This window comes from Camellia sinensis, chromosome 4 (genome assembly GCF_055761805.1).
Source record: "Camellia sinensis isolate YWXY chromosome 4, ASM5576180v1, whole genome shotgun sequence".
NCBI classification, from domain to species: Eukaryota; Viridiplantae; Streptophyta; class Magnoliopsida; order Ericales; family Theaceae; genus Camellia; species Camellia sinensis.
Window position 1 is genome coordinate 118,637,583 of NC_138964.1, and position 72,089 is coordinate 118,709,671.

Here is a 72,089-nt window from a genome sequence, read left to right on the forward strand (position 1 = left end):
CTGTAATAGAAAGAGAAGATTTCGGCGGTGGTTCGTCCACCCGGGGGCACTCCGACGATTAAGTCAGCATATCTCTCAAAGATAATCAATAGTGCTAATCTCACTAGACAGAATATAAATTGCGTACCTTAGACCCATGGGGGTGCCTCCCTTTTATAGCCAACACAATCCTAGTCCTAATAGAAGCCTAGCTCTAATGGACTTAGGATTACTGCTAATCTTGGACTCTCAGTGGGATTAGGATAAACTCTCTATGAGTCTTATCTTTACCCAAACTGAAGTCCCCTCTCATTTTAGGACTCTTGTTCCTTATTTGCTTATCTCGGATTTCGATATCTTCGGAGATAACCTCGGCCTTGCCGAGATAACCTCGGCATCATGACCAGGACACGTGGCACCACGGCTGACACGTCGGCGTCACCTTGGCCATGTGCTGGTACTTAGAAAATATATCCCCATATATATATATATATATATATATATATTAGTTAAAATTTGTTCTTGTTATTATTATCTTATTAGGATGTAAAAAGATAATAATGTTTGACATTATATTGCACACATTGCTCTTAACATGCAAAGGAGGGGGGAGGGGGGATGATGATTTAATTGTTGTTTGTTAAAATATATATATATTTTTTAGTTAAAATTTCTTTTCGTTATTATTATTTTATTAGGATTTTTTCTTTTAATGGTGGTAATATATTTTTTCTGTTAGTAGGAGGATTATGATTTTTTTTTCTGTTAGTATTTAGATGAATGATTTAATTTCTATTAGTCAAAATTTGTTCTTGTTATTATTATTATTAAAAAATAAAATAAAAATTGACAATGTATTTTTCTATTAGTTAAAATTTATTATTATTATTATTATTATTTTATTAGTTAATATATATATATATATATATATTTTTATTTTGATCAATCAAACATTTCTTGTTGTTATTATGTTTAGATGGATGATTTAATTTCCTCTACGCAACGGCCCAATGAAATCACTAAACAACCTACAACACAAGAATATGAGAATAAAAGTACAAAAAATCAGTTTAATAGTGTTCAGTATTTGCAGCAACAACCCATCAATGTGAAAACCAAGCCAATGCCAATCCTTTTCAAAACAAAAATATTGCAACCTTTCTTCGATCTTTCCAAACCCTACATTCATAAGCTTACTTTAATATTATCCACGTTGAACAAAAAGAGTAGGTGTAATGAAATCTGTCTAAGGATTTTTGAAAGAATTTTTTTAAATGGTGTAATTTAGAATTTTTGATTTGTTTATTATTTAATTGTACCACAAAACTCTCTCCTTAACCAAACATGGTGACTTTATTTTTATTTGGGTGTACCTTGAAGAATAATTTAAAAAATTATAAGGTGTACTGAGAGTAACATAAAACCCTAACGCTATATTTGGTTGGAGGATTTGAGAAGAGATTTAGAAAGGGAAAAGGGAAAAGGTTGGTGATTGTGAATAGAAATACACCTAAAGGATGGCAAATGGTCAGACTATGGTGGAGGTGAAGGGTGAATTTCTGGTGTTTTTTCTGATATTTTGCTCTGTTGTTGATCTGTCTGCTGGGCAATTTTGATGTCATTGGATGCTAGAAGTCTTTTTGACTCTTTGGATCATGACATGTATGATAAGGGCTGCTGATGAAAATAGTGGTCTCATTGGTGGGATTTTGCTGTTGGCAGTTGCTGCTGTTGCATAGTGGGTTGCTGATGAAAACAGTGGTCTCTTGGTTTTTGGCTGATGGCAGTTGCTATTGCATTTTACTGTGGCATAATCGTTTGGCGTTGTGTTGATCTAAAGTTTTGGTGTTGTTTTCATATGCTTATTGTCTGTTTGTATCTTAGGTTTGAAAACAGTGGTCTCATTGGTGGGATGGTGCTGTGGGTGGGTTTTTTGTTTTGTCATTTGTTGTTTTTTTTTTTGCTTTGGTTGGTTTCTCACCAACTTCCGATGGTGTGCTTGCAAGGGATTGGGCGGTCATATTGGTGCCAACCTAGTTGGGATTGATATGCCTCGTGATGATGCTTTTTGCATACATCTTGTCTCATTTCTTGATGTAATGAGTTCTTCTTTCATCAATAAAGGTTTTTTGGCTGATAAAAAAAAAAGAAAAAGAAATATACCTACATTTCACCTAATTTCACGCAATTTTTTTTTCTTTCCAAATCTCCCAACCAAACATAGTGTAAATAATTAAATAGAGTGTACTGAGAAATTGGGAATATTTAATGATTTTCTGGGTGTAAATAGAATCTTCTTGTAATTCTCTCGGTATATAATCTATGCAGGTAGGGCTTTTGTTTGGGCTCGTGTGCTATAAGCCTATAATGAATCTTGATGCTCGGAATATTGTTTGAGAAACCGGTTGGGCTTCTCGTAGGGATGAAAATGAAGCAGGGGCCTCATTGAAAAATTCAAGGACTTACAAGTAGGGGTGGAAGAATACCCCGTTGAAATCGAACTGACCGACCGCACTGAACTGAACAGAACTGTTGGTTTGGGGCCTTCTTGTTTCTCTTTATTTTGGTCGGTCGGTATGATTTTTCAAATTTTTTGATTTTCGATTTATTTCTAGGTTTTGGTGAATTTTACACCGAACTGTATTGAACCACACCACATATAGACTTCTATCATACCAATCCACGTGTCTTAATCTTAGCAACCCACCCAATATAATATATGAGTAATGATAGAGAGCTGTAATATTTGACCTCTAAAAAGAACTCTACACATGTGTCAGGGAAAAAAAAAACACACACACACACACAAGCACACACATCATACCACAGGTGGGTTCCACCCATTTAGAACTCCTTTAGAGCTCTACTTCTAGAGCTCTCAATCATTTTTTTATAACATAATGACAAAAATTTTGCCTTTCCATGGTGAAAATACTTTTTGCCTTCTCTTCATTCACTGATTCTCTATCTCTCTCTCTTTTACTTTTTGTCTTTTCCACTTCAAAAGTTCCAAGGAGTCAGGTTTTTTTTATTTTACTTTATTTTGTTTTACTAAAGGTGATAAATTAGTTAGATTTTTTTACAAAGGGTGAGAAATCACTCTCATCCATGATTCACCACCACTATCATCCATTACTCAATTGAAATCTTGAAGCAAAACGTCGGTACCAGTTAAATTTCATCCCTAATTTTTTTTTATTTTGAAGACCTTATTTTTTATTATTTACTTTTGAACAAACTCTATTTTTTTTTATTATTATTAAAAACAACATGTTTTAGACACGAGTCTCTAATTTTTTTAACGCTTTTCAAAATGCTCTATTATATACTGACTTTTGTGTCAAAGCAAACCCTGTTTATATAATATATAATATACATATATATATATATATATATATATATATATATATATAAAATAAATATGTATAATATTTATGATGTTTTCAAAATGATTTTAATATTTGTGAATCACTTGATTTTGATGGTGTTTTGGACCTATAAAAAGATACTAATGTTTGACATTATATTACACACACTGCTCTTATGATGCAAATGAAAAAAAAAAAAAATTGATGATTTAATATTTGTTCGTTAACATATATTTTTTCTTTTAGTTAAAATTTGTTCTTCTCCTTATTATTTTATTAGGATTTTTTCTTTTACTGGTGGTACTATATTTTTTCAATTTGTAGGAGGATTGATTTTTTATGTTAGTTATTATGTTTCGATAGATGGTTTAATTTATGTTAGTCAAAATTTGTTCCTGTTCTTGTTATTCTTATTATTATTAAAAAAACCTTTGACAATGTATTTTTCTATTAGTTAAAATTTGTTTTTGTTATTATTATCATTTCATTAGTTAATATTACTTCTTTTTTTGTTTTTGATAAATCAATTATTTCTTATTGTTATTATGTTTTGATGGATTATTTAGTTTCCCCTACACAAGGGCCCAGTGAAATCATTACTCAACAACCTACAGTGCAAGAAAATGAGAATGAAAGCACAAAAATCAGTCTAACAGTGTCAAGGGTAAAAGAGAAAGATCTTTGGTTTGGGATCATTTCACAAAATTGAAGCGTGAATTTTGTAAAAGACCTAGGGCCTCTTGCAATTATTGTGGTACAACTTATGCATGTGATTCAAAAATTAATGGGACAACAATGCAAGCTCATAAATAATCAAAGTGTAATAAGTATCCCGTAAGGGAAGATAAGAAGCAAACTACACTAGCTTTTAAACTAAAAAATGAAATTGGTCATGGGGAAACAGTTAGTAATCCTGTGGCTGTAAACTTTATTGTTGATGCGTGTAGAAAGGCCTTCGCAGAAATGATAATAATAGATGAATTGTCCTTAGTAAGTGAGAAGAAGGCTTTGAAGAATGCACTTAGAGGTCAACGACTATGTCTTACCACAAACACTTGGATATCCGTGCAAAACTTGAATTATATGTGTCTCATTGCACATTTTATTGATTGTGATTCGAAACTTCATAAAAAAATTCTAAACTTTTGTGTAGTTTCCAAATCACAAAGGTGACACACTTGACAAAGTGATTAGGGATTGGTTGGTGGCATGGGGAATTGATAAATTTCTTACAATCATGGTTGATAATGCAAGCTCAAATAATGGTCTTATTAACTTTTTAAAGCAAAAGACGAAGAGAAGAAATAACACCATATTAGAGCATAACCTTTTACATGTGAGGAGTTGTGCTCACATATTGAATCTAATTGTTTATGAGGGATTGTAATAAATTGATGATTCCATAACAAGGATTTGGCATGTTATAAAATTTGTGAGGTCCTCTCCATCTATAATGACTAAGTTTAAATTATGTATTGAAAAAGAGGGCATTGAGTTTAATGGTAAACCTTGTTTGGATGTGGTTACCAGGTGGAACTCTACGTATTTCATGTTAGAACGGACTATACAATTTCAAAAGGCTTTCTAGCGGTTAGATGATTATGATACCCACTTCTGCTCGAATCTTAGAGAGGATAAGGTTGGTGAGGCTGGTGAGATTGGTGAGGTTGGTGAGATTGATGAGGTTGGTGAGGTTGGTGAGATTGATGAGGTTGGTGAGGAGGGAGAAGTTGGTGACATTGGTGAAGAGGATGAAGTTGCTTTTAAGTAATAATAGGAAAGGAAAATAGAGAAGAAAGACAATCTGGCCACCTACAAAACATGATTGGAAGAAGGCGAGGTTGTATGTTAAGTTTCTAAAATTGTTTTACAATGCCACATTATGTTTTTCGGGTTCTTTATATATCACTTGCAATGTATTTTTTAATGAGATTATGTTGATAAAAACTGTAATCATTGAATTGTGTGAGAATGAAGATGTAAGTTTGCCTTTAATGGCACGTGGCGTGAGTTCTAAGTTTTATAAGTATTGGGGTAAATTTGACAAGATTAATTTGTTATTGTGTGTTGCGATTGTTATTGATTTCCGTTACAAACTCAATTATGTTAGGTTTTTATTCTTGGCAATCTCGTTAAACAAAACTCTTTTTAGTTGTAATTTTATTCGATCTTTTATTTAAGTGAGGCTATGAGGTTTTAGATGCGAATTCAACCCGAATTGTGCCTATGCAAAGGAGTTTGTGATCTTAATCATATTAGGTTTGTAACTTCACTGACTATGTCGGGGATCAAGCTACCCGGTCAGCTCGCGAGGGTCCAAGGGGCAGCGCCCCTTGGCGGGTCCGAAGTAGCGTCCAGGCGGGGTCGAGGGCAGCACCCTGGAAGCAAAAAGTAAAATTGTAGTCGAAGTTGTTTGTCTGCTCGAGCGGCCATTCTTGCGTACAAGCGGAGATCGCGATCTTTCAGAAGTTTCACTCATCTACAAAAGTACTGGAAGTTGTTTCTTTCCGCTCGAGCGGCCATTCTTGCGCTCGAGCGGAAATCGCGGATCTGTTTTCTATAAATATGTGTTTTAATCCGATTTTAGGGTATGACTTCCAAATTTTCTTCTTTGGTATTAGGGTTTTCATCTGGAGATTCTTTGCTTGTTTTCTTTTGATATCTATGAGAGTTTAATCATGAATTGAGTGAATTATATCAAAGGGTTTGTTTAGTTTGGTTTATTAAAAAAAGAGAGAGTTGTTCTTCGGTGGATTCCATGGAATTTGGGCCTGAAGCTTTGGTGGATTCTGGAGTAGCTCATCGTCGTGGATTCAACATTGGCATTGTGGATTCAACGTTGGGCAAGACAATTCCGAGGTGAAGATAGGGCTGGAAGAGGCACATAGGGGTCAGTTTGGTTCGGTCATGGATTCGCTAGGTAATTGAGAGTACACTTGTGTAATTCCTTTATATCTTCTTAGTGGATTGTTTTATGGCTTTTGCCCGTATTTTTTTTTATCACAATTGGAGGCGCTCAAATTGTGATTTTTTCACGTTAAAATAATTGTGTCGATTTGTCTTGATTGTTTGATTGAGATTGTTATTTAGTACTTAAAATTGATACATAATCACAAATCAATATTTAGGGGATTTCTTAGATTTTCCAAATTATATTCAACGGTGCTTGCAAGAAATTTATGAACCTAAGCATGTTGATTTGGTGATATAATTAAAAAATAAGTTGACACAATTATATGATTGGTATGCTTTGAATGTTCAAAATGGTAGTGTGAAAATACAAACTGTGGGGAAAAAATGAAATCCAAGTATAAGATGCGTTTGAAGAAAGAAGTATAAGATGCGTTTGGAGAAACAAAGCAACATGGTTAACAAATCTGAGTTGGAGAGGTTTTTGGTGGATGATTGTGAAGAAGTTAATGATGATTTTAATATCTTGGGTTGGTGGAAGGCTAATTCCACTAAGCATCACATCCTCTCTCTCATAGCTTAGGATGTTATACCTATCCTCCTGTCTATGGTTGCCTTAGAATCTGCTTTTAGCACGGGAGGCTGTGTGTTTAATCCATTCCATAGCTCTCATTACCCATCACGGTAGAGGCTCTCATTTCTACACAAAATTAGTTGTGTTCCCCATCTCAAATCAGTTTTAGAAATCAATTGGATGAATTGAAAGAGATTGAATCTGGTACAATCCTTGATTAATAAATATATCTTATTTTCTTTCTTTATATTTTATGAGAGTTATATGTTTAACATTTGATTGATTTATTTATTTTAGTGCTTATGGAAGGATCAAGCAACATGGATGTCAACATCATTGATTGATGTTAGAAAGCAATGGTAACAAGCTGAATATTTGATCTAATTATTTTATTTATTTATGTTAATTCAATTCTTATTAGAATATTTTTATTATTTTTGCAGGACTTCTTTTGTTTTGTTAGTTCGAAAATATGTCAAGTTTTAATATTTTCAATTTTTGATTTTTGAGATTGAGTATTAATGGTCAGAAAGGTAAGAAATTGCATAATTCATTTAGATTTTTTTTATGTTAAATTCAATTATGATGATAATAATGTTATTTATTTATGTTGGCAGACCCCTTTTGCTTGGTTGGTTGGAAAATGCGTACTCTATATACATTTTATTTTCAGTTTTTAATATTAATAGGTTGCAATATTTGGTTATGGATACGTGATTCTTATTTAGGCCAAGTTTGGGTACTTTCAAAAAAGTCAAAAAGTCAAAAAGTTACTCAAAAAGTTAAAAAGTTAACACTATTCACCAAAAGTCAACAATTACGGCTGCACAACTCCCAATTCAAATTTTTCCTTACAAATCAATTTTTACAATTTTTTATTACACATTTTTCAATAAAAAGTCAAAAAGTTAACCCAAACATCTATATTTTCAACCTCAATTTTTTAGTCCAAAAAGACAAAAAGTACACTTTTTTAGTCTTCCCAAACTTGGCCTTAGTTTTGAACAGACAAAAAAGACTTGATATATGGTTCCTATTTGTTTTGAACAGAAATATAGTTGCTAAATTTATTTTGATATATTTTGGTATATTTGCTTTGTTGGATATGTTTGATGCTTGTTCCCATGTTAGACGCATTTTTTTTTATATATACATATATATATATATATATATATATCTTACTGGACAAGGATTTCAAAGTCCAATTCAAATTTTTTTTTTTAGGGGTAAATAATGCCCAATTTAAAGTAGGTAGATGTAAAAATTATGCTTTAGTGTTGTTGGATTTTAGCTTGCAAGGCCCAAATCCATTTTTTTAATGGATAAAAATAGGCCCAAATTGTGAGGCCTAAAACTGTAGCATTGAAACCGCATAAAATGGTTTGGTTCAGTTTACAGGTGTATTGTGGTCTGTTTGGTTTCAAAAAAAAGAAAAAAAAAAAAAAAAGAAAAGAAAACTGATTACTTCGGTTCAGCTCAGAATCTACAAAAAAAAAAAAAAAAAAAAAAAAAAAAAAAAAAAGACCGAACTGAACCGATTTTACCCTTACTTATAACTATAATTTGCATAAGAGGCTATTGAAGAAAAAGGGGAAGCCCCTACCAACCTCTGAGAGAAATTTTGGGCTGTTTAAACCACATGGGAGCATTGCTTATGATGTTGGGTTTGATGGGCTTGAACATTCTTCAGCATTATTATCTCTTCTCTCCTTAAATTTTGGGCTGTTTAAACCAGATGGGAGCATTGCTTATGATATTGGGTTTGATGGGCTTGAACATTCTTCAGCATTATTATCTCTTCTCTCCTTAAAGGTATGAATTTGCCGAATACCACTTTCTTTTATTATTAGAGAAAGCTATCGATAGGTCATAATAATTAAATTTAATTCCTATCAAATTTTCTTGAAAAGTCTTAGTAAAATTATCGCTATAATTAAATTTTTGTGATAATTTTTGTATGTCTCTAAAAATTGACTATTAATGACTTTTTTTGTCACAATTTTTATAAATTATTGTCATTAAAATTTATAATTAGTGACGTTTTCTGTGACAAATTATTCAAACTATTGTTGAAAGTTAAAAATTTGTGACCATTTTTGTGATGATTTTTTTAAACTGTCGCTAAAATTTATAATTAGTAACATTTTTATAACAAAATTTTCAAACTGTTATTGAAAATTAACAATTAGTGATATTTTTTTAATAGTATTTGATAAAAAGCACTATTAATTCTTACAAAACTTATTGGATAATAAGTCCACTTATTAAGACCTATATGTAAGTTCTCCTTATTATTTCTTCTTGATGTTGGTTATACAAATATGGTTGTGCCATTTCATGGCGATTCGATCATGTTTTTGGCAATTGAACCATTACTTCCTAGAAATGCTTTTGTCATTTCATTATTGAGTTTTCCCGCGTGAGATAAATGTTTTTGGAAGCATTTTTTTCGTGAATTGTCCATAATATCAATGATCAACATGAGTTAAGACATTTGCATAAACTTCACATAGAGATCACACAAGGTTGTGCCGCATTTTGCTGCCAAACAATAATGTTTTGTTTTTTTGTTTTTTGTTTTTAAAGCATTGTATTATACTTTGTGTAACTAGTTGTCACACCTTGCTCTATTCGTAATTATATGGATCATCAATTCTTGTTTCCGAACATCAATTCAAGCCTTGAACATGTTATTTTATGCAACTTTAGATAAAACGATAATTTTTTTGAAACTAGGTTTTCAGTTCTTCTTGCATTTCTTGCTTAGAATGATCCATTGTAGCAAAAATGCATAGCCCTATTGTCACATTCAACAAGTTATGTCTTCGAGATATGATACCTGATATTCATATTCGCCATGTCAACGGTACATGCATCCACAAACCCACTTGGCAAGCTCACACCATGGGGAAAAAAGAGTAAAAAGGATAAGAAAATTCCACACAATCAAACAAACGTTTAAAGTACAAAAAAGCAAAGATTTATTGGAGAATTGGTGTGCCTCCTCAAAGTGCTATATGTGTATATACTGGAGTCCATTTTGATGTAACTCTTCCGAAAGCGATTACTAGTGTAACATTTCACCCAATTCAAGGTTATTTATTATTGGCGTAATTTAAATCAACTAAATGATTGCTTTTGGAAATATGGATGTTAAATGATTACTTTTGTGTTTCTAAGTTACTTTTGTGCTATGCTCTTCATTTCATAAATAATTGCTCTGATACAACATGGGGATTTCAATCTGTTTTTCTCGGTTTCTTGATTATGATGTTCATAGGAATGCCATAGTACCCAACCCTTGTTTTGGTGTTTATATGGATATACAATATTAGACAAATAGTATAATTTTTCTCCTGTTTTTTTTTTTATATTTTTTTTTAAAACAATATCATGCCATTGAAAATCTAATTAGTTAGAGGCCCTTATAACTCTATTGGACATGACACTGTGTTGTTCATCTTTCAGTAAATTATTCTTCTACCTAGAATTGGTACGGATAACTCTGGCAGCTGTGTTTTTTTGTATTTATAATTTTTTTTTTCCCCTCGGTGCTTTGTTATAGTTACCCTCTTATGTTCCTAATGTTTAAACCTTTTGTTCCGATAAAATCTTATGCACGAAATATAATTGTATTAAATACATTATTAAATGATATAAAATATATAAGTTAAAAATAACATAAATTGTTTGAGTAAAACCAAACCAAACTATATATGAAGAACCAGAAATACTTACAGATAGATTGTATAAATATAGAATTGATAACAATTTAATTGAGCCTTATGTTGGACAAAATTTCTTTAAAGGCAATTCATCTTCCGCTACAGTGCCCACGAGTTTTTATTGGACGTTCGTTTTTCAAGATACAACGATCGAATCTTATAGAAACAGCACTACCATTGCAAGTTTGGAAAACCTTGATATGTAGAATTCTATTTTATAGAAGAAGTATAAAGTGCCCAAGAAGAAAAAAACACAAGATGAATTCAATGCAATGAAAGCCTATTTATATAGGTGAATTAGTGGCTCTTTGAATAGTCATGGTGTCTTTTCGATGAAGAGACACATATCTTTCATTAAATAGGTGCAATTGAGCAGATACAATTGTTCTCACAAATGAGTTCGAATTTTTCATCGAATCCGATTCAATTTTGACCCAAAAAATAGCTAATTTATTTAAATAAAAATCAATTTCTAATTTACCATTAATGGTTTTCAAAAAAAATTCCAACACTTTAGGATATTGGATTTAAAGGTTGGGTTAGGTCGCCCTACTCAATGGTTGACACGACTTCTACATTGGTTCTGCTTCCAATATTGACATAATGACTGGTTGAAGAAAAAAGCTAGAGATACTAACAATTTTACTAACAGTCTTATTAACACACTTACAAGTTGATGTGGGTTCCATACCAAGTGATGGTTAATCTTATCAAAACTTGTGAGTGTATTAATAAGATTGTTAGTAAATATGTAAGTATTCTTAGATTGTTGCTGGTTGAAACGCACCAATCTCTCATTCACTCGTCACAGTTGATGTTTACCGAATATCTCGAGGCATTTGGTCTTCTTCACTATACAAATTGTTCCAATGTCGCTTCTTATTTGATTCTTTGTATATTATTGTACTTGACAAACTGCCACTCTTGAAATAGTTGATGGCTGAAAATTGTTGATATCTTTTTTAATATAATTCAGAATTTTATTTTACTTTATTTTATTTTATTATTATTTTTTTATGTAATCTTCTTTGGAGGAAACCTTGTATGACACTTTTTAAGTTTTTCAATTCTCCTACATATTTACTTAGGCTACGTTTGACTTGTGAATTTTAAAAACGAAAGGAAAAATGTGAGCAATATGTGAATAAAATATAAGTGATTTTTAATTTTTTTTTTTATCGTTTTAAATTTTTATTCAAATTCATAATTCAAATACAACATTAAGATTGATTAGAGATTTTAGGAAATTGTTTTTTTAAAAAGCAATACTATTGGTAAAATACAAATTCTTTTTCTAGAGAAACAACAATTTATGGGTTCTTTGTATTCTCAAAAGGAAAAAATTACCACGGTTCTGGAACACTATAATAATTGTCACTACAAGAAAATGGGCTATTTGAATCGAATTATTTGTGATAGGAACACTTGCCAACTCAAAAATGTATTATTAGCTTCGGCAAAATAGGACTGTCTCCAAAAAAATCTTCTTCCTATTTATTATTGAGTCGACAGATTATACTGTCTCAAAAATATATTAGTTACGTCAACAAGATTTTTGCGGTCTCAAAAAGATTATTTAATTTTGTATCCATTTTTTTTTTTGCTCCAAAATTTCCCTTGCACGCCTCTTTCTCTTGCCTATTTCATGCTTCTTTTGCGTCTACATTGTATGCCGTCGCAAAAAGTAATTAAAAAAAATTAAAACGGCATCGGTTTAAAACTTGATATATATATATATATATATCTTTCCTTTGTTTTGTTCTCTTTTTGTCCTAAATTCTATCTTGGTTCATCAACAAGCCTGTAACTCGTCATCGACACCACCAACTCTCCATCTTCACCGGCACCACCGACGCCGCTGACTGTCCTCCTTCTGCGGGTAAGCACTCTCTCTCTCTCCCTCCCTCTCTCTCTATTTACGATTGTCAAAATACCGTCGCAAATAAAAATTTATTTTGCAAAAAAATATTCTATTTTTTGTGATGGGAAAAAAGCGTCATTATATCTAATGGTGGAAAATATATTTTTTTGCGAAACATGAGTCTATTAACAACAACAATACACTGACGCAACAGATTGTTTTAGTGACATCATTTGGCTCGGACGCTAAAAGTAAATTTTTTACATGTTTATTTGAGTCGGTAAATATTCGTCTCATTTAGTATTCATTACCGTCGCAAATACTTTAAGACAACAAGTTTGCCATCTCTAAAACTATTAGTGACCCCATTAGTCTCGTCTCTTTCCATGTCGATGCCATGCTGACACTAAAAGCTTTTGAGATGGTATGAACCACTTTTGAGACGACATTCTACCTGATAAATTGGGATTCACATGGCTCATCCAAATATATAATGACCTATTTTTTCACTCTCCTCTTGGTCGAGAGCTCTGCAAAATAGGAGTCCAAATTTTAGATTGGACTACGGGCCCACGACGAGTCTTATTTTGATAATCTGAACTATTCGTTTTGTCGGACACTTTATATATTTCATTCATAAAAAAATTAGGTCGATTCGATAACTGCAACTTATTTAATTTGTTACGTTTGTCACCAACAAAATATATAGTTTATTTTTAAAAACATAATTTTTTTTCTCATTAAAAATGCGATAAATTGAATAAGTTATAATTCGGTCTAATTTTTTGTGTAGACGAAATATATAAAGTGTTTGATAAAATAAATGGTTCAGATCAACGAAACAAAATCTGTAATAAGTCTCATAGGACCAGACAACACCCTCAATCCAAAATCTGAACCGGAGGAATCCTCCTACAAAATAATGCTTCTTTTTGCATGATGTAACTTCTCTTACTCTAACTCATAGCCTCTGCAATCATACTCTCACAATTTTATTGTTAATATAATTAATGACTGATGTGTGTGCATGTATATAATTCTTCATTGTCAGATTAATTCATACTTTAATATAATCAATTTTATTGTTGTGTATACATAAATTAATTTTCTTATTATGATGTATATTTGTAGTGATTTGAGATATATATATTTTTCTTTTTATTAAATTCAATATATTAGTTTAGGATATCTTATGCTCAACTTAATTTTCTTTATTTTAATCTTTATTTTTATATTTTATGTTGAAATCAAGCTTAAACTAACTAGAACTCTTTGACATAAACTCTAATGTAGTTTAAAAAAAAAAAAAAACTTTATAGTTTTATCAGCAAATTTTATTACATAAACCACAAATATATTATAACTTTTCTGATCACAAAATATTTACTTTTTTCATCACAAAATGTAACTTCACGGCTCATAATTTTAGGGTACACATTATAAATTTTATCATAAAATTACATAACACATTACAAATATTCATAACTTTTACCACAAAAAATCATAATCTTCTTACGATGTTCACCTTTTAGAAGTGTTTATTGTATATTTTTTTCTTAAGGCTATGTTTGAATGACAATAATATTGAGAGAAATAAAATTGTGATTTTGGGTCCCATGTTTCCAATGCTTGGAATAGGAAATGATTCCTAAATGTCTATTACAACAAAATTCACATTCTCAAACATTGTAGGAATTCAGCTCTTCCACTCTTCCACTCTTCCATGGCAATATCACATCCCTAGAGAAATATTAACTATTTAAGAGTAGCAAAAAAAAAAAAAAAAAAAAGAGAAAATTGTTGAAAAGTCCAAACTAAGGAAGGTATAGGGCATTAGTCCAGTAGATATTTTTTATTGGCAAAATGTCCACAATTTGTGAAATAGCTTGGTGAAAAGTTCTTTTGTTTATTTTGAAGGATATTTTGTTGCTAATTTTACTCTTTGATTTATTTGTTGACTTTTTTTATCTATTGACTTTTTTGACTATCTGTTCAAATTTACATCTATCTGTTCAAATTATTTTCTATATATTCAAAATTTTTTGACCCTCTGTTCAAATTTATATCTATCTGTTATTTTTTTTATCTGTTCAATTTTTTCTTTGTCTATTCAAATTGTGTGGGTTTCTCACTCTATCTATTCAAATTTTGTAAGTTTCTCTTTGTTCTTATCTGTTGAAACACTATCTGTGTCATAACTTTTTCTCTTTATCTATCTTTCCATTAAAATTCAAATTCAACAACAACAACAACAACAACAACAAATCTATCTGTTGAAAATCTATCTTTATTGTTCAAAATCCATCTGTTCAAATTCAACAACAACAACAAGCAAAGCACATCAAACAGATCTGTGTTGTGATGATCTGTTCAAGTTGTTTAAGTCCAAGAAAATGGAACACACACCCTACACACAGAGATCCATTATCAGTTTAAGATATTCATCCAAATCCAAAATATTGATGTGAAATTACATCATTCTTGCCCTCTCTATTTGAGACTTGTAGATCTCTCATACAGATATATGTATTTGCTATGTATATCTTTATGTATATGCAATTGTAATTGATTTAATGGCTTCAATAATAGTTACAGCAGAGCAACCGACTACAACAGAGGTGTTTCCATGGCTCAAAACCCTACTTCTGGCTCTAGAGTACCACTTAACCAGAATAGAGTTCCAAGATCCAATTGCTTACACTTTCAAGATCGAGAAAAAGGCTTTCAAGTATGGAATCTACAAAATTGTTCCTCATGTATCGGCAAAGTTGAACAGACCTTCCAAGTCTCTACCGATACTATCAAGAGAATCTTCAACAGTTCAATGGCTTTGTTGTTCCCTTTATCACTATCATTCTCTGCAACTTTCCAAATTCCATCAAAAACCCCAAAAAATCCCATTTCTCCAAGATTTTTCGAAACCTCTTCCCATTTACATCTCACCAAATTTGACAATGCTAACACTGCAGTCTCTCTCGTTCTCCCACTCGATCTTGTCAACAAATCCAATAGGGCCTTGAGAGAGTCCTTGATTGATCTCATAAGGGAATTAGGGTTTCTGACAATGTCGATTAGGGCGTAGACAATGTCGCGCTTGGAGCCAATGATGGGACGGTAATTGTTGATGGCACTTGAGCATCTTTCCTGGAGCAACGTCGGAGGCGACTGCAACGGCAGGAAGAAAAGGCTATGGTTTAGATCGGAGGCGGTATCTAGGGTTCCCTGAGAGAAGATGACGAAGAGAGAGAGAGAGAGAGAGAGAGAGAGAAGAAAGAGATTGGTGGAGGAGGGAGCACTGGCTGAGGAGGGGAGATTGAGCGGTGTGTGCGTAACAAAGAGAGAGAGTTGATCGGTGAGAGAGGGAAGAAACTAGTTAGGGTTTGGTTTGGAAACAATATATATATATATATATATATATATATGGGTGGTTTGATCATTTTGTAGGAGTTTGTCCTTACGGACAAAGTATTTTAGAGTATGGATCTTTAGACAAAGAAAATTCTAAATTGGATTTACGGACCAAGTGCCCACAAAATAATAAATGGTTCCACAATATTTCAACTTTTATTAAAATTATATATATATATATTTTTTTTGATGAAAGGATTCTAAAACTACTAATTTTATTAAAAACCAATATATAGATCAAAAGTTATATCATTTTAAAGTTTGAAATATAAAAATAGTTATTAAAGGTATGATTGTCTCTAAAAAAAATGGAAACTAATTTATTTGTCTTTGATGAAAGAGGCACTTTTTCTTTAGGGGTTTACAAATTAAAATTTTTGGATTTTTTTTTTTCATTTTAAAGGTGACCAATGAGTGACTTTTTGTGACACCCCAAACTATATTTACTTAATCTTTGAAAATAATAATAATAAAAAAAATAGAATTGTAACATTTTTTGGGGGCCATAGTGGGGGGTTTTATCACCAATAAATAGGTAAGTTTGTATGGTAATGAAATCATAGAAAAAAAAATAATAAATAAATAACAAACGAGATGTATATGAAAGAGTGAGCCGAAATCAGAAAGTAAATGATCAAATTTGAGGTGAGTCTTGTTATATTTTGAGCTATCATAAATTGTTTTTGCAAAATCTGTTTTGCAAATTATATTAGTTTTTAAAGTATGTTATTTATTAAAAGAACCCTATTTTCTTAAAAGGAGAAACTCATAGATAATTCTGTTTATTAATTTCATTTTTCAACAACTATTTTGTAAGTACCACCACAAAAGTCCCACTCCTTGGGAAACTTAAATAACCATTGTCTCTCTAATTTGTCACTTTAGTGACCCTCTGATGGTCTCATGCCTTGGAGAACTTAAACAACCATCGACTCTTTGATTAGTCACTTTGTGACCCTCTGTTTGTTATAGAACCATTGACCCTCTGTTCCGTTCTGTGCTGTGGTTATGATTATCTAGTTTATATGATTTTTGTATTATATGTTTTTTATTCAAAATGATTTTTGTGTATTGTAGTCTATTATTATAATAGTTTATTTGTACCAAACGATTCTCTGTTCAGCCTGAATAAATATCCATGATGATTTTTATACCCTTATTAGTATAATATTTCTCACTCTGCCAGGTTGTAGATTGCCTGGAACTTCGCTCCGTGCGTGAGGGCGCGAATTATAGTTCTTAGCTACTATAGTTCGGACTCATGTCACGGTTCTGAATCTAATCTCATAAAGTGTAATGTGAGACTGATAAATCACTAAAGGGTCCAAATCTGGCAAATCGTTTTGGAAAATCGATTTTAATAAAAAAGCGCCAAACATGGACTGCTTTGCCAGATTTTAGAGTTGCCACCTAAATATTTTATTTTTGGGAAAATTTAGGAAACCCTGACTCGTGCCTAAGGCCACGTGTCCGTCATCACCAAAGTTGCCTCGACTAGGCAACTTGGGTACGAGAGGGGAAGGTCTTGAAATGAGCACCCCCGCTCGCTCGATCAAAGATCGGCCTTTACTAACATGATATGTTGTTTTTGAAAACACTAGTGTTCTTATTCCAGTTTATTAGCTAGCTTACCATGTGATGCGCGCAACATACAAGTATAGACTAAATCACTCGATTTGGAACAAAACATCTCATGTTTGTTTTTCGAAAATGGCTTGAAGTTGCTACCCTCAAGTAGGCTAAGTCGTGGATTTGCCACCCTCAAGTGGGTTTAGAAAACAACATGATTTTGCCCCTCCGCAAAGTGGGCTTAAAACTCACATTTTAATGAATTGTTCCAATTCAAGCAATGAAGCCTTCATCCATAGGCATTCATGTAGTCAAACACTTAAGCAGTTAGCCTCATGACAAGCATGCTATCATGGCAGTCACTTACATACATGCAAGGATGCTAAAGCGTAAACACTCACAGTGTACTCCGAGCCAAAAAAGAAACTAATTAGTAATCAATTCATGATCCTAGCTATGTTAAGATGCCTAATGCAACACATGCAAAATGCAACTAAGTAGGCTTGGCTATTTTAAGATGTCATGTGAATCCAACTTGATAGTATGTATTTAAATCGGTATTGAAATACAATGTAGTTTGTATGATGCGCCGAGCCCAGTGCATGCAAAACAAATGAATGATGCATGCATGCGAAGCATAATGATGCTAATTGAAAATGACCCTAAACTAACCATCGAAAGCGGTTAAGTAAAAAGGAGGAAGAAATGGGGGTTGGAAGACATGCATCACACACATGCACACTTATTACAACAGTTGTGCCCTCTCGACGGATGGTCCGAATAATAAGCTAAGCTACATCTAAGCTAAGCTAGCTAACTAATCTAATTAATCTAATTAAACTAGCTATTACACAACAAATTGAATAACTAGCTACAACTAATTATTACATCACTTTAACTAATTAACAAATTAATTAAGTTACAATTTCAAGCTAGGCAAATAAGCATTAAACTACACTACTCAGCTCTGTTTTGGAAAGTTGAACAATGCATGCATTTGGTTCCTCACTCGGAAATCCATCGTTGTGCCCCAACTTGCCTCTGTTTGCATTTGATCTCAGAACACTGCACAAAGCTCCAGATAGTTTCTACTCCATCATGGGAACTTCTAGGAAGGCTGCCGACCACTTATTTGTGTTGTAGACCACTTGCATTTGTTGCAGACCAGAAAAAGTGGTCGGCCAGCCACTTTTACTGGTCTGCTGACCAGAAAATGCCACCAAGCTCCATTTTGCTGCAACAGAGAATAAGAAGGGGCACAACAGTGTATTTGCAAGGTATGTATGCACAACCACTCTCCTTATCATTTCTTAAGCTCAAGGGAGTACGGTACTCGACTCTCGGGCCACCAATTGAGCATCGCAATCCACGATGGCCGAGAAGCCAAGATTGCACAATCAATGTGAATGAATGCACAAAGAAAATATAAGGGCCTTAACCTCTATCATGCATGATCAAGAGCGTCGGCAACCGAGAAATGAGGCACGTTTCATCACTTCAAGTATGAAATGTCCCTTGTTTCTCGTGTTTGGATTAACACCCTATCCAAACACAATGCAACACACATAATACAATGCATGCACAAGATTCTATCATATGGACAATGCATGTGTAGCATGTTTAAAAGCTAATGCATCAAAGCTAGTAAAACATGTTACACACGAGGCATGCAACACGATGCTCAATGGACCTAAACTAAATATGGACAGACCTATGAGGCTCCATAACAGTGGCCAAAATACTCTGAAATGATGGCATGACAAGCAAGATAATGCATGCTCATGCATTGGTCCGCCAACTAGGCATAAGAGCACAACTCTCAAACATGATGAAGAAGTGACAAACATGGAAGTGCGACAACACTATATGCACTGAAATATCATATCAAATGATGCTAAATCATGCAAATAGCCCAAACAATACATGCTAGTGGCTTGGAAACTCAAAGCTAGTGAGCTAGAATGCACTATGGCTATACAAAGCAAGGCATGCATGACCAAAACAACATCAAACAGAGCTTAAGCATAGTAAAACATGAACAAAAGCTTGCTGGAGTAGAGCCAAAATCATACTAGAATGATGGTCCAAAGCATGCAAGGGGTGACCAAACCAAACCAAACCAAAACAGAGGTATGCCATGCCGAAATAAGGCCAAAAATAGGCTGAGAACAAGCCAACACAAGCTTAACAAACATGCTCAAACATGAGGCCAATAAGGCAAGTAACCAAGATACCAGGAGAGGGGATGACCCCCTCCTATTTGGGACCTCAAAACACAATTCCTACCACTGGAAATCCACTGGATTTCAGTGGTTAAAAGACTAAGAGAAAGTGATCTCAAGGCCCTAAAGTGATGGTACAAAATAAAACCAAATAAGGCACAAAAAGGAGTGGATCACCCCCAACACCAAAGAAGCCTCAAACAAACATGTTAAGCACTTAAAATCAGAACTTTTCGTAGTTTAAAGTTAAGCCTAAAACACCATGCAAATAGGGCCAAAATCTTAATCAAAACAGAGCTTTAAAGGGGTTAGAGACTTATCCTTGTAGAACAACTTCAAGGAAGCAACTCTAGCAACCTTTTTAGATCAAAAGCAGTCCAAAAACACCAAAACCAGCTTCAAGGTGCCTTAGCAACAAGAGTGTGGTGTTTCACTAAGTGTTTGTGTGCAAAAGTGTGAAGAATAAGCACTTTCAAGCACAAATATGAGACAAAGGAAGAAATATAGAGATAGATGTGTATGTATAGCTCCAAGCAAAAATTCTGAACCTAAGGCAAGAGGGAGGAGGCTCCCTTATATAGAAAAATCATGCAATAAGCTTGTTGAACTAAAGCGTATGGAGGATGCCTTCTATGCCCAACAGCTGGCAAGAAAATATCTGCAGGAAACTGCAGGAAAGCTGCCGACCAATTGAAGTGGTCGGCCAGCTATTTGCACTGGTTGACCAACCCTACAAAGTGGTCTGCATGGAGACCAAGTGGTCGGCAAAGGGGGATGAGTGGTCTGCCCAAAGAAAGAAAAGTGGTGGCATGGCTGCCGACCACTTTTGGTGGTCCAAAGAGCACCAAGACTAGTTGGCCGACCAGAAAACTGGCTGGCAGGCAGGAAAAGTGCTTTTCAGGGAGAGAAACTGGTCTACAACCCCTATTCCACCCTCCAAGCAAGGAAAACAAGGTTTGTGCCAAAAAAAAACCCAAAAGGATGCAAGACAAGAGTCCACAGGTTAAGGCACGCAACCAAAAATCTCGAAAACTAGTCTACGGGCACCAAAAGTGGTCTACGAGGGAAAGGTGGTCTACGGCCACAAAAAGTGGTCTACAGACTTTTGTTTCCCTCTAGGTAGAGGTAATAAGGCATGGTTCAAAAACCAAGTCAAGAGGAGAACGTTAAGAGGTCTCGAGATAAGGTGCGCTGCCGAAGACTCCGGAAGCCGAAAACTAGCCTACAGGAGAAAAAAGTGGTCTACAGACCCCTCTCTCCCTCCAGGCAAGGTCAACAAGGCTTGGTCCATAAACCGAGCCAAAACACAAACAGTTCAGAGGCCCGGAGGCAAGGCACGCAGCCGAAAACTCTGGAAACTCGAAACGAGCACAAACATGCGCGATCATCAAGCGCTCAATCGATGACGTCTGAGTCTTAAGGTCGGTCAAAAATGGGGTGTCTATAGTTGCCCCTCTTTGACAGAACTCGGAAGTCAAGAAGTGACGGGAGTGAATGTTAAAGCCCAGAGACGACCCATTTTTAACAAGGCCGAAGACTTAGACTAACAGGCAAGATAACAAAGAGATGCGCCCGCAGGCAGGGGCAAGATGCAAATGACATGCACGATGCCAAACATAACTTATGATCATGGAAAGAGAGCTATGATGAAGTAATTATGCAAAATAAATGCCACATTTTAAGCAAGAGAATGTTATGCCAAGAAATGCTACAGCAAACTCGTACATAAGTAAGCAAACACGAACCAAACTACAACTCATGCAGAAAGGATGTAAGAAAATTATACAATTTTCACTGTGTCTCATGTGGAGAAGGCTAGAAGCAACTACCGAGAACACTTGGAGTCTCAAACGAAACACCTCCCGGCGTATCAAACGCAAAAGGAGAAAGACATCCAAACGCGTGTCAAACGCGAAAGGAGAAAGGTACATCCAAACGCATGTCAAACGCGAGTGGAGAAGGGTAACTGTCAAACTGAACCGGAACTTCTCTGAATGAACCGTACATACAATATCGTCTGGTTTCACCAACTTCAAATGAATCGTACATACAATATTGTCTGGTTTCACCAACTTCAAATGAACCGTACATACAATATCGTGCCTACACAAAAGAGAGATTTTGACAAGTACAATATAACAGGAACATATGATCAACGCTATATCAAGATACAATTTCAATACAAGATAAACGTGTGCACATATGTTGCCGATGGAAATATGCATAGCAATGCAAGTGAAAAGTGCATAGCAACGCAAGTGAAAAGTGCATAACAATGCAAGTGAAAAGTGCATAGCAATGCAAGTAACGTACGTGACAACGCAAGTAAAGTGTGCAAAACAATACAACTGAAGTGTGCAAAACAATGCAACTAGAGTGTGCGTGACAACGCATGTGGAGTGTGCAAAACAATGCAAGTGGAGAGGTGCATCACAATGCAACTGGAACGTACGTGACAATGCAAGTGAAGTGTGCATAACAATGCGAGTGGAAGGGTGCATAACAATGCGGGTGGAACGTGCGTGACAACGCATATGAAGAGTGCATAACAATGCGAGTGGAAGGGTGCATAACAATGCGGGTGGAAGGGCGCATAACAATGTGGGTGGAACGTGCGTGACAACGCAAGTGAAGAGTGCATAACAATGCAGGTGGAAGGGTGCATAATAATGCGGGTGGAACGTGCGTGACAACGCAAGTGAAGAGTGCATAACAATGCGGGTGGAAGGGTGCATAACAATGCAAGTGAAACGGTGCATAACAATGCAGGTGAAACGATGCATAACAATGCAAGTGGAATGGTGCATGACAATGCAGGTGAAACGGTGCATAACATTGCAGGTGGAATGGTGCATAACAATGCAACCAAAGTGTGCGTGACAATGCAAGTGGAGAGGGTACATAACAATGCAACCGAAGCACGCATAACAATGCAGGCAAAATGTGCGTGACAACGCAAGTGGATAGGGTGCATAACAATGCAACCGAAGCGCGCATAACAATGCAAGCAAAACGTGCGTGACAACGCAAGTGGTGTATGCATAACAATGCAAGTAGAAGGTGCGTGACAACGCAAAGAGTGTGCATAACAATGCAACTAGAATCGTGCATAGCAATGCGAGAGAAATGGATGCGTGATAACATAAATATGATGCGATGGATGTAACAGGTAGTGCAGTAAATGCAAAAGGGGTAGCATACTCCAACCACGTTGGAATCGTGAGAAGAGGAAGGACAAATCCCAAACACGCTGAAATCGTATGAGGAAGGAACAGACTCTAACCACGCTGAAATCGTGAGAAGAGGTAAACAAATTCCAAACACGCTGAAATCGTGTGAGGAAGGAACAACTCTAACCACGCTGAAACCGTGAGAAGAGGTAAACAAATTCCAAACATGCTAAAATCTTGTGAGGAAGGAACAGACCCTAACCACGCTGAAATCGTGAGAAGAGAATGACAAATTCCAAACACGCTGAAATCGTGTGAGGAAGGAACGATTCTAACCACGCTGAAACCGTAAGAAGAGGCCCGAAAACAACCGCCTACGTGCACGCATAACGTAACCCGAGATGAATTCCAAACACGCTGAAATCGTATGAGGAAAAGAACACTCTAATCACGCTGAAATCATGAGAAGAGGTCTGAAAACAAACCGCCCAAGTGCGCACACAACGCAACCCGAGATGAATTCCAAACACGCTGAAATCGTGTGAGGAAAAGAACACTCTAACCACACTGAAATCGTGAGAAGAGGTCCGAAAACAAACCACCCAGGTGCGCGCACAACGCAACCCGAGATAAATTCCAAATGCGCTGAAATCGTGTAAGGAAAAGAACACTCTAACCAGGCTAAAATCGTGAGAAGAGGCCTAAAAACAAACTAATCAGGAACGTGTTCCACGTATCCTGAGAAAGCCCCAGGGGACAACGATCCTAAACGCTGCTCAGCGTAAAAGGATAAACGATAAGAGATAGCACAAGATGCAAATGCAATAAGTGCGATGATATAATACATGTTACAAGCAATGTAGAACATGATGTTTAGAGAAATGCAATAAACAAAGCGGCGCTTTAGCAAGCGCCTCATGGGGTGAGTGGCGATGAACCGCTCTACTCTGACGGGGATCTTCCCTTGTGTTCTTTGAACACTTACCTTCAACTCATAGTACGAAGGTCTGAAATGCTGAAAAGGATTCTTCACGTAGAACACCTTGGATGCCACTTTTCTTCCTGACCATATTCACAACTTTTCCTATTCTTCAACGGGGTGACAGACTAGGTTGGTTCAGTATCCAGAATTGAGGCGCATACCCGCTACCTTAACCTATGGGGCTTCCATACAGATTTCAAGCCGGGGATACACCCCTGGGTATTTAAACCAGACTTTAGTCTTGAAAATCCCGAACCTTTGCGTTCTAGGCAACAACCATTCGAACTCTAGTTTCCACTGTCGCAGTTGGTCTCCTAGGAACTCATTGCAAACATAGCCAAGATGCCTTTGGCAGGGGATGGTACTTAGGGACCACTTTGATTGCCATTCTGGCTTGAAGCAGACTTGCTATTGAGCTTGAGGTAAAGGCACACTCATACTTCGGAGCATTGACAAGACTTGAAGAGGTACATATGGAATGTGATCTAGGAACTTTCAGAGGTTGAAACAAACTCAGATGCTCTACATTTTCCCTCTTTTCTTTTGCTTTGTAGTCCAAAACCTATATAGCTTCAGATAGGTCTTGATTTTACTGTTCTCACATAACTTGGGTTGAACCTTGCAGTTTTATGGAAGAACAAATCTTGTTTTGCACATATGTGGAGAATGACACAGCACTCTAAGCACAAAACGATTCATTTTGAAATTAAGAAATGAGTTCTTAACCGGGTATTGAGCCTATGACTGAACACAGCACACCACGACTCAACAAAGGAAAACAAAGGTAAAACAACCTAAACACATCTATTGACACTCGAAACGACTCCAAACAAGAAACGAGACGAACAAAAACACACACACAACACTCAGATGTGTTACAAAGACGAGAGACCTGTCAGTCCACGGGGAGCCAGTTTCTTCGGGTATTGTTTCCCACCCTTTTCTAATTTGTGATTCTCACATCACTCTGGCACTCAATTTCTATTTTTTTGAAAAAGCCCTTTTCTCACTTTTTCTCTCAGCGCAAATCTCTCTACTCTTCAATCTTTCTGATTTTTTATCCCTCCCCTGGCTGGTTGATGGGTAAACAGGAAGTTGCGAGCTCTTGCCCCTAGCATTCCACTAGATTCTTCTTCTTCTGCTCACAACAGTGAACTTTCCCATAGAAGGGTTTCGCTACAACTGGGTGTGTAGCAAATCTGCAGCTGACATCGGTTGATGACGCCCTTGGCCAGTTCGGATATGACCAGACCTTTGCAGATAAAGGAGTGGAATATCCTACTCCTTTTCCAGTTCGTGCTTCGCACTTGACTTGATATCTCGCTGCTCAGAGGATAAGAGAGCTTTCGGTCCTTTGCTGTTTGCTTCAGTTGTGCCCTTTTCGGGCAAGTATGTTGACAACAGGGAAAAGACAAGAAGCTTGACTCAACTGTGCCCCTAGTTCATCATTTTGACCATTTTTTTTGTTTTGGTTTTCTACTAAAACAATTTTGACCAACATGAAAGTTAGATTAACATACTTGTTCAACTTTCTGATTCAAAATCATGCAAGTCAAATTGTGAGCACTGAAAATTTTCCTTTTTTGAGTCCAAGAAATGGTCCAATTTTGAAAAAATGGAATAAACTTTCGAGAAAATTAGTCAACCTCATTAAAAATTCTCAAAAACTATTTTTACAAATGACCACTGCTCGACCAACACAGAATTTACTCTTGAGATGCACAATCTCAGATCCTAAACAATGGAAAATTGCCCCTTGTCTAAATGACATCGCACGGCAACGGAAAGTTGCCCCTTGTCTGAATGGCACCACAGTGCACCGTAATCAGTCTTCAAAGTGATGATCACGACCAAACTCTTGGATACGGAGAAGACAAAGATGATCAGAACCATTACATGGACACGGTCGATTTGAAAGTGTTTATGGCTGGACTTCAGAATGAAGTTGCCTACGTATCCCAAAGATGGGAATCAAGCCTGACGTAGTTCCGGGTTTAAGGTACACTCGGGTATTTAACCTCTCCTTTTGCGCTCTAACTTTTGCCAAGGCCGCCCTTTCTGAGTTTTCAACCTTGCGAACTATGTTTTTCTTTTCTGAATTTTTCATTTCTTTTTCTTTATTTCTTTTTTGTTCTTTTTGCTTTTCTTTTCATTTTTCTTCTTTTTCTTGCTCCAACTTTTGCCTGGGTCGCCCTTCTGGGTTTTCGGCTCAGCGAGCCTCTCAAGGGTAAAAGTGTAGCTTTGTCCATGTTGATCAGCTTGAGATCTCGAAGCCATCTGAATCCAAGAGAATGGTTGTTGTTCGATGATGATGTAGGAGTCCATCCAGCCGGGTCTGAATTGCCCCCAGTGTTGTGGATAGGAACTCAATTGTCCTTCAGCAATACTTTCTTCTTTCTTCCCTTCTGGGATTTGGCATTCTTGCTAATCTTCGTTAGCTTGAGAAATGTCCTAATTTTTGACTCTTCGAGCACATCTGACATTTTTTGTGCCCCTAGTTCAAGGGCTGCTTTTTATCCAGCTTTGCAAGCTTCCTTTGATCACATCTGATCTTCTTGCCCCTAGTTCAGGGGTTACTTCTGATCTGGCCATGCAAGCCTCACATCGTGATTGACCGTTGAACATTCTAAATCCAAGTTCAAGGTTTAAAAGCAAGGGATCGAGTCTCGAGGCTAAGAGCGATCCTATGCTGCACAATCTAAAGAGCGATTCCACACAGGTCTTCGCTGGACGGCACAAAACATTTTTTGAAATCTTTTAAGAAAGCGACTAGTCGCTCGCGCTGAAGACAATGTAGGGCCAATCTGGATCAAGCCAAGATCTTTCTCAGTACTCATATTAACAAACATGATCTCATTCATTAAGGGCTCAGCATGCCTCTTTTTTTCTTAATTGATCAAATTTTTGCAAATCCCGAGGAATTCCTTCCTCTTTGTTTTCATTACAATGTTCAAAAAGTTTTGAAAAACTTAGGTCAATGCAATGATTTAAATGCACAGAAAAGTAGGTGAAAAGCACTGCCGTTTCATTCAAATCTTCTGGCACAACTGGCTTCAAGGCAGAAACAAACTCAAAAGTGTGAAAATCACTGCTGTTTGATTCAAATCTGTTGGCACAACTGGCTCCAAGGCAGAAATAGACTCAAAAGAAAGAGAAAAGACAAACACAAAACAAGATAGTGATGTCCGAGGTAACACCCCGAAATCACGCGACTCCGACACAACAAGATTGACTCGATACATCAAGACAAATGCAATTGACTCAGTACAAAAAGACTGACTCAATACAACACAACAAAACTGACCCAATACCCAAGTCAGAAAGTAAAGTAACAAACATTTGTACATTGCTCAAAACAGTGCGTGCCATTCCCACGTCTGGAGTAAACTGAGTACCATCCGCAGGTGGTTCATTCCCCCGATCACATAATCACATTATCCCCCAAGTTCATCGATCCAGTACCGATATACTTTGCAGGACCTAGTGCGATGATGACCCCGTTGTCAATCAGATCTTGTATTTCGTGGCGAAGACGAAAACACATGTCAATGCCATGACCGATTTGTTGATGGAAGGCACAGTACTGGGCAGCATCATGCTTAGCTGGAAGGGGATTTGAGAGAGACTGAGGCTCAAGGGGTTTGAGATGGCCTTGTCCTATAAGGATTTGGAAAGCTTTGGACAAAGGCATATAGAGGGCATGGAAGACCCTCCGACCTCGGGGTTGGTACTTCGAGGTTTGTGGATTTTTGCTGGATGCACCAGCAAAAGGGTCGGCAGGTGCTGACTTGGTTTGCTGATCTCTTCTGAGTGTATGATTAGAGCTGAAAGGAATGTTTCTGGTACGACGACCCTTCTCCTAGTTTGCCCCTTGATTCAAAATGCTCTCATCCTGAGCGACAAAAGTGTCAGTCACAGTCTTCGCAACGACTGCCAGCACTTGCTGTTTGTTCAGTCCTTCGGCTTTCAAAGCCTCAACAACCCACAGAAGGTGTTCATGGGGATCAATGCCTGCCCCTACCTTGTTCTTATCACTGGCCTCTACGTTGCCAAGAGATTGGCCTTCTTCCAATGCAGCCCATCCCAAGATTGGGGAGCCTTTTGGCGTGAAATCCCTAGTAGGCGATGTGGTTGATGATGGAGACAAAATTCCAAAGGCTAAATCCGCCATTGTTCTCTGAAGATCTTCAATCATTCTCATCAGCTTAGAAGTAGTGGGTTCATAGGTTTGAGATGATTGGGGTTCCGAGACTGGATGTGGAGTGGGTGCCACAGATGGGCGTTGCATTTTGGCATCGGTCTCACCCTGCATGGCGATTCCCTGGTTTAATGCTACTACCATGGCCACAACTTCTTCCGAACTCTGTGCCATCACGGTCGACTGAGTTTGAACAAAGGTAATGTGACTGGTGACTGTCGGATCAGATGAACCGGTGAGCCCTGACTGGCCTTTCTTTGCCTTGCCTTAGCGAAGGAACACTGGTTGCCCTTGAATTGAATCTCTGACCTGACAAAGTCTATCAACACAAGTCTAGTGTACTTGAGGGATATTGTAGCCTTCTAAAGCTATGGTTCCAAGACTACCTAGTAAAAGAGAAAACAGGCAGCATCTCAGCCCAGTTTCACCAGAATAGATACGAGCACAGCTGAATGACTGCACTCTTTGTTGAGTTTTGCCCCGAAATTCTACCTGTAAACTGATACCCTTAGGTAAAACTAATTCCCCCAAAATACTGATGCCCTCAGGCCTGATGCCCAGACTTGCAAACTGATACATATTACCTGTAGAGACACACTATGACAGCACATATCAAGCAAGTGAGAGCCAAAACACCCTTATGGAGGGGTAGAGTTTCCCTGTCCTACCTTGTCAGGAGCTAGGGTTTCACTCCGCACACAATGGTTTCGAACAATGTACAATCGGGTAAGCAACCTATCATAATTTGGAAAGGTCACTACGGATTCCGATATGCACTAGGTCGAATGGTTAAAAAGGGTGCCTCGGTAACAACTGAGGTTTGTGTTCCCATCGTGGCAGAGCCCGCAACCGGTCAGCCTTATGGTATGCTTTTCCAGGTAAGCCTTCGACAAACCATTCAGGAATAGCAGATGGCAAACACTGTGACTTAAGCGCACCAATGCAAATGCAATGCAATGAAACACGTAAGTGTAGACAAAACAACATATCATAGTGTTCGAGTCAAGTTCTCTAAATCCTCAGTAGAGTCACCAGAAACTGTAGATCACCCAGAACTCCGCTCTGCGCGCGAGGGCGCGAGTTGTAGTTCTTAGCTACTACAGTTCGGACTCATGTCATGGTTCTGAATCAAATCTCACAAAGTGCAATGTGAGACTGATAAATCACCAAAGAGTCCAAATCTGACAAATCATTTTGAAAAATCGATTTTAATCAAAAAGCGCCAAACATGGACTGCTTTGCCAGATTTCAGAGTCGCCACCTAAATATTTTATTTTGGAGAAATTTAGAAACCCTGACTCGTGCCTAAGGCCACGTGTCCGTCATCACCAAAGTTGCCTCGGCTCGGGAACTTGGGTACGAGAGGGGAACGTCCTGAAATGAGCACCCTTGCTCGCTCTATCAAAGATCGGCCTTTACTAACATGATATGTTGTTTTTGAAAACACAAGTGTTCTTATTTCGGTTTATTAGCTAGCTTATCATGTGATGCACGCAGCATACAAGTGTAGACTAAATCACTCGATTTGGAACAAAACATCTTATGTTTGTTTTTCAAAAATGGTTTGAAGTTGCTACCCTTAAGTAGGCTAAGTCGCAGATATACCACCCTCAAGTGGGCTTAGAAAACAACATGATTTTGCCACTTCGCAAAGTGCGCTTAAAACTCACATTTTGATGAATTGTTCCAATTCAAGCAATGAAGCCTTCATCTACAGGCATTAATGTAGTCAAACACTTAAGCAGTTAGCCTCATGACAAGCATGCCATCATGGCAGTCACTTACATACATGCAAGGATGCTAAAGCGTAAACACTCACAGTGTACTCCGAGCCAAAAAAGAAACTAGTTAGTAATCAATTCATGATCCTAGCTATGTTAAGATGCCTAATGCAACACATGCAAAATGCAACTAAGTAGGCTCGGCTATTCTAAGATGTCATGTGAATCCAACTTGATAGTATGTATTTAAATCGGTATTGAAATACAATGTAGTTTGTATGATGCGCCGAACCCAGTGCATGCAAAACAAATGAATGATGCACGCATGTGAAGCATAAGGATGCTAATTGAAAATGACCCTAAACTAACCATCGAAAGCGGTTAAGTAAAAAGGAGGAAGAAATGGGGGTTGGAAGACATGCATCACACACATGTACACTTATTACAACAGTTGTGCCCTCTCGACGGAGGGTCCGAATAATAAGCTAAGCTACATCTAAGCTAAGCTAGCTAACTAATCTAATTAATCTAATTAAACTAGCTATTACACAACAAATTGAATAACTAGCTACAAATTATTACACCACTTTAACTAATTAACAAATTAATTAAGTTACAGTTTCAAGCTAGGCAAATAAGCATTAAACTACACTACTCAGCTCTGCTTTGGAAAGTTGAACAATGCATGCATTTGGTTCCTCGCTCGGAAATCCATCGTTGTGCCCCAACTTGCCCCTATTTGCATTTGATCTCAGAACATTGCACAAAGCTCCAGATAGCTTCTACTCCATCATGGGAACTTCCAGGAAGGCTGCTAACCACTTATTGGTGTTGTAGACCACTTACATTTGTTGCAGACCAGAAAAAGTGGTCGGCCAGCCACTTTTACTGGTCTGCCGACCAGAAAATGCCACCAAGCTCCATTTTGCTGCAACAGAGAACAAGAAGGGGCACAGCAATGTATTTGCAAGGTATGTATGCACAACCACCCTCCTTATCATTTCTTAAGCTCAAGGGAGTACGGTACTCGACTCTCGGGCCACCAACCGAGCATCGCAATGCACGATGGCCGAGAAGCCAAGATTGCACAATCAATGTGAATGAATGCACGAAGAAAACATAAGGGCCTTAACTTCTATCATGCATGATCAAGAGCATCGGCGACCGAGAAATGAGGCATGTTTCATCACTTCAAGTATGAAACGTTCCTTGTTTCTCGTGTTTGGATTAACACCCTATCCAAAAACAATGCAACACACATAATGCAATGCATGCACAAGATTCTATCATATGGACAATGCATGTATGGCATGTTTAAAAGCTAATGCATCAAAGCTAGTAAAACATGTTACATACGAGGCGTGCAACACGATGCTCAATGGACTTAAACCGAATATGGACAGACCTATGAGGCTCCATAACAGTGGCCAAAATACTCTGAAATGATGGCATGACAAGCAAGATAATGCATGCTCATGCATTGGCCCGCCAACTAGGCATAAGAGTACAACTCTCAAACATGATGAAGAAGTGACAAACATGGAAGTGCGACAACACTATATGCACTGAAATATCATATCAAATGATGCTAAATCATGCAAATAGCCCAAACAATGCATGCTAGTGGCTTGGAAACTCAAAGCTAGTGAGCTAGAATGCACTATGGCTATACAAAGCAAGGCATGCATGACCAAAATAACATCAAACAGAGCTTAAGCATAGTAAAACATGAACAAAAGCTTGCTGGAGTAGAGCCAAAATCATGCTAGAATGATGGTCCAAAGCATGATGCATGTTAGGCTAGTTAGTGGAATTACACTACAAGTGCAAGGAGCATGCAAGAGGCTGTCAAACCAACCCAAAATAGAGCTAAGGCATGCTAAAATAACACCAAAAACATGCTGAGATAGGATCAAAACATGCTAGAAAGGTGAGCTAAAACCTTAAGCATACAAGGCTAGTTTGGAAGGATTACATTACAAGTGTATAAAGCATGCAAGGGGTGACCAAACCAAACCAAAATAGAGGTATGCCATGTCGAAATAAGGCTAAAAATAGGCTGAGAACAAGCGAACACAAGCTTAACAAACATGCTCAAACATGAGGCCAACAAGGCAAGTAACCAATATATAAGGAGGGGGGATGACACCCTCCTATTTGGGACCTCAAAACACAATTCTTACCACTGAAAATCCACTGGATTTCAGTGGTTAAAAGGCTAAGAGAAAGTGATCTCAAGGCCCTAAAGTGAAGGTACAAAACAAAATCAAATAAGGTACAAAAGGGAGTAGATCACCCCCAACACCAAAGAAGCCTCAAACAAACATGTTAAGCACTTAAAATTTGAACTTTTTGTAGTTTAAAGTTAAGCCTAAAACACCATGCAAATAGGGTCAAAAGCATAATCAAAACAAAGCTTTAAAAGGGTTAGAGACTTACTCTTGTAGAACAACTTCAAGGAAGCAACTCCATCAACCTTTTTGGGTCAAAAGCAGTCCAAAAACGCCAAAACCAGCTTCAAGGTGCCTCAGCAACAAGAGTGTGGTGTTTCACTAGGTGTTTATGTGCAAAAGTGTGAAGAATAGGCACTTTCAAGCACAAATATGAGACAAAGGGAGAAATATAGAGATAGATGTGTATGTATAGCTCCAAGCAAAAATTCTGAACCTAAGGCAAAAGGGAGGAGGCTCCCTTATATAGAAAAATCATGCAACAAACTTGTTGAAGAAGCTTTAGGCTCCAAGATATCCCTCCATACACGTGTATGGAGGATGCCTTCTGTGCCCAACAGTTGACAAGAAAATATCTGCAGGAAACTGCAGGAAAGCTGCCAACCAATTGAAATGGTTGGCCAGCTACTTGTACTGGTTGGCTGACCATACAAAGTGGTCTGCAGGGAGACCAAGTGGTCGGTAAAGGGGGTGGAGTGGCCTGCACAAAGAAAGAAAAGTGGTGGCATGGCTGCCGACCACTTTTGGTGGTCCAAAGACCACGAAGACTAGTTGGCCGACCAGAAAACTAGCAAGCATACAGGAAAAGTGGTTTTCAGGGAGAGAAGCTGGTCCACAACCCCTATTCCACCCTCCAAGGAAGGAAAACAAGGTTTGTGCCAAAAACAAACCAAAAAGGATGCAAGACAAGAGTCCACGGGTCAAGGCACGCAGGTGAAAACCTCGAAAACTAGTCTACAGGCACCAAAAGTGGTCTACAAGGGAAAGGTGGTCTACGACCACAAAAAGTGGTCTACAGACCTCTGTTTCCCTCTAGACAGAGGCAATAAGGCATGGTTCAAAAACCAAGCCAAGAGGAGAACTATAAGAGGTCCCGAGATAAAGCGCGCGGCTGAAGACTCCGGAAACCGGAAACTAGTCTACATAAGAGAAAAGTGGTCTACTACCACAAAAAATGGTCTACAGACCCCTCTCTCCCTCTAGGCAAGGCCAACAAGGCTTGGTCCATAAACCAAGCCAAAACACAAAGAGTTCAGAGGCTCGGAGGCAAGGCACTCAGCCGAAAACTTCGGAAACTCGAAACGAGCACAAACATGCGCGATCATCAAGCGCTCAATCGATGACGTATGAGTCTTAAGGTCGGTCAAAAATAGGGTGTCTACACATGCGCTTATAGTTGTTATCCACTTTCAGGTGATGAAACTTAGGAAGGGGCTTGTCCCCTTGTCCATATGTTGGTGTAGCTAGACCAGGGCTTGGGTATATACAGGCACTTTGTAACCATAGTTCTAGTGGTGGCAATGTAAATAAATAAAAGCTTCAATGTATATTTTTGATTATATAAATATTTAGGTACCCTTTTATTTTATTCCGTTGTGTTTTTAATATGATAAATTTTGGTATTGACTTATGCTTTTACCCTGTCGTGACGCATAGCCTTTGGATACTAAGTTTGGGTCGTGACAAAAGTGGTATCAAAGCTAGCTCTCTTTTTTTTCTTTTTTTTTTTTAGAAAAAGAAACGTAGACTACAAGAAATTGCACTTTTGGTGAATAAATTTTTAGTCGCTAAAAGTCAGGTTTTAGTCGTTGAAAAGTTTTCCTAACTAAATAATTTGGTCACTGGAAGACTGCCAGGGAAGGTATTGGCAACTACAAAATATTTAGTCGCCAAAAGTCCGAAATTGGCGACTAAACAATTTGTTTTTAGTCGCCGAAAGTCGACAATTAGCGACTAAAAATTTAGTCGCCCAAAGTTTTCAATAATTTTTTTTTTTGTTTTAGCGACTAAAATATTTAGTTGCTAAAAATGTCGCACTCCTTTTTGGCTACCAATTTTTTAGTTGCTAAAATCATGGTGCTCCTTTTCGACTACTAATTTTTTAGTCGTAAAAAACTTTCAGTTTTTTTGGCTACTAACTATTTAGTCACCAACAAGTTTCCTTTTGATTTTTTAGCTACTAAATGTTGAGTCGCCGAAAGCTCTATAAATTGAATAATTTTCATTAATTTCTAAATTATATGCATTCCATTATCAATGCAACATGTAACCTGTACATATACAGAATAATACATCTATCAATTATCATCTAAATCCGTTATCAATAATACCCATTTCATTATCAACTATCCAAAAATTTTAACTTGTAACATCATATTCCAAATATCATATAAATCCACATCAACTAAGAATAATCCATCTAAATTAAATATTACATACAAAAATACTGGATTTCCAAAACAGAGGGTTGTAGAAAAATAAATGTCTTCCATATACAGAACAAATGCTCTTTGTACACAAAAATAAATATCCAATAACCCACGCAAAAGCAATCTGTAAAAATAAAAAATAAAAAATAAAAATTAACCATTAGCACTTATTCAATACAATTGACATTTCAAATTATAACAATTATAAAAACAAAACTAAATTAGTTTATATTTTATGGGTTAACATGGTGCACTGAAAGAGGAGATAACATAATGAGTTCTATATCTCCGATTATTTCTTGGCCTATCAAGAGAAGAAATGATAGTCTCTGGCTTGGAGTATGATATTTCTTAGCCCTCCAATAGGCGATACAATCATCAACAGAATTCCAAGTGTAATGCAAACTTGAAAGTTCATTGAATTGGTCCAATCTTAGATATCAACTTTTTTAACAGATCTACTCTAATCGAAAAAAGAAGAAGAAATAACACAGAAATTTTGCAGGATGAGTATATATTTACCCAGTTAGCAAACCAAGAGAAGTTGAATTTTTTCGGTTTGTAAATAAAATAAATTGTTCAATAAACAAACACAAGTACTGATGCAATAGGAAAGTGTCTTCATCCTAGGAAAATGTCTTCATCCTAGAAAAGTGACATTTCAAATTATAACAATTATAGAATTAATAATTCTGAGATATTATACTCTGCAAATTATAACAATTATAATAATTCTGAAGCTACCTAGTATAACGATTCCTGTTTTAACCCGACCCTTTTATATCTTGGACTTGGGGTTTGTAGTTTTGTAATGTTGTTCATGTCTTTTTCCCCTCATACTTCCTTGAATTTGGCTATTGGATTGTAATGGTTGTGTTTGGAACAGGTTGGTTGCTTAGTTTTCAAACTTTTGTTGCCCATAATTTTACTTATTCACTTGGCCAGCACTTCTTGTGCTCGAGCGGGTTTTATGAACTCTCAGTACTTTTGTAGGTCTACAAAACTACTGGGAGAGCATATTCTATGCTCGAGCAATGCTTTTTACACTTGAGCGGCCTCAGCTCGAGCGTTCTTTCTTACACTCGAGCGTTGGGTCTGTTGTCTGCAAAACTACTGGAAGTGTGCATTCTGCGCTCGAGCATCACTTCTTGCGCTCGAGCGAACTGTGCGTATATCAGTTCACAATAGTGCCTTTCTACATCACGTTTTCACATCTTTTTCTCTCAAAACCCTAGATCTAGACCCTCTCTCTCTCTAAAACTCACTCTCTTTCTACATTTTCACCTAGATCCGTTGGTTTTTCTACCCTAGTGTCTTTGGGAAAGAGTTAGAGCATCTCAAGAGCTTCACTTTGGTCTGAACAAAACTTGGTTTCGACGTCTTTGAAGTTTCTTCCTTGCTTTGCTCGTCTTCTAAACTTGACATATGGACTTTCTACATTCTTCTATGAGTTTTAACCTAGTTATTTGTTGATGTGTAAAGAATATTAAAATTTGGAATGATTTTGAACAAACCTAGTTTTTGGTTTATAACCCAAAAAGGGGTTTTCAAATGACCGGAGCATTGTAGGAGTCTGTGGACATTCTCGAGCTGAGAATCAAGTCTAGGCCAAAGTAGCTGAGGCAGGGCCGTCTTTCTTGAAGCGTTACTTTTTCCGGTCGAATCCGGATGAGTTTTTGGGTGATCCCAATAAGCCACTAAAGGCGGATGAGTGGCTAAAAAAAATAGCAAAAAAGTTCGAGATGCTTGGCATCGAGGACTACCAGTTGAGAGTGACCTTGGCTTCTTTCCAGCTGAAGGGAGATGCGTGTTAGTGGTGGAAGTATGCATGGGCGTGTATTAGTGTGACTTGGGAGGCTTTTGTCAACGCCTTCTAGGATAAGTTATTGCCTTCCATAGTTCGGAAGAAGTTAGTTCTCCATGCTTGTGTAGTTGAACACTCCAGTGGCCGAGTTTGAAGCCACATTTACTAGCTTGTTGAGGTTTGAACCAAAACTCGTGGTGCGCCGTTGTTTAGAGTTCGAGAAGAGATTGAGAACCAGACTCATGTTTAAAGTGGCTGGGTCAATGATTAGAGAATATGGACGCCTTGTGGAGGTGACGGCTCATCTTGAGACCGTAGTGCAGATGGAGGATGAGAGGATGAGGGTTTCTAGGAGGAGTCAGGATATTCAGGGGGACAGTAAGAGGCAGACGGGTTCTAATCCACAACAGTCCTAAGGAGCTCAGTCGAGGTCTACTTTTCCAGTACCGAGTTCGGGTCCTAGAAGAGGTGGTCAAGGAGATGTCACTTGTTTCAAGTGTGGTAAGTTAGGCCACAAGTCTCCAGCTTGCTCGCAGAGAGGAGGAGGGCAACGATCTGCATCGTCTTTGATTCGTTCTCAGAGCCAGAGTCAGAGGAGAGGCCATTCGCTTACTTGTTATCAGTGTGGGCAGGCGGGGCACATGAAGAGATTTTTTCCTCAGTTGGGTGGCACATCTAGTGTGTCCGGTTCGAGACAGACATCGAGCCACCAGCCAGTGCATCAGGCTTATGCTCCAAGGGGTGAGTAAGTTGAGCAGAGGCTTACAGGGTGTGTGTATGCTATTATCATGCCAGATCTTGTACCAGCTCCTTCAGTAGTGAGAGGTACCTTCTTGTTTTACAATTCAATTGCTAATGTGTTGATTGATACAGGTGCATCCTATTCATTTATCTCCTTTGCATTTGCATTGGCTTTGGGGTTAGAGTTGGCTCAGGGGTTAGAGTTGGCTCAGTTAGCATCTCATCTCTATGCAGAGTCACCTATTAGTGGTGAGATTGTTTTGAAGCAGGGGTGTCGGGGTTGTGACATAGAGGTTGTCAATCGCGACATAGAGGTTGCCGGTCGTCGACTTCCTTTTGCATTTGTGTTAATTGACATGTCTAGTTTTGATATTATTTTGGGTATGAACTAGTTGTCATCATATCGAGTTGTCATAAATTGCTACCGTCAGAGGGTTACTGTATGTACCTTGAGCGGTGCTTGCTTTTGTTTCTTGGGGAACCGGATTGATAGAGTCTTATCACTGGTGTATGATCCGTGTGGGCAGAGTGAACTTAGTTTCCTTCTTGCCAACTTCTTGAGTAAGGAGTGTGATGAAGTCCGAGTTGAGTTACCAAGGGTGGTTGGTGAATACCCAGACATTTTTCCTGAGGATCTTGCTAGTTTTCCACCTCATTGACAGATCGAGTTCTCTATTGATTTAGTGCTTGGCACGACATCGATTTCCATGGCGCCATATAGGTTTGCACTTGCTGAGTTGAGTAAGTTGAAGAATCAACGCCAAGAATTGTTAGATAATGGTTTTATCCACCCTAGTACTTCACCTTGGGGAGCATCGACTCTCTTTGCCAAAAAAAAAGATGGTGCGTTGTGACTTTGTATAGATTACCAGAAGTTGAACTGGGTAATTGTTAAGAACAAGTACCCAATGCCTTGTATAGATGATTTGTTTGATCAGTTAAAGGGGTCTTGTTGTTTCTCTAAGATAGACTTGAGATCGGGTTATCACTAGTTGAGGGTAAAGGAGGGGGATATCCAGATGACGGCATTCTATATGCGGTATGGCCACTACAAGTTTCTAGTGATGTCTTTTGGGCTAACCAATGCACTAGCTGTGTTTATGGATCTGATGAACCAAAAGGGTGACTGTAGATTCATCCAAGATAGAGGTAGTACAAGATTGGGGACAACCTAAGAATGCTTTTGAGATCCGTAGTTTCTTGGGGTTGGCCGGGTATTACTGTCAGTTTGTGAAGGATTTCTCTAGGCTAGCCTCACCGTTGACTAGATTGATGAGGAAAGGGATTAAGTTTGTACGAAGTGAGACTTGTGAGAAGTCATTTCAAGAGCTTAAGGTTAGGCTTACCACTGCTCCCGTATTGATTATTCCAGAGAGGGGCTTGGGTTATTCGGTGTATTGTGATGCTTCACGCGAAGGTTTGGGTTGTGTTTTGATGCAAGAGGGGAAGGTAGTGCCTATGGCTTGCGGCAGTTGAAAACACATGAGAGGAACTACCTTACTCATGACCTAGAGTTAGCGGCGGTGATCTTTGCCTTAAAAATTTGGAGGCATTACCTGTATAGTGAAAAGTTTGAAGTGTTTTCTGATCACAAGAGTCTGAAATATCTGTTTATATAGAAATACTTGAATCTGAGGCAGAGGAGGTGGATGGAGTTCATAAAGGATTATGATTTTGAGTTACATTACCATCCAGGAAAGGCCAATGTTGTGGCCATTGAGTAGGAAATCTATTAGCAGTGTAGCTTGTATCGCCATTCTTGAGTGAGAAATGTTGGGTGCTATCGGTGAGTTTGACTTGCATCTCGACGAATCCGTTGAGTCGGCAACCTTGTTTTCAATAGTTGCACAATCTACACCTGTGAACCGAGTGATAGAAGCACAAAGGGGTGACTTTGAAGTGAAATCCCTCTGAGAAAAGATCTCTAGTGGGAAGGTAAAGAAAGGCTTGAATGTGTATCTCGATTTAAGTATTATATACTGTTACCGCCTTTCATGCCGAAGTTTTGTCGAGAGGAAGTGCTCCGAAAGTTTCACCATTCATGCCTTGCGGTGTATCTAGGAGGCACAAAGATGTATCATAACCTTAGCTGCCAGTTTTGGTGTAGGGAAATGAAGCAGGATGTGGCTGCGTTTGTATTGAGGTGCCTTACTTGTCAACAAATGAAGGCCGAGCATCAAAGGCTAGCGGCTTTGTTACAACCCTTGCCTATAGCCGAATGGAAGTTGGAGCATGTCACGATGGATTTTGTTGTGGGCCTTCCGAGAACTCAACGGGGTAGTGATGCAATTTGGGTGGTAGTTGATCGGTTAACCAAGTTGGCGCACTTTATATCTATGCGTGTGAGTGACTCGGTAGATCATTTTGCCGACCTCTAGTCAGGTTACACGGGGTCCCTGTAATGATTGTTTCGGACAGAGATTCGCGTTTTACGACTCGATTGTGGCAGAGCCTACAGAGTGCCTTGGGCACGAGATTGACTTTTAGTACTGCATATCATCCTCAGACTAATGGGCAATCCGAGCGTACTATTCAGATCCTTGAGGATATACTTCAAGGTTATGTTCTTGACTTTAAGGGGTCATGGGAGAGACACTTGCCCTTAGTGGTGTTTGCCTATAACAATAGCTTCCAATCGAGTATTGACATGGCACCTTTTGAGGCCTCGTATGGGCGTTCGTGTAGATCCCCTGTGTGTTGGGCCGAGGTGGGTGATACACCTATGTTGGTGTAGACACCCCATTTTTGACCGTCCTCAAGACTTGGACGTCACCATTGGAACACTTGGTGATTACCCTTGTTTGTGTTCGTTTGGAGTTCCCGGAGGTCTCGGCTACGCGCTTTGCCTCAGGATCTCCGAATTCGACTGTTTAGTGTCTGGTTTTGCACCAAACACTTGTGTTTTGCATTGGAGGGGCAGGGTAGGGCTTGTAGACCATCCCCACCCATCACCGGCTGTGGCTTGAGGCCATCGGCTGTGTTTTGTTGCCACCGGCCAAATATTTGGCCGACCGGCACTATAGATGGCCGGCCGGCTATCTTTTTTTGGTCAATGGCAATTTTGAGCAGCCGACTACTGTTCATCTGTTTTTGCAGATATTTTGACACAGCTGTCTTGCATTTGGCTCCCCTCCATACACGTGTATGGAGGGATCTCTCTCTTTAGAAGCTTGTCTTGTAAGCTTTACAAGACAAAAAGCTCTATAAGAGGAGCTCTCCTCTCTTGGCTTCAGGGTTAGACATTTTAGAGAGAAAAACATTATTAAAATCTCTGGTTCTAGGGTTAGAGCTTATATATTCTATCTCTATATCTCTCTCTCTCTTGAGTGTTCTAGGTGTATTTGTTCATAGTATTGCACACAACCACCTACCATTACACCTTCCCTTGGCTATTGAGGTTCTAAGGGATTGTTTTCAGAGTTTTGGGGCTGGTTTAAGCTCAAGGAAGCAGCTGGTCCACCATTTGTGAAGAAGGTCTTCAAGGGTAAGAAGTTTGTCCCTTTATTCCCCATTTTTGCATACTATTTTTGCCTATCTTAGAACTGTTTTTGAGCTTAGTGTATAATATAAAAAAGTTCTATTTTTAGGCCCTCTAAATAGTTTGTTTAGAGTGTTTTGTGATTTGGAGGTGTTTGACCCCTCTTAAGCCTTGAGAGGCTTCATTTTGTGCCATTTTGAGTGAGCTCCGAGACTTTGGTGTTTGGGCCTCCTCACCAATGAAATCTTGAGGGATTTCAGTGGTAAGGATGGTGCTTTGAAGTCCCAAGAAGGAGAGGGTCACCCCCTCTCCTTGTTGTCATTGAAAAGGGCCATTTTTGCCTCTTTAATGAGCACCTAGCTAAGCCTCATGTTGACCATGCCTTGGCTGTTATTTATGCTTATTTTTCCATGAAATAGCATTGTTGTATGTTGGTTTTGGTACACCATGCATGCTTAGCATACCTACCTTGTAATGCCATGTTTAGGCCTTAACATGCCTTAGGTTGTAAACCATCGTTCAAGCATGTTTTAGGTCTAGCTTTGTGAAGCTTTTATGCTTATTTTGCCATGCTAGAGGTCTGTCCTTAGTCATTTTGGTCGGCCATGACGTGTTTAGTATAGCCCCTTTGCATTTTGGCTTGTTGGCCTTAAGTATGTGAGGGTATAGCATGCGTTCCTTGCTTTGATTTAATGGTTTGACACCATTTATGGCATAATTTCAGTCCCCTTAGCATGCTTGTATGCTTGCCTTGGATGCCCCTTTGATGTCTTATGAGCTTGTGTGGTATGCTCCTTGAAAGTGCATTTGTGCATGCTTTTGAATTCAAGCCATTTAGATGCCATCTAAGTGGTCTTTTGGGCTTTTTTTTTTATGTGCTAAAACTCTGTTTTTGGTCATTTAAGTCTTGCCATGTGTGGTCATATCAAGTGTAGTCCAATACTTCATTAGCTTGCCTTGAATGCTTGGGTCATTTGTTGCATGTTTAGCCTATCTTGTTTGCTTGGCTTGGCACCATGTTCTTGCATGGTTTTCAGAGCTTAATGTATGTCCCATGTCCATGATTATTCCCTTTTAAGCGTGCTTAAAAGATGCCCCTTGATGCTTGAGTGTTTAGGCCTTAACATGCGCATGTGTGTATGTGTGTTTGGTCCCATATTCTTAAGCTTTGGCCACTGTTTTGGACCTAACTTAGAGCCGTCCAATTAGTGTAAGTCCATCCCTTGTATGCCATTCAAGTGTTGTTACATTACCCCATGTTTGCATGCTTTGGTTGCATGTGTTGCATGCTTGAAATCATTTGCATTTGGCATGCATTCCCTTGATCCAATTACTAGCATGTTGCATGATTAGATCACATCTAGCATGCTCTAAGTAGTTTGCATAGTTGTGGCATGCTTGTTTGCCTTGTTGCTTAGGTTGTGTACCTAATGTGCATTGCATGTTTGCATGCTCCCTTTTATACCATGTTGCATGCTAGTTAACATGCTTAGGTTGCTTTTGAACATGCATGCCTTGTCCCTTGATTTAGTGATAGGGATTGGGCCCCTTTGGTTTGTTGGTTTGCATTGCACTTAACATCAAAATGTGCACACTTGGTCCCTTGGGCCATCACGCATGGAAATGCGCGATTGATGGTCCGAGAACCAAGGAGTATGTCCCTTTGAGTCACTAACATGATAAGGGACATGATTGGTGCATGCATTGCTTGAATTGCATTGCCATGCTATGCTTTGCCCTCTGCTGCTGTCAATTGCAGATTCTGCAGGAACTTTCTACCGACCGGCAGTGTTAAGTGCCGACCGGCAATCCTTCCTGGGCTGATAGCTTCACCAATAGCCAGTGATCACATACCACTGTCGGTGGCCATTCTACTCAGCCGGTGGTGTCTCCTAATGTCCAAGGAAGAAATTCTGAGACTTTGGCAGTCTTCAAAGAGGCAGAGCAGGGAAAACAGAGGCAGCCTATGCATGGCAGTGCACTTCCGAGCAAGACCCGAGCACGCGCGCATCGAACCCTCTTCCCGAGGCCCCTTTTATTGCTTTTCTTATGCTTAGTTAATTTGTTAATTAATTAGGTGATTTGTAATAATTAATTAGCTTGCGAGTTAGTTAATTTGTATTATTCTTTCGGTCCCTTCGAGCGAGGGCGAATTTGAAATAAGTGTGGGTGAGTGTGTGCATGTCTTCCAACCCCTACTTCTTTCTCCCTTTTACTTACCTGCTTTGATGGTTAGTAATAGGTCATGTTTAAATTAGCATACCTTATGCTATATATGCGTGCATCCATACGTTTGTCTCGCACACACCGGGCTCGGTACATCATGCTAACTGCATTTGTACTTCAATTCCAAATTGAATACGTGCATCAATTGATTGCATTTCACATGCCATGTTTAGGTTAGCCGAGCCTACTCTAATTGCATCCTGTATGTGTTGCATTAGTCAATTTGACATGAACTAGGACCGTGCATGTTGGCTAACTAGTTTATTGTTTTGGCACGGAGTATGATGTAAGTATTTTCATGCTTTAGCATATCGCATGCGTGTGAATGCTATCATGACGGCATGCCTACTATGTGGCTAGATGCTTATGTTATAAACTGTTTGAATGCTTGTGGGTGAAGGTTGGATTGTCTAAGTTGGAAAAACTCGTTGAAATCCGTATTTTAGCCTACTTGCGAGTAGCAAATTCCAAAGTGCTTTTTAAGACAAATAGATATGCAATGCTTATTTCCAAATTAGGCAATCTAGTCTATACTTGTTTGTTGTGCGCATAACATAGTAATTCTAGGCTAATAACTGGAATAAGAACACATAACGTTTTCAAAACGGATATCATGGTTAGTAGAGGCCGATCTTCGGATCGGGCGAGAGGGGGTGCTCACAGCTGACCTTCCCCAATCGTACCCAAGTTCCCGAGCCGAGGCAACTTTGGTGATGACGGACACGTGGCCTTTGGCACCGAGTCAGGGTTTCCTAAATTCTCCCATTTTAAAACATTTAGGTGGTGACTCTGTATCTGGCAAAGCAGTCCATGTTTGGCACTTCTTTTTCAAAAATCTGTTTCTCAAAACGATTTGCCGGATTTGGACTCTTTGGTTCAAGATTAAGAACTGTGACACTAATTGAGTCCGAACTGTAGTGAGGCCTGCGGGCGCGTCTACAGTTGGGTCTAGAGTTAGTCCGAGAAACGACGGAGAAAGTTGCACTTATTCGTAAAAGGTTGGTTAAAGCCCAAAGTCGCTAGAAAAGTTATACCGATAGTAGGAGGAGACCCTTGTCTTTTGAGGTGAGAGATCATGTCTTCTTGAAGATATCACCTAGGAGGGGTTTGATGAGGTTTGGAAAGAGTGGGAAGTTGTCCCCTCGATTCATTAGGCCTTTTGAGGTCCTTGAGTGGATTGGAGAGGTAGCTTATCATTTGGCCTTGCCGCTACAACTTTCTGGGGTTCATGATGTGTTTCATATTAGCATGCTTCAGATGGATGAGCTAGATCCATCGCACGTGTTGGATTGGACTGACTTAGATGTAGATGAAGATGCCTCATATAAAGAGAGACCAGTGAGAGTCTTGGATAGTCAGGATCAAGTCTTGTGAGGCAAGACAATTCCCGTGGTTAAAGTATTGTGGAAACATCACGAGGTTGAAGAAGCAACTTGGGAACGTGAGTTGGAAGTCCGTGAGAAGTATCCGGACTTATTTGTTGATGTTTGAGCATGTATTGAAATTTTAATTATGTTAATGAAATATGAAAACATTGTATATGCTGTATATGTTTTGGAAACACGAGTTTAATGTAAACATTGTATATATTTTGTAAAAAAAAAAAATGTGAATTATGTTTTCAATGTGGAACTTGTGTATCGAGTTGATGAGAATGGGTGACTGGAGAATGGGTCAGGGTGATGGAATTGATTAATTATTGTTATTGTGAATCGGTTTAATCATAGTTTTAAAGCTTAATTTAAAATTTCGGGGACAAAATTCCTTAAAGGGGGAGATTATAGTGATTCTGATTTTAACCCGACCCTTTTGTATCTTGGACTCGAGTTTCGTGGTTTCGTAGTGTTATTCATGTCTTTTTCCCTTCATACTTCCTTGAGTTTGGCGATTAGATTGTAATGGTTGCATTTGGAACAGGTTGGTTGCTTGATTTTCAAAACTTTTATTGTCTAGGATTTTACTCCTCTGCTTGAGCGGCACTTCTTGCGCTTGAGCGGCACTTCTTGCGCTTGAGCAGGCTTTGTGAACTCTCAGTACTTTTGCTGGTCTGCAAAACTACTAGGAGAGTGTATTCTACACTCGAGTAGTCTCAGCTCGAACGTCTTTTCTTGCTCTCAAACATTGGGTTTGTTGTTTACAAAACTACCAGAAGTGTGCATTCTGCGCTTGAGCGCTACTTTTTACGCTCGAGCGAAACAACTTATTGTGTCTGATGCTCGAGCGTCACTTCTTGCGCTCAGTGGACTGTGCATATATCAGTTCGCAGCAACGCCTTTCTACATCACTTTTTCACATCTTTTTCTCTCAAAACCCTAGATATAGAGCCTCTCTCTCTAAAACTCACACTCTCTCTACATTTTCACCTAGATCTGTTGGTTTCTCTACCCTAGTGTCTTTGGGAAAGAGGTAAAGCGTTTCAAGAGCTTCACTTTAGTTCGAACAAAACTTGGTTTCGACGTCTTTGAAATTTCTTCCTTGTTTTGCTCGTCTTCTAAACTTGAGATAGGGACTTTCTACACTCTTCTATGAGTTTTAACTTAGTTATTTGTTGATGTGTAAAGAATATTGAAATTTGGAATGATTTTGAACAAACCTAGGGTTTTGGTTTAAAACCCAAAGAGGGGTTTTCAAATGTATGTATTAAAGATGGTTATGGGAGTAGATGTGAGGTTGTGTTGTGATAAATTTGTTGATTTTGATACTCGAGATAGGTTTTGGAAGAAAAAAGAGTTTTGCCCTAAAATGTCTCAAATAGTTATTTTGTATAAATATATGAAATTCGTATTGAGAATATGAAATTGGATGAATGCTAACATAAATGGTGGAGTGGACTATGTGTTACCTCTCACCTATGGAAATTTGGATAATTTATCTGTCTTAAAGATTGTATATCTGTTTAGAAATATTTGTTTTGGGCTATCGGTGGAGGATAGCTATGATTGTTGCAGAAATTGCATGAGGATTAGGTGAATTGAAACTAATCTCTTACCTGTTGTCATTGAATATGACTATGCCTTTGATACATTGTAAATATATGATGTTTGAGAGAAGAAAGTGGATGTACTCCATGTTTAAGAGAAGAAATGTGATGGACTCCACTGAATTAAGTTGGCCTGTGTGTCCAGGGTGAAAGTCTCGAAAACTGTGCATATACATGGGTGCCAATTCCTGCGGACGAAATATCCGGAAAATGGCAAAATGGAAGTATTTGTATAATGGTTGTGTTGGTTAGAGACCTATTGAGTTGGACCCTTAGTTTGGTTGTCTGAATGGAATGGTGAATAACTTATGAAATGAGAATAAAATAAATTGAGATATAAAACTCGGTATGGCATGGTTTTGTAGAAGAGTTATAAATACTTATCGTACTTATATCTTTGTTAAGATTCATACATTGTGTTAGATTGTTTCTACTGGGTTTTGGCTTACCCTATTTGGGAAAAACCTTCTTAGGTGTTAGTGATATGCTTCCGCCAAGACCATAGCTTGGGAGGAATCGAGGCTGAAGGCTTCTCTTTTGTGTATTATGTTATTGTTTTGATTCAAGCCAAGGGCTTTACATGTATTGGATTTATATTCATTTTTGTTGTAACCAAGCATGATCTTAGAAATATGTAAGTCTATAGGGCATTTATTTAGTTAAACTCTTTTGTACTATTAACTCTCATGAAATGAAAGAACCTTATACTTTGATTGATATTATTATTTACATATGGTCTTGGATGGATTTATGGTATTTATTTCGGAGCGTTACACCCAGTAATCTTTATTCTAAATCTTGTGCTTTATATATGGGGTCATGCTATGGGTTGTCATTAAGGTGAAGAAAATGCTATTACAGTTAGAATTTCAATGCACTTTTCACATTTTACATATTTTTATGAACTTGTTCAATACACTTTTTACATCTATATCAAGGCTAATGACCACCCAATGACCACTCAATGCACTTGATTAAACAACTAAATAGTTTTAGTAGCCAAAACTAACTATACAGCTATTAAAATATTTTTTTGTCGCTGAAAATCAATTATTGGCAACCAAACTTTTAGTCAGCAAAAATGAAAAGTAATTTTTTGTTTGATTTGGCGACTAAATAATTTTAGTAGCCAAAACTAATTATATATCTACTAAAATATTTTTTAGTTGCTGAAAATCAATTTTTGGCTACCAAACTTTTAGTCGCAAAAATAAAAAGTAAATTTTTGTTTTTGATTCGACGACTAAATAATTTTAGTAGCCAAAACTAACTATACAACTACTAAAATACTTTTTAGTTGTTGAAAATCAATTTTTGGCGACCAAACTTTTATTTGGCAAAAATAAAAAGTAAATTTTTATTTTTGATTCGGCAACTAAATAATTTTAGTAGCCAAAACTAATTGTACAGCTACTAAAATATTTTTTTGTCGTTGAAAATCAATTTTTGGTGACCAAACTTTTGGTCGGCAAAGACAAAAAATAAAGTTTTATTTTTGATATGGCGACTATATAATTTTAATAGCCAAAACTAACTAACGACTAAAATATTTTTTAGTCATTGAAAATCAATTTTTGGCGACCAAGCTTTTGGTCGGCATTCAGCGACAAAATAGTTTTAGTAGCCAAAAACTAACTATTCGGCGACTAATTTTTTTTTTTTAGTTGCCAATAATCAATATACACCAACTAAAAAAAAATTAGTAGCTAAATATTGTACTTTTGCCGACTAATATATTTTTTGGTCGCCAATTCCATAACTTTTGGTGACAAAAATTTTTTTAGTCGCCAAAAGTGCGATTTGTTGTAGAGACATTGGAGCATAGGACACATGCACAATTAAGAAGTAGGGTAGGGAGTGTTTTGTAGGGATATACCTTGTGTAAAAATTGTCATGTTTGTCCCTCTTCAATCACTACTCTGTTGGAGGCAAAGAAAAGTTAAACTGATATGTTTTGTCCTCCTTCAATCACTACTTTGCCAAAAGCAAAGAAAAGCTGATGGGACATTTCTGTGAATAATGCGTGCATTTTGTTTTATGTGAATTAAGTGTAATGATTAGAATTAGTATGAACGAATATGAATTGTGGATTGGGTTCATTAAAACTTTTATTCTGTAGTTATGGCTAATGATGGAAATGGTACTGGATCAACGTCTATTAGAGCCAAATCAGTAGAAAGAATGGTAGAAAGAACTGTTGCTAGCTTTTTGCAAATTTTACAAAATAGTGTAACCAATGGCATATTAGAAAACCAAGAAGGACCCAGTACACTAAAGCAATTCCAAAACCTGAAACCTTCAACATTCGCAGGGGATTCAAACCCATTGCTGGCAGATACTTGGGTTAGAGACATGGAAAAGATTTTCTGTGCGCTACCCTGTACTGAAGTGAAGAAGGTGTCTTTTGCCATTTTCACCCTTAGGATTCTTAACTTGGAAAGAGAAGAGATTACGACTTGGGTAAGATTTTTAGAAGTCTTCTATAAAAATTATTTTCCAGACTTGCTACGAGAGCAAAAGACATCGGAATTCTTACACTTAAAACAAGGAACAATGTCAGTAGTCAAGCATGGAAGCAAGTTCACATGGTTGACACGATTTGCAATGTATATTATTCCAACGGATGCTCGAAAGGCAAGGAAATTTGAAGCAGGCTTAGATGAAGAAATCAAAGGCAAGATTGAGGTTCTGAAATTACCAACCTATGCGGAGGTGGTAGATCAAGCATACATCGCGGAGAAAGGAGTCAAAATCTCAAATTCTAGTGGAATGGGTCAAAAGAAGCGATTCTGGGGAGAACTAGCTAGAGGATTCAGTTTTGTACCATAAAAAAGAACGAATATGGGACCTAGTGGCTCAACCAATTCAGCCAACCAAGGCGCTACTATCACCAGAGGTAGCAGCATCCCTAACTGTCTAACTAGTGGAAATGCTCATCGAGGACAGTGCCATCGGGTGATGGGAGCATGTTTCAGATGTGGTCAGATTGGTCATGTGGTGAAAGATTGTCCAAACTTGACGAGTACCCCTGGATCAGTCCAGAAAACTGGAATAGAGAAGAAAGAACAAAGACGCCAAAAGAGAGCTTTTGCTTTGGTGCCTGGAAACCTCGATGTTATGGAAAACGTTGTGTCAGGTACACTTTCTATATGTGGACATTTAGGTTATATTCTCATTGATTCTGGATCAACTCATTGTTTTGTTGCTCCATACTTTACTCTTAATTTAACGCTGACTCCTAAGTCCCTAGGATATGCTTTATCTGTATCTTTTCCGTCTGGTGGTTCTGTACTTAGTACTGATGTCTATAAGTCCTGTGCTATATCCCTAAAAGGTGAAATTTTATATGCGAATTTGATTCCACTTTGCATCAGTAGTTTTGATGTAATCTTAGGAATGGATTGGTTAGCTGCCAACCATGCCTCTATTGATTGTATGACCAAAAAAGATTTTCCTTCGATCACCATACTAACGTGAACTTGTTTTTAGTGGAGCTGGAGTTTCTAGCCCTCTATGTTTAATGTCATCTATGTCAGCCTAATGACTTTTGAGAAATTATTGTTATGGGTATATCTGTTATGTGGTTGATACTCAACAAGTGAACCCAACACTCAATTCAATACCTACAGTCCGAGAATTTCCTGATGTTTTTCCTGAAGATTTACCTGGTACCTTGGTTGACCGAGAAGTTAAATTCACCAATGAAATTCAACCTAGTACGCAAACGATATCAAAAAATCCTTGTTGTATGTCGATTGCAGAATTGAGAGTTGAAGACACAACTTCAGGAATTGCTTGATCAAGTACCTCACCATGGGGAGCTCTGGTATTGTTCGTGAAGAAAAAGAATGGTTTAATGAGATTGTGTATCAATTATCGGGAATTGAACAAAGTCACTATCAAGAATCAGTACTCGTTACTATGAATTGATGACTTATTTGATCAATTTCAAGGTGCTCAAGTATTTTCGAAGATTGACTTGCAGTCTGGTTATTATTAAGTGAAGGTCGAAGTAGAAAGCATTGAGAAGACTGCCTTCAAAACACGTTACGGACACTACAAATTCTTTGTCATGCCATTTGGCTTCATGAACACTCCAGCGGCTTTTATGGACCTCATGAATCGAGTGTTCAAATACCATCTCGATGAATTCTTCATTGTTTTTATTCATGACATCCTCATATACTTTAAAGCATCGAAAGACCATGAGCAACACTTGAGATCAGCTTTGTAGACGTTATGTGATCACAAACTTTGTGCCAAGTTGAAGAAATGCGAATTCTGGCTCACTAGTGTACACTTCCTCGACCATGTTATTGAGAATGATGACATCTCTGTTGATCCGCAAAAGATTATAGCGATCATGGATTGGCCATGACCTACTAATGCATCCGAGGTTCGGAGTTTCCTGGGATTGACAGGATATTACCAACGTGTCATTCGGGATTTCTCAAAGATTACATCACCAGTGACTCAATTGACCTAGAAAAACATTCCTTTCGAGTGGACCGCCAAACAAGAATGTTGCTTCCAGGAGTTAAAAAGTAGACTGGTGTCAACTAGCACTCCATACTAGATCGAATGGACTTGTAATTTATAGTGATGCCTCACATAATGGACGAGGTTGCGTCTTTATACAAGATGGGAAGGTTATTGCGTACCCTTCATGACAATTGAAGACTCATGAGTGGAGCTACCCAACTCATGATCTAGAATTAGCTGTGGTAATATTCACTTTCAAAATTTGGCACCATTACCTCTACGAAGTAATGAGCAAAATTTACACCGACCATAAGAGTCTTAAGTATCTGTTTACACAGAAAAAACTAAACATGAGGTAACGACGATAGTTAGAATTTATGAAAGATTACAATGTGAAGATTCAACACCACCCAGGCAAGGCTAACATGGTAGCAGATGCATTGAGTTAGAAAACTACCAGAAGTTTGGCGTGCAATCTCACTGACAAGAAACCACTTACACAGGAACTGGAAAAACTGGATTTGGAGTTGGTTCCACACAAGACTAATGGATTACTCACTAATATAATCGTAAAACCTACGATAATTGATGATATTAATGCACGTCAATGTGAGGACCCACTTTTGAAGAAAAGATACAATGAGCAAGGAAGTACGCCTAATTTTGATTTCACTATATGCAATGAGATATTGAAGTTTCAAAATTGAATTTGTATACCTGACATTTAGAAAATCAAAAAGAAGACATTTGTTAAAGCCCATAGCTCAAGATTTGCAGATCATCCTAGGAATACAAAGATGTACCACGATTTGAAAAAACATTATCGGTGGTCAGGAAAGAAAAGGGACATAGCAAGCCATGTGTCCAAATGTTTTCAATGTCAATAAGTTAAGAAAAAGCATCAGAGACTCGCAGGGCTGCTGCAACCACTCCTTATCCCTGACTGGAAATGGGAACACATCAGCATGGATTCTGTGATCGGATTACCACAATCAGCTTTAAAGTACGATGCAATATGGGTTAGAGTAGATTAGTTAACGAAGTTGGCACATTTTTTGCCTGTTAGAGTCACATATTTGCTTGATAAATTTGCCACTTTTTCAATTGCATGGCACCCCGATGTCTATCATGTCGGATTAAGACCCTTGCTTCATATCTCAATTTTGGAAGATGTTACAAGCAGCCTTGGGAACAACACTAAAGTTTAGCACCGCTTATCATCTGCAAACTGATGGTCAATCCAAAAGAACGATTCAGACGTTAGAAGACATGTTCTGAGCATGCGTGTTAGACCTTAAAGGTAAATGGGATGAGCATCTATCGTTAGTGGAATTCGGCTATAATAATAGTTACCAAGCGAGCATCTGGATGGCACCGTATGAAGCAATGTACGGGAGGAAATGGCGATTGCCTATATGCTGGACGGAGGTTGGAGACATAAAGTTATTGGGTCCTAAAATTGTGCAGATGACAAGTGACAAAATCCAACTCATTCAATAGTGAATATGCACTACTTAGAGCCATTAGGAAAGCTATGTAGATACTCGGAGACAGGATTTGAAATTTCAAATAGGAGATCATGTTTTCTTGAAAGTCTCACCAACAATAGGAATCATTCTGCTTGGAAAACGAGAAAAATTGAATCCACGTTACATCCGACCATATGAGATACTAGAAAGGATTGGCCCTGTAGTATATCGTCTTGCACTTTCACCAAAATTGTCCAATGTTCACAATGTGTTCCATGTTTCAATGCTCCAGCAATATTTGCGGGATTCAAAGCATGTCATTGATTAGGAGGACCTGGAAGTTCAACCAAATCTCTCTTATGAAGAGCAACTGATACAGATCCTTGAATGTCATGATCAGATTCTCCGGAACAAGACTATACCTCTTGTAAAAGTCTTGTGTTGAAATCATCGTGTCAAAGAAGCTACATGGGAAATTGAGAGTCAAATAAGAGCCCGATATCCACATCTTTTTGAGAATCAAGATACGAGAAGTTTGGGGACAAATTTTTGTTTAGGAAGGAAGAATGTGTCATCCTAAAATATATGTAATTAATCTTTGAAAAAAAAATAATAATAAAAAATAGAATTATAACATTTTTTTGGGGGGGCATAGTAGAAATATGGAGAAATTGTGCAAATTTTTGCTTCAGGCTTGCAAAACCATGTAGGATGTGTGGTGAGCCACGTGTTTGGAAAACGTGGTAAACTACATGGTGGAATAGTGGTGAATAGTGAGTTTGCATGGTAATGAAATCACAGAGAAAAACAAACAAACGAGCGGTATATGAAAGAGTGAGCCGGAATCAAAAGTGAAAGTAAATGATCAAATTTGAGGTGAGTCTTATTATATTTTGAGCTACCATAAATTATTTTTGTAAAATCTATTTTGCAAATTATATTAGTTTTTAAAGTATGTTATTTATTAAAGGAACCCTATTTGCTTAAAAGGAGAAACTCATGGATAATTCTATTTATTAATTTCATTTTTGAACAATTATTTTGTAAGCACCACTATGGAAGTCCCATGCCTTGGAGGACTTAAATAACCATTTGTCCTTTGATTTGTCACTTTAGTGACCCTCTGATGGTCTCATGCCTTAGAAGACTTAAATAACCATCGACCCTCTGATTACTCATTCTGTGACCTTCTGTTTGTCATGGATTCATTGACCCTCTGTTCCGTTCTGTACCGTGGTTATGATTATTTAGTTTGTATGATTTCTGTATTATATGTCTGTTATTCAAAATGATTTACGTGTTATGTATTTTATTATTTTAATAGTTTATTTGTACTAAGCAATTCTCTATTCAGCCTGAATAAATATACATGATGATTTTTATACCCTTATACTCTTAGTATAATATTATTCATTCTGCCATGTGCTTATAGTTGTTAACTACTTTCAGGTGATGAAGTTTATGGAGGGGCTTGTCCCCTTGTCCATATGTTGGTATAACTGGACCATGGCATGGGTAGACACAAGCACTTTGTAACCATAATTCTAGCACTGGCAATGTAAATAAATAAAAGCTCCAATGTATATTGTTGATTACATAAATATTTGGGTAACTTTTTATTTTATTTCACTGTATTTTTAATCTGATACATTTTGGTATTGACTTATGCTTTTGTCCTATCGTGACACCTAGTCTCTAGATATCGGGTTTGGGTCATGACACTTTTGACCAAATATCCCATTTTATTACTAGTAATCCCATTACTAAGGCGGTGTTTGATAGGCTGTTTCACTATTGAAAACTAAATGTATTAAGTGAAAATCAATTAAGTTTGTTTAATAACCATAAATGGTATTACTTAAAAATTTAAGTGGCTTTTAAAATATATGTTAGTAATGGGCGCCCATGTGGCATGACCATTTAAATTTAAATTTGATCATTATCCAAATAGGTTTTGAATTTGAATTCAAACCTATTTAGGATAACCACTCAAGATACAGATGTTATCAGTTTTAATTGATATGGATAGATATTATAATATATTACATATCTGATATATGGTTATGGGTAATCCAAGTGAGAAACGACGTATAGTCTGTTTCTACCCATATACTGACTCTCTCCCACAAAAAACAACGATCAAGTCTTTGACACTGTGGTTTGTGTGGGTGATATTCCATCTGTGATATCACTCCACTGCTGGGTTGGTTCATCAAGAAGTTCCCTGGAAGCACGTGATTTATCCAAGAAGGTTCTATCATCAAGAAGGTATGATCTGATTATTTTATCCGCTGCACATTCTGTGTTTTTAAGTTTACATTGGTATCAGAGCCAGTTTATGGATATTTTCGTGTTTCCTTTAATCATGTGTATACTTTTATATGTATATGTATATATATTATACACATGAATATTTGTAGAGGAAGAAAAAAATTTTATCAGATTAGGAGCATAAAAATATTTTTTTTTATGTTCATTAATGTCTTTTTTCATATCATAAATAGTTTTATTTTGAAAAAAGGAGTCCGGCAGTACAAAAATCGGACCAGAAAACACCCTGGAAGGCGGCGCGTGGTCTGCACGCGCCACCTGACGCCGTGGGCCGTTTCCACGCGCCACCACGCGCAGCCACGCGTCTCCACGCGCCAGCTGCTCAACCGACGCGCTTGCACGCGCTCTCACGCGCGCGTCAACGGCGCAGCCACGCGCGCGCCCTCCGCGCCACGCACGCGTGCCGTGCTCCGAGCCGCGAGCCGAGCCGCGCGCTGAGCCGCGATCTGGGCCGCGTGCTGAGCCGCGCCGTTTTCCTCGGCTGGCTTGGCTGCTGGCGATTAGGCACTGTTTGTTTTGTTTTTAATTCTGAATTGCGTTAAATGGTCATAATTAATTCATTACATATTTGTTTTATGTGTGGCTTATACTGTTAGACTCAGAATTAATTTTTCTACATTCTGTAAAATTGTGAAAATTTTCAGAAAATATAAATTATTTTTCCTGTGTTAATAATTCATGTTTTATGCTTTAAACTGCTTCTGGTGTTGCATAAATATTTTTCTGGAGCTGAAATATTTATTGTAGACTTCTGAAAGGTTTTATTATTTACTGGTAATATTGTCTCATTTTATCAGTTTCTGGATTTTTTATTTCTAATTTTATGTGCTTATCGACCCGTTAGCGAGGTGAAAGAATGGATCCCTGCTTCTTCACCGTGTGAGTCCTAAAAGTCATTTTTTCCTAAATGACTTTACTTTGTGCCTTTTGTGACCTTTGACTATGTCATAAGATGAGGAGTTGATGTTCAGCTACTTTGGTATGTTGCCTGCGGTCATGTATGATTCGGCTTTAAGGGACATTACTGGGAAAGCGGTCAATTTCAAATTGAATGATATGAGGGTGAAGGGAAGATCATCTAGTTCTACATCTCTGCTCTATATTCACTGTCGACAACTCACATCGCTCTTTATAGGATGCTGATTGGGTGTGAATATAATGCGGGACCTAGGAGAGTCAAACATGCTCTTTGAGGGATTAGAGATGTTTTTTGGACTGATGTAGCTAGATGGGTCTGGGTACATGAGACACTATTTATGTTCTTTTTGGGTTGATGTCTCTATGCTGACTCATATTGAGTTTCTAGTATAGAGCTCCCACTTGCAGGTGTTCTCAGCGGTCGCACGGTGCATTGGCTAGTATGAGATTGTTCTTTTTGGGGAGATTGAGATAGAGATGTGGCAGTGTCATGCCAACTCATGTGCGAGTGGGAGATGTTAGTAATGGGCGCCCATGTGGCATGACCATTTAAATTTAAATTTGATCATTATCCAAATAGGTTTTGAATTTGAATTCAAACCTATTTAGGATAACCACTCAAGATACAGATGTTATCAGTTTTAACTGATATGGATAGATATTATAATATATTATATATCTGATATATGGTTATGGGTAATCCAAGTGAGAAACGACGTATAGTCTGTTTCTACCCATATACTGACTCTCTCCCACAAAAAACAACGATCAAGTCTTTGACACTGTGGTTTGTGTGGGTGATATTCCATCTGTGATATCACTCCACTGCTGGGTTGGTTCATCAAGAAGTTCCCTGGAAGCACGTGATTTATCCAAGAAGGTTCTATCATCAAGAAGGTATGATCTGATTATTTTATCCGCTGCACATTCTGTGTTTTTAAGTTTACATTATAGGTTAACAATTAAGAAAAATTTAAATGATAGAAAATTTGCTTAATTTTGATTGAATTTATAAATACATTTAGATAATTATCAACATACACTGTTATAACCTTACACCTTTCACTATCGCTATTGTTGCGACCATCACCATCATCACCACTGCCTATACTACTGCTATCACCACCCCCACCACCGTTCCACGACTACCACCTTCATTATCATTGTCATTGTTACTATAAATATCACCACTATTACAACAACTATTATAACATTTCACCTCCATAACAATTGTCATTGTTTTCCATAAGCACCACTATCATTCCACCACCATAATAACAACCATCATTACACTATCGCCGCCACCCTTTTTATTTTTTTATTTTTTATTATCACCATCACATTAGCCATCTACTATTACCATACCCACTATCTCTCTATCTATACCACCACTGTGATTGGTGCTATAGGCGCCATTGTTGCCTCCATCACCACTACCAACTTAGGCCTCGTTTGGAAAGTTGGCTATTTTAGTAAGCTATTTTACTTTTTCACTATTTTAGTATATTAAGATTGTGTTTGAGAAGATAGTTCGATTTTTTTATAGTTGGATATGATGCTTGTAAAGGAAAAAGTGAAGTGATTATAGGTTTGATGTGACATTTTGTCTTATTGATTATTTTAGCCTGATTTATCTTTTTGTGAATTGTAACCCAAAAAAAGCTAAAACCCATCTAGCCAAATAGGGCCTTAGTATCACAATATAAAATTGAAAAATACAATTTAAAAACAATAAGTTTTAAATTTAATACACATATCAACCAACTAGTTTTAGTTCAACATTTATTTTTTTATCAAATAATTTTTCAACTTAAAAAATTCAGTATCAATTTTTAATTTTACCAAACAACCCCTAATAATAACATTTCTATTCCATTCAAAATTCTTATCAACCAAAAACATAGCTTGAACGGAAATAAACTTTTGGTGGATTAAATCCATCCAAATTACACTCTTGTCCAATATCTACTCGTTTTGGCACTATTTCTACAATGCAGTTTTGAGAGAAAATTGGTGGGTCGATGCGTAGACAAGTCGATCGAAAAATTATATACGACTTTTTCCACAATGAATCATTTTTTGTGGTTAGAACTACAAGTAAAAGCCAATTTTTTCCATGGAATGTTGTTTTAAACAAAGACCTCATTTGGGAACATATTATTTTAGTAACTTTTTAACTTTTTATGAAAAGATGTATAGAAAAGTAGAGAGAATGATGTGATAACTTATAGTGACTTTTTAAATTTTTGGTTAAAACATATAGTTGTCAAACGAAATCTTAGAAGATTTTTTTTTTTTTTTTTGTTTTTTTTTTTAATGTGCGGTTATTAGCACTACTTGAGAATATAGAGCCAACCATTTAGAATCAAACTGATGGAATAAAAGTGATCACACCATAATTCGGTGTGGCTCATTACATCCAAACATTTTCCATAGGTGGTGATATACCTTCCTGCAAGAAACCTAGAACAATCTAGAAGTTGAATGTTTGAATTTGAAACTCCAAGTGACATAACTATTGGTGAGAGGTTGTAGTGAAACATGGTACCTATTGATATTATGGATCAATCTTAACAGGTGTGACCATTACCAAAGGTTGCCATTGTGTATATAAATACCCATGGCAGTGATGTTGAAATTGACTTCAATATGATAAAACTTTCTTATTTGTTTTGTTCTAGGATTGTTGACTTTATTGCATGATAAACATCCTCACGGGATCATCGATCATTGCCATTGTTAATTTATCTTTCAGTGGTATCAGAGTAAGGTTTAATTGAATACGCAAATGTCAAATTATAGTCCCAAGAAGAGAGAATTTTCAGAATTTATTTTGGTTAAAAATTCAATGAACAATTGACAAGTAGTGTTTCACTTTGGTGACTTCCATTCGATTATTCGATCATTATCAATACTTAATCAATCCAACAATACACATGAAGGAATTTGTTGTGTGTGAAAATGACGGAAGAAGAGTTGTTGAAAGTGAATCTGAATACTATCGGTAGAAGAAGATTTACAAATCTTTTTCCAGTTACCAAAGTGAGTCACCAACTCCTCCATCTTGTTCATCGTAGCATTTTGAGCGAAGTGGTGAATTCTGAAATGAAAAAGTCCAAAAAATTTCCCTCAAGTTTCTATTTTTTTCTTTGTTCTCCGTCTTCCTTTGCCGAAGAAGACAACCGGAATACTACCATTGCTGGTTTGCAATTTTGAAACAAGAATATATAATTCTCTTGCTTTTGGGCCTAATTTAATTTTGAAACAAGAAACTATTTATTCTCTTGCTTTTGGGCCTGTTTAAAAGCCTAGCCCAAGATTCTCTTACTTTTGGGCCTATTTAAAAGCCTAGCCCAAGGATTAAAGTAAGGCCAGAAAATCTGTATTTAAAACCCCTATTGAAAAAGAAGTTGCTTTTCATTGAACATACATATATATATATATATTTAATAATCTTGGATCCACAATTGTATTTTATTTTATTTTATATTATTTAATAGTACATTTTCTCTTAATGGCAATTAAAAATGTTATTGATACTTCAAGAATTTAAATGCTTCATGGAAATAATTTTTGAGCATGGAAACGCCATATTTCTTATCTTCTTACACATGAGAAAACTTTGTACATTGTATCCACTTACAAACCAGATGATGATTCCAATTTGTTTCAAAACAAGTGGATAGAGGATGATGTAATGGCAAAAACAACTATATTACATAATATGAAAGACAATATTATTCCGTTATTTGAAGAACTTGAAGCTGCAAAACAATTAATGGAAGCACTAGAAAGTAAGCATGGGGTTCGATCAGACACTCAAATTCAATCGTTTTTGGATAAATACAATAACACTCTTATGAGTGATAATGACAGTGTTGGTGATCATGTTAATCAAATGGAAACAATTGTTGAAGAATTATCCAACGTTGATTATCCTCTGTCAAACAAGATGCAAGTTACTACCATACTTAATAGTCTTCTATTGTCTTGGGATCATGTTGTCACATCTCTAACTCATAGCGGACGAGAGATTTCAATGGTAACATTGCCTGTACTCTTAGTTTCGAAAGAAGAAAGAATGAAGTGACGGGGCAAAGAACGATTGTCTTCTAACTTGTTAATGGCACAATCTTCGCCACAATCATAAAATAATTCCAACACACCATTCAACAAGAGAAAGACTACTTCTTTTAAGAAAAAAAATGGCAGAAAGGGTTCTAAAAAGGATGGAAGAAGCAGCAAGGGTGACAAAAACAATAACATCATAAGAATTAGGCTGGCCCATGCTACAATTGTTGTCAAAAAGGTCATATCAAAGCCACTTGTCCAAAGACCAAGCAGAAGACGGATCATAACCCATTGCCATGACAGTTTCTAAAGCACTGGTACTTGAACCTTCATCAAATTCATGGTGGATTGATTCTACTACAACTGGACATATAGTGCAAAGCAAGGACATGTTCATGGAGTTTATTGAAAAGAAGACCGGTGAACACAAAATCTATATAGTGATGTTTTGGGCATCGACAACTGTCAATTCTCTATTAATGGAACTTCCATCATGCTTCATGATATGCTTTGTGTATCCAGCATTCACTGAAATTTAATTTCAGTTCCAGTGTTAACTCAAAAGGGTTTTGAGATTAATTTTGGGTTTAGCACAGTGTTGATTGAGAAAGGAAATGTATTGGTGAAAGGTGTAAGAGTTAATGACATGTATTCCCTTCCTATTGATAATAATAAAGTATATTTTTTTGATTATTTACATGTTTCTACAAGTAATAGTTCTTATTTATGGCATTTAAGATTAGGTCACATTAATAAAAATAAAATGTCTAGAATGTTTAAAAATGGCATATTGCCTAAAATATGTTCCTATGATTTTTATACATGTGAACCTTGCATCCAAGGAAAAATGACTAGCAAACCATTTTCAAAACATTGGAAATTATCAAAATTACTTGAAGTAATTCATTCTGACATTTGTAGCCCTTCAAGAACTAAGACTCATCGAGGCATGAAATACTTTATTACTTTCACTTATGATTATTCAAGATATGGACACATCTACCTTCTTAAACACAATTCAGAGGAAATTGAAAACTTTAAGGAATATAAATTAGAGGTAGAAAAGCAACTGGGTTGGTCCATTAAAAACTTGAATAATAATAGAGGCGACAAATATGAAGCTATGGATTCTTTCTGCAAGGCAAATGGCATAAAACATTTGTCTACAATGCCATGCACTCTACAAAAAATGGATTTGTAAAAAGATGAAATCGCACTCTAATGGAAATGACAAGGTCTACGATGGCTCATGCTAATCTTCCTATTCTTTTTTGAGGGGAAGCCTCGTCCACCGTTGCATACATATTAAATAGAGTCGAAACAAAAGCCAAACCTCTAACTCTTTATAAACACTGGCATGGTACTAAACCTAATGTTCTGAATCTTAAAGTTTGGGGATGCAAAACACATGTATTCATTCTCAAACCTTTAAGGGATAAATTTGAAAGTAAAACTTGAGAATGTAAGTTTATTGGTTATGTCGACAATGGGAGTGGTTATTGTTTTTACCATCCTGAGCGTGGATTAATAGAAAGTAAAGATGTTATTTTTCTTGAATCCACTGATCTTGTTACTCCATTTGAGCAAATCAAATTGCTTTCTGAGGTATCTCCGGGTTCTTCTCTCCCCTATTTGCCACATGACCCACGAGTTCTCAATGCCCAACCTCATAGTGGGATGAACAAACAAAGTGACGTTTTACCTAATTCAAATCTTATCTAAAGTTTTGAAAGACCATTATGCTTTTCAAGTTGAAGAACTCAATAACTTGGGAGATGATCCTATTAGTTACAATGAAGCAATGAGCATCAGTGACGCTACACAATGGCTTGAGGCCATGAATGAAGAACTTGAATCAATCAAGAAAAATGATGTTTGGGAATTAACTGATATCCCAAATGAAAGAAAATCCATTGGTTTCAAATGGGTTCTTAGAAAGAAATTACAGTAGATAGGAGTTTGGAATAATACAAGGCAAGGTTAGTAGCCAAGGGATTCACACGACAACCTGGAATAGACTTTGTGGACACGTATTCTCCTGTTGAAAAATTTGGAATTGCATCAATTAGATGTTAAAACAGCTTTTCTCAATGGAGAATTAAAAGATAAAATTTATATGATGCAACCTGATGGTTTCCAGATCCAAGGCAACGAGGATAAAGTCTACAAGCTGAAAAGATCCATGTATGGACTCAAACAATCATCAAGACAGTGGTACTTGAAACTTCACCAAGACATTGTAGAAATGGGTTATGTTATTAGTCCAGTAGATCACTGTGTTTATATCTAGAAAAATGATGACAAGTTAGCAATATTGTCTTTATATGTGGATGACATATTGTTAGTAGCAAATTATCCAGATATGATTATGAAAGCTAAAACTTTTTTGGCATCTAGATTTGAAATGAAAGACATGGGTTTTGCAACCTATGTTCTAGGAATTAGAATTTCAAGAGATAGAAATTCAAAGTTATTATATCTAGATTAAGAAAAATATCTAGACAAGGTGCTCAAAAGATTTAATATAGATAATTGCAATTCTTTAAGTACACCTGTTTGCACGAGACAAAATCTTAGTAAAAGTATGAGTCCTCAAACTAAGTCTGAATTGAGGAAATGAGAGATGTCCCATAAGCTCAGGCAGTCGGTAGCCTAATGTATGCTATGACAAGCACAAGTCCTGACATCTGTCATGCAGTCGGATTGGTAAGTAGGTTTCAATCCAATCCATATAAGAAACATTGGCAAGCAGTCAAAAGAATTTTCAAGTATTTAAAAGGCACTAAGAATTTGAAATTATGTGTTGGTTTGTGTGATCTAGACATAAAAGGATACACTGGCATAGATTTTGTAGGAAATGTAGATGATAGAAAATCTACTGGTGGTCATGTATTCTTGTTTGGTGGAACAACAATTTCTTGGTTAAGTAAGAAATAGAGTTGTGTTGCAAAATATACTACGGAAGTTGAATATATAGCTTGCAGCATAGCAATTAGTAATGCTGTCTGAATAAAGCGATTTGTTGACAGTTTACAATTTGGTATACTTGCCAGACCGGTCAATATGTTTTGTGACAATCAATCTACCATCTCATTAATAAAAAGTGGAGCGAATAGCTCTAAGGGAAAACATATTGATGCAAGTTATCACTATATTTAGGACATAGTGGAGAGAGGTGAAATTAAAGTCAACTATATATCCTCCGAAGAGATGGTGGTCGACCCTTTGACCCAAGGGTTGCCTGTAGAAAAATTCCAAGAACATGTAGCTAATACGGGATTCAAAAATGCCTAACTATGTAGTTTAGCTACTTATATAAAAGCATAGTCGGATGACTCTGGGGACACTTGGATAACCGATGATCCTATTAGTTACAATGAAGCAATGAGCATCAGTGACGCTACACAATGGCTTGAGGCCATGAATGAAGAACTTGAATCAATCAAGAAAAATGATGTTTGGGAATTAACTGATGTCCTAAATGAAAGAAAATCCATTGGTTTCAAGTGGGTTCTTAGAAACAAAATTTATAGTAGATGGGAGTTTGGAATAATACAAGGCAAGGTTAGTAGCCAAGGTATTCACACGACAACCTGGAATAGACTTTGTGGACACGTATTCTCCTGTTGAAAAATTTGAAATTGCATCAATTAGATGTTAAAACAGCTTTTCTCAATGGAGAATTAAAAGAGAAAATTTATATGATGCAACCTGATGGTTTCCAGATCCAAGGCAACGAGGACAAAGTCTACAAGCTGAAAAGATCCATGTATGGACTCAAACAATCATCAAGACAGTGGTACTTGAAATTCCACCAAGACATTTTAGAAATGGGTTATGTTGTTAGTCCAGTAGATCACTGTGTTTATATCTAGAAAAATGATGACAAGTTAGCAATATTGTCTTTGTGTGTGGATGACATATTGTTAGCAACAAATTATCCAGATATGATTATGAAAACTAAAAATTTCTTGGCATCTAGATTTGAAATGAAGACATGGGTTTTGCAACCTATGTTCTAGGAATTAGAATTTCAAGAGATAGAAATTCAAAGTTATTATATCTAGATCAAGAAAAATATCTAGACAAGGTGCTCAAAAGATTTAATATGGATAATTGCAATTCTTTAATAACACCTATTTGCAAGAGACAAAATTTTAGTTAAAGTATGAGTCCTCAAACTAAGTCTGAATTGAGGAAATGAGAGATGTCCCATATGCTCAGGCAGTAGGCAGCCTAATGTATGCTATGACAAGCACAAGTCCTGACATCTGTCATGCAGTCGGATTGGTAAGTAGGTTTCAATCCAATCCATGTAACAAACATTGGCAAGAAGTCAAAAGAATTTTCAAATATTTAAAAGGCACTAAGAATTTGAAATTATGTGCTGGTTTGTGTGATCTAGACATAAAAGGATACACTGACGTAGATTTCACAGGACATATGGATGATAGAAAATCTACTGGTGGTCATGTATTCCTGTTTGGTGGAATAACAATTTCTTGGTTAAGTAAGCAATAGAGTTGTGTTGCAAAATATACTATGGAAGTTGAGTATATAGCTTGTAGCATAGCAAGAGTAATGCGATCTGAATAAAGCAATTTGTTGATAGTTTACAATTTGGTATGCCTGCCAGACCGGTCAATATGTTTTGTGACAATCAGTCTACCATCTCATTAATAAAAAGTGAAGCGGATAGCTCTAAGGGAAAACATATTGATGTAAGTTATCACTATATTTAGGACATAGTGGATAGAGGTGAAATTAAAGTCAACTATATACCCTCAGAAGAGATGGTGGTCGACCCTCTGACCCAAGGGTTGTCTGTAGAAAAATTCAAAGAACATGTAGCTAATATGGGATTGAAAAATACCTAACTAGGTGGTTTAGCTACTTATATAAAAGCATAGTCGGATGACTCTGGGGACAGTTGGATAACCGATGTGATGCGACTCTATCTTACATAGAAACATGTGTTTGGTCAGGTAATAAGATAGAGGAACTAACAAGGTACGAACATCATAGTTAGCATGAGATGTAAAGTTCGTTATATGCAACATGCAGACTAAATGGTGTAGCCTACTTGATCAACAAAAAGTCACTAATAAGGTGTGTTAAGGAAAACCTTCAGGAATGGGCCTTAAAAGAAGTACTTAACAATAATTTCGGCGTAGGTTGACATATGAAAAATGTGTGCGGCTGAAGTCATCAATGGTGATTAGGTATGGACTATGAACCCAACATTGAAAATTGATGCGGTTCACTTGAAATATAGTGAGTTGAAGTCATTTGGAATGTGTTAACAATGGAAGAACACATCCGTACAAATGCAGTCAGATTGGTGGCAAAAACGTGCGCAGGTATAGCCAAGTCACAATCGGACGTCGATCTATGAGATAATTTCATAGGTGAAAGTTGGCATGAGACAAAATTTTGGTACTAAGGTAAACATGCTCAACTCAGGTTTGTCACCTCATAATGTTGTGATCAAGTGGGAGATGATGGAATAAAAGTGATCACACCATAATTTGGTGTAGCTCATTACATCCAAACATTTTCCATAGGTGGTGATATACCTTCCCGCAAGAAACCTAGAATAATCTAGAAGTTGAATGTTTGAATTTGAAACTCCAAGTGACACAACCATTGGTGAGAGGTTGTAGTGAAACATGGTACCTATTGATATTATGGATCAATCTTAACAGGTGTGGCCATTACCAAAGGTTGCCATTGTGTATATAAATACCCATGGCAGTGAAGTTGAAATTCACTTCAATATGATAAAACTTTCTCATTTGTTTTGTTCTCGAATTGTTAACTTTTTTACGTGATAAACACCCTCACGGATCATCGATCATTGCCATTCTTAATTTATCTTTCACAAACACGGTAATAAAAGTTGGTTCAATTAGGCCCATAACTTACGCTAATGGTGACAGGGCCATTAGGATCCAACTTTCTATCCTTGTGTCCTATGTTGCAAGGGAATTAGGTAAACTATTAGGTAAAACTTATCAATCCTCGTGAAGATATATTTGCTAGATCAAAGTTCGCCCGAAAGATTACCATGTGAGCGTTACATGGTGGTATTTAGAGTTGAACATGAATAGAGAACGAATATATAAGACCAGCAAAGCATAAAATGAGTATGGCCAACATGATAGAAGATAAGAATGACCAGCAAAGTCGGACAGACTAAGTTGACCATACTAGATTGAAAGCCAACCAGATTAAAGCATTTGAGTCGACTAGTGTGTATGATCAAGCTGACAAGAGAGAGTTAATCTAGTTTTAATTCACATAGTTAAGTAATTTTTCATCTATAATTTGTTAATTAGATAAATGAAAAATAATGTTGTCATTTTTTTTTTATACCAAAATGTATATTTTTCTTTCTTTATTCCAGTGTTTATCCGCTATTTGCATTAGTTTCGGTTAGCATTACCAAAAATGAATCAGTATAATTATGTCAAAAGTATAAAGTTAATCCTATTTGTTCTTATACCTCAAGAAAGGTTAGTGTAATGTACCCAAATTTTAGTTACACAATTGAATGGGAGCCGGTTGATTAATGATTATTTAAGCATAGTGCTGGAAATAAATCAAACCCAGCCGAGCTTTGCCAAACTCGAACTCGGCTCGTTTGCTTAGCGAATTTGTTCATTGATCTCAAGCTCGGTTCGATAACTAACTGGATTCGAACTCAGCTCAGTAAGATTATTATTATTATTTTTATATTATTTAAATAAAGATATATAAATAAAAAAATATTATATGTATAATATATAAATAATATATTTATTATATAATTTAAATAAAGATAAACGAGCCAAGCTTATTTGAGCTCAAGCTCGGCTCATTTAAACAAGCTAAGCCGAGTCAGTTCACGAACAACTCAATTCATTTGCAGCTCTATACTTTGAAAGTAATGTATTTACGCCATATTTGTTTGGACGGATTGGATAAGGGAGGATCGTAATCCATTGGACTATTTGGTTAGAAATTATGTGTATCCCAGGTTTGTTTTTTTCATAGGATTAGATGTTTGGAAAAAACTATTCTATTGAATTCAATGTTTGATTGAAACATTATGAAAAAAGATAAATGCTCAATAAACTATTTTATCATTTTCAATTTTTTACTAAGTAATACCAATACTAAATATGTCTATTTGGCTAGATTAAACAAAAATTTATTTTATTTTATTTTTTAAAAATTAAATATATTTATTTATTTTTAAATTAAATAAATAAAAATCAATAAAAATTTATGTTATTTTTAAAATAAAATTTTAAATAAATTTATTGAATTATAACAGAATTACAAATACCCACTGTACTCACTGATTTATAATCCATTGAATTTGTAAAATTTTACAAATACCCACTGGATTTGTAAAATTTTAAATAAATTTATTGAATTATAAAAGAATTACAAATACCCATTGTACTCACTGATTTATAATTTGTAAACTATATAAGTTATTTTTAAAATAAACTTGTATACTTTTTATGGATTTGTACTCCACTATGTGGGCAGAATGGCATAATTTTTTTGTCTTGTGCTTCATGATTTAGAAAATATAAATTTAGATTAAAACAACCTATATTTTTAATCATCTCAAATCATCGCCTTCGACTATTTCCAATGAACTAGGAATGAAAAAGGATTTGTACTCCACTATGTGGGCAGAATGACATAATTTTTTTGTCTTGTGCTTCATGATTTAGAAAATATAAATTTAGATTAAAACAACCTATATTTTTCATCATCTCAAATCATCGCCTTCGACTATTTCCAATGAACTAGGAATGAAAAATAACCGCTAAAAACGAACCGACCGATCGAATTGAACAAAACTGTCGATTTGTAGTCTATTTGTTTCTTTTTCTTTCGGTCAATAGGTATGATTTTTCAAATTTTTCCATTTTCAATTTCTATCTAAGTTTTGCTGAATTTTACATCAAACTGCACCGAAAATAGACTTCCATCTCAGTCATCCACATGTCTTAATCCTAGCAGCCCATATAACATAATGACAAAACTTTTTGCCTTCCCACGGTGAAAACATTTTTTGCCTTCTCTTCATTCATTGATTCTCTCTCTCTCTCTCTCTCTCTTCAAAGTCCAACGAGTTAGGATTTTTTACTAGGGGTGAGAAGTCACTCTCCTTCATGATTCATCACCACTATCATTCATTACACAGTTGAAATCTTAAAGCAAAGCCTTAGTAACCGGTAAATTTCGCTCCTAATTTTTTATTTTGAAATCTTATTTGTTATTGTTTTACTTTTTGAACGAGCCTTATTTTTTTATTTAAAAAAAAAAACACCCTATTTTGACATAAATTCCTAACTTTTTAACACTTTTCAACAGGCCCTAGTGTAGATTGACTTTTGTGTCAAAACAAACCCTGTGTTTCACCCTATTTATATGATCTATATATATATATAATACTTATGATGTTTTTAAAAGGATTTTAATATTTGTGAATCACTTGATTTTGATGGTATTTTAGACCTATAAAAAGATAATAATATTTGACATTATATTTGACGCACTGCTCTTAACATGCAAATGGAAAGAAAAAAAATTGATGATTGAATTTTTTTACATTAAAGTTTGTTATTATTATAATTATTATTATTATTTTTTATTAGGATTTTTTTTTTCTTTTAGTGGCGGTAACATATTTTTTTCTGTTAGTAAGAGGATTATGATTTTTCTGATTAGTTATTATGTTTAGATGGATGATTTAATTTCTGTTAGTTAAAATTTGTTCTTATTATTATTATTAAGCCTTTTACAATTTATTTTTATATTACTTAAAATTTGTTCTTGTTATTATTATTATTATTATTTTAATAGTTAATATTTTTTTTTCTTTTTTTTTTTGATAAATAAAATGTTTCTTATTGTTATTTGTTTAGATGGATGATTTTTAATTTCCCCTACACAAGGGCCTAGTGAAATCACTACTCAACAACCTACAACACAAGAACATGAGAATAAAAGCACAAAAAATCAATCTAACAGTGTCACAGGTAAAAGATAGATCTTTGGTTTGGGATCATTTGTGAATCTGGTAAAGGAACTAGGGCCTCTTGTAACTACTTTAGTACAACTTATGCATGTGATTCAAAAATTAATGGGACAACATCAATGCGAGCACATATATGTAAGAAATATCCTCTAAGGCAAGTGAAAAGAAAACTACACTAGGTTTAAACGAAAAAATGAAACTGGTGATGTGGAAACGATTGCTAATCTTGTGGCTGTAAGCTTTATTGTTGATGCACGTAGAAAGGCCCTAGTAGAGATGATAATAATAGATGAATTGCCATTTAAATTTGTGGAGGGTGAAGGATTTAGGCAATTTATGCGTGTGTGATGTAGGCCGAAAAATATCACATTGAGGCCGCTTAAGTTACAATTATAGTCTTTGAATTTTGTTTATTTGGTAGAGATTATGTGTTTTGTGCACTTGTACAGATTTGGCAAGCAACACACAAATTCAAGCAAAAAGTGGCATAAAAGCATATTCTCCATGCGTGTAGTGAAAATTTTCGGCCTACCACCTCACTGCACGTGCTGCCAGGCTCCACCGCATGTGCGGCCCACCTAGGGTTGCATGAGCAGAAATTCAAGCCTGTTCTGTTGGGAATAAAAAGAAGAAAAGCGGCTGTAATTAAGGTTCAAAAATATTTAAAAGAAAGGAGGGGCTAAGGTTGGAAAAGGGGATTCTCAAGCTTCAAGGACAATTTTCTTAGAGGCTTCTTCTTCTACTTCTTCCCACACCTCCATGAGTGGCTAGGCTCCTATTTTTAGGGTTTTGATGAAACCATAACCAAGTAAATAGGGTTTTCTTTTTTGTTTTCTTTTATGTAATGGTTTGAACAGTTGTATGGTTCTCAAGAAGTTTTCAAATATAATTTTCCATTATTTCTTCAAGTATTCTTCTTTTTGTGATTGTTAAATGCTTTCCATGCAATGGTTTTCTATTTTTTCATATTCAAGGTATGAGATGAGTCATAGTACGAGGGACGAGTCGTTTTGCTACTGTAGTTGAGAGCAAACGACTCGTACTACTTGAGATGGTTCGTGCCCATAAAGACTCTTAGGAATCTTAGAGCCTTTTTCTGTGCTCCTAGGCTTGAATATCCATATCCATATGTCGAACCATTAGAGATGGCAAACCCGATGTCCCACATGGGCTCAATCAGACCCTGAAGGATTACTTCGCACCCATTGCATATACATCACCATTATGCATTCAGTTACCTAACACCACCGCTACTCATTATGAGATTATGTCCAGCACCATCCAAATGCTCCTATTATTCCATGGACTAGCTCATGATGACCCTTACAAACATTTGCATGAATTTTTGGAAATTTGCTCTACAGTGAGGATCCAGAATTTCACCAATGAGGCCTTAATGTTGCGACTGTTCCCATTTTCATTGAAGGACAAAGCTAAACATTGGCTGAACTCCTTATCTGCTAGTTCTGTCACAACATGGGACCAATTACAGTAGAAGTTTTTAGAGAAATACTTCCCCATTGGTAAGACTAACCAACTTAGGCAAGCCATCACCAATTTTGTTCAAATTGATAGTGAGCAATTTCATGAAGTATGGGAAAGACTTCATGACCTTCTCCAACAGTGCCCCCACCACCAAGTGCCTAATTGGCAACTTGTTCAGACCTTTTACTATGGCTTAACTAAGCCTCATCGCCAAATGGTGGATTCTTCTTGTGATGGGACATTCATGTAAAAAAATAATGCCAAGGCATGGCAATTATACATTATTTGAGAACCTAAGTGATAATTCCCTTCACTATGCCTCCATAGCCCGACAAGTCTGGCAACCTATAGTTAGAGCCCTGAAAAGAGGGAGCATTTATGAGGTAGGAAAAAATCTAAAGTTAACCCAACAAGTAGAGGCATTGTGCTACAAAATGGACCAATTATTAGCTTCGGGACAGGCCCCTACACAGCAACCATAGCCTCCATTTCACGAGGCATGTGCTATCTATGCGAGCCCTGCTCGTGACTTGAGTAAGTGCCCTTCGGTATCATAATTTCAGGAATTAGTCCAAGAGCATGTGAATGCAGCTCAAGGATTCTCCAAACCTTTTAATGACCCATATTCTAACATTTATAACCCGGGATGGAGAAGCCACCCTAAATTTTCATAGAAACCTCCTTCACAAGGCACTTCTTACAACCCTCCACCACCAAGGTAGAATTTTAATAATTTTGCCAACCAATCTTCCTACTGCCCACCACAACCTAATTGGCAACCACAACCCCCGCATGTTCCTCAAGGCAACTCAACCTTTGAGACTTAGGTGTTGGAAGTTCTTTTAGAGCTTAAGGGGTTAACACCAGTAGTTTACTCCTATACTCACTCCATTGCCAAGCTAGAGGCCCAATCATGTTAAATGGCTAATAACATGAATAGGAGAGATGAGGAAAAATTACTGAGTCAAACTGTGGCTAACCCTAAGGGTTAATATGGGGCAAAGGGGTCGAGTGGGAATAGGAAGCACCATGAACAGGTGCAAGCGGTGATTACTTTAAGGAGTGGAAAGGAGTTAGAGCCTCAGCCAGTTGTGTCTGATGTAACTAGGGCTAAGAAGGGTGACCACGGTGGTAAACCCCATGAGAGCAAATGTGAGGGAGAAATACATAAGGGGGATGACTTAGTCTCTAGTATTTCACATGAGTCTAACGCACCATATGTGCCTAAGGCACCATTTCCCTAATGCCTTGATGCACCGTCCACTTTTAATAAGAAGGCGGCATCCACGGAAGCAATGATGATGGTTTTTAAACAAGTTAAAATCAACCTCCTCCTGTTGGAGGCGATTGAGCAAGTACCCTTCTATGCTAAATTTTTGAAGGACCTTTGTACGCAAAAGCGTAAATCTAGGACACACGTGTCCCAAAAGGTTGTACTCACAGAGCAAGTAAGCTCCATCTTATTGAGTGACACACCCCTTGAGCTTAAAGACCGGGGTGCCCCAACCATTGCATGCATTATAGGGGACCATTTCATTGATAGGGCCTTGTTAGATTTAGGAGCTAGTGTCAATTTGTTGTCGTACTCTGTGTACAAGGAATTCGGGCTTGGCGAGTTGAAGCCCACTACTATCACACTCTAGTTGGCTGACCGGTCTCTCAAAGTGCCATGTGGCATGATTGAAGATATGCTAGTAAAGGTTGATAGGTTTTATTTTCCTATTGATTTTTTGGTTTTATATATGGAAACGGTAGCTAGCTCTTGGAAACAAATCCCGGTGATCATAGGTTGACCTTTCTTGGCTATGGCTAATACATGTATTAATTGTCGTACCAGGGTTATGGATGTTTCATTTGGAAATATGCAAGTGAAACTCAATGTTTTCCAAGCATTCCAACAAGCCCATGAAAGAGAGGAGTGCTTATTTGTAGATGTTGTGGGCGAAATAGTAAAGGAGGCTTTACCTTTCATTCTTGTAGAGGACCCTTTAAATGCTTGTTTAGCTCATTTTGGGTTTGAGGATTTTGATATTGACAGGTCAGTTGGGGAAGTGAATGCTTTACTTGATTCTTCTCCTACACCAGATTTTCCTCCATGGAAAACCCGGTTTGAGTCCCTTTCTCCTCTATCTAAAGAGCCCACCATACCATCCTTAGTCACACCACCTACACTTGAGTTGAAGCCACTCCTGGCCATACTCAAGTATGCCTTTTTAGGGTCTTAGGATACTTTTCATGTCATCATTGTATCTGACTTAACTGCAAAGTAGGAGAGTCAATAATGAGTGTTCTCGTGGTGCATCGAAGTGCTATAGAGTGGTAAGTGGCCGATTTGAGAGGGATAGAGCCCTTCATGTGCATGTATCATATACACTTAGAGGAGGACACCAAAGACACCAAACCTTCTCATGAAATATAACGGAGGCTTAATCCTAACATGAAAAAGGTAGTAAAAAAAGAGGTATTGAAGTTGTTGGATATGGATATTAATACCCCATCTCAGATAGTAAGTGGGTAAGCCCCACACAAGTGGTGTCCAAGAAATCGAGCATCACTGTCGTTGAGAATGAGCAAGGAGAGTTAGTCCCCACATGAACCATAACTGGGTGGCGAATGTGCATTGATTATCGTAGGCTCAATTCCATGACTGGTAAGGATCACTTTCCTTACCTTTTATTGATCAAATCCTAGAGCGGTTAGTAAGACAGAGCTAC

At 37.1% G+C, this 72,089-nt stretch overlaps 3 protein-coding genes across 3 annotated transcripts; 2 read left to right on the forward strand and 1 right to left on the reverse strand.

The window, feature by feature from the left end:
- Nucleotides 1-14,088: 14,088 nt before the first annotated feature.
- LOC145823999 (uncharacterized) lies at nt 14,089-47,584 on the reverse strand. Its single transcript, XM_082923583.1, has 3 exons — nt 47,552-47,584; nt 15,196-15,582; nt 14,089-14,157 (listed from the first exon to the last, which is right to left on the reverse strand). The coding sequence occupies exons 1-3, from the start codon at nt 47,582-47,584 to the stop codon at nt 14,089-14,091; spliced, it is 489 nt and encodes a 162-aa protein (XP_082779709.1).
- Nucleotides 47,585-47,697: 113 nt separating this feature from the next.
- On the forward strand, nt 47,698-48,405 carry LOC145824000 (uncharacterized). The gene has a single exon (XM_082923584.1). The coding sequence runs from the start codon at nt 47,698-47,700 to the stop codon at nt 48,403-48,405; it is 708 nt and encodes a 235-aa protein (XP_082779710.1).
- A 12-nt stretch (nt 48,406-48,417) lies between these two features.
- On the forward strand, nt 48,418-49,375 carry LOC145824001 (uncharacterized). Its single transcript, XM_082923585.1, has 2 exons — nt 48,418-49,009; nt 49,176-49,375. Exons 1-2 carry the CDS (start codon nt 48,418-48,420, stop codon nt 49,373-49,375), a joined length of 792 nt encoding a protein of 263 aa, XP_082779711.1.
- The last annotated feature ends 22,714 nt before the right edge of the window (nt 49,376-72,089 follow it).

Excerpts from the sequence above, each read along its gene's own strand:
- LOC145824001 (XM_082923585.1), top strand. The coding sequence starts at position 48,418 with ATGGGACCTAGTGGCTCAACCAATTCAGCCAACCAAGGCGCTACTATC. Across the intron at positions 49,010-49,175 it reads CAACCATGCCTCTATTGATT|TGAACCCAACACTCAATTCA; the intron begins GTATGACCAAAA and ends ATACTCAACAAG.
- LOC145823999 (XM_082923583.1), bottom strand. The coding sequence starts at position 47,584 with ATGTCCCATCAGCTTTTCTTTGCTTTTGGCAAA. Across the intron at positions 15,583-47,551 it reads TTTTCTTTGCTTTTGGCAAA|TCGCCTCCGACGTTGCTCCA; the intron begins GTAGTGATTGAA and ends CTGCCGTTGCAG. Across the intron at positions 14,158-15,195 it reads TATCGGTAGAGACTTGGAAG|GGATGTGATATTGCCATGGA; the intron begins GTCTGTTCAACT and ends ATATTTCTCTAG.
- LOC145824000 (XM_082923584.1), top strand. The coding sequence starts at position 47,698 with ATGGCTAATGATGGAAATGGTACTGGATCAACGTCTATTAGAGCCAAA.